A 72,089-nucleotide genomic window follows, 5' to 3' on the forward strand; every position below is an offset into this window, starting at 1 on the left:
GAGCGCTCTGTGCTTACTAAAGCAGCAATGACTAACAAATGTCCTTCCAGCCTGGAGATGCTGTGTGGCACATTCCTTAAGAGGTGTGAAGAGAACTTGCACATTGATAGCTCTGCTTTCCAACAGCATAAACAAAATGCTTTGGCTTAAATTGCATCTTCTTTTGGAACATCATCTGTGTACAAAGTGTACTTGTTCCCCACCTCCACGTCTCTCCCTTCCCTCCTCCCCCCCAAGAATACCTAAGGGAAGAAGAACTCCTGGTTTTGTCTGTATTTTTATAAGAACAACAAAACCTCTTCCATTAATGTATGCATTTCTGTGTTGATACCAACACAATACCAGACCAGATTGGACCCTTATTTGGGAGAGAGTGGTTAGAACAAGCTGTGGATGTGTTTGAGGTTAATCACGTAAGCGGTCCCATGGATACAGATTTTTTTCAGGATCAGGGCCATGTTGCTTTCTGAAGGATGATCTTTACAACTGTGTAGTATGTGGGCTTTGGTGGCATCTTTTACATTCCAAAACACTGGCTCATGGAGATCGAGGTCTATGTATGTGTGGGAGACAGGATTATCCCACTTCATGCCCAATTGTTCAGCAATTTGCGCTCAGCGTTTTGTGCTGCTTACAGCATCCGTGTCCTCCAACAGGCATGCCTGTTCTTAGGACAGACAACCTACCCAGCATCACAGGGCACAAACGTGCCTGCAGAACACCTGCATTTCTAACATGTTCCCCAGGATGGTTACAGTCATGAGGAATGCCTTCACCTGTTGGCTGCTGCGCTTCTGTCTCTTGTCTTTAGGAAAAATGCAAGCCTAGCTCTGAGGAACCTTCCCAGAAAGTTTCAGTTCCAAGAACCCTTTTTCCAAGAATTGGCATCCTCCAAAAATGGAGGAGAAAAAAGCTTTAGGCTTGAAAAGATTATTTTTTTAAGTCCTAATTGATTCTAATCATGATTTTAAATGCATCTCAAAGGCTTTGACAGAGATCAAGGAGGAGCCACAAGATAGCAACTCATTATGGTCTTGATTTCCAATTTTCTTTCTCTGTTGCATTTTTTTTACCTGGTATATTATTTCTCAGACAATCCCTCAGAGAACCTTATGTGAAACACTTCTTCCTTCAATCTGCCCTAAAGGTACAGCTCTGCAAGGAAAACAGGGAGGGGAATAAAGCAGAGGCAAGACCATGGTAAATCAGTTTGCAGTTTCTTCCGTGCCGATCCCTATTTGCACCACTAGCCAAATACTTCAGTTCATCTTGAATTATTAAAGAGACTAACTACAAAAAGTAAAGAAGTCATCTTTGCTTTGGGCTACAATAAATAACTGTTGTTTGTCACTTAATAAAGATAAAAGGCCCTGAAGGAAGAATGTTCTGGGCTCAATAAAAGGCTCAAAAAACCAATATCCTTTTAAAAATGAATACTCTCCCAGCAAACTACAGGTTATACTTGCAAAATGAAATCTGGAATTCTTTTCTAGAGTCAATACTACTTAGAGGAGTAGTGCCAGCCTAAAACATTATATAAACCACTTTTTAAGCAGTACGTGAACATGTTGTAATATCAGTTGGATACGTTTTCTTTAAACAACCTTGCAGAGATACCTTCATGTACTTTGTCTTTGAGCACACATCAGTAAGAAGAATCAATGAAAACACTAGAGCTGTTGACCAAAGATAAAACACATGAGAAATTATTACAATCAGGTTTTTATATGGGGGGAAAAAAATTAACTTAGCTTTTAAAAAAGAAATACTAAAAGATAAATTTCTTTTAAAATGACCTTGTCTTTAGAAATTGAGCATGATTGTAACAAATATATTTTAACCATAAAATGACTGAAATTGGTCAAAATATGTAAAAAACTGTAGTTAATTGTTCTAAATAGGGCTTTATGAAAACAGTGATATTTTCCTTTTTCATTCTGACTTCTGTCATATTTTCTCTGCTATATTTGTTCTAATATCATTCCCGGAATAGGAAAAAATACTTTCACTCAAAGCGCAATCTTTTAAATTTCAATCACGATCTTTTAAATAAGAAATTATTTAAGTTTTATAAAAAAAAAACTGAGGAAAATGAATTCATTATATTTTCCCGATTTTCTATAAAAACTCAAAAGCAAACAAAACAATAAAGGACTTTATTGAAAAATCAGTTTTAAAACACTTAAATTTTTACTAAATTTTTAAATTAAAAACATGTTTATCTAAATATCAGAATACTCTTTTTTTATGTTTTTTTACTTTACAACCTTCTTTTTCATTATTCAAACTAATTGCTGCCTTGCACAACTTGAGACAGTCATTATTCTGTGATGCATGTAGGTTGCCTAATTCTTGTTTAGTTTCAGGTGTCTTTCAAAATATATTTTAAGCAAAAGTGTTACAGTTGTTGCTGTATTACAGAAAGTTGTTTAACTGTGTGACTTAGTAGGATTGAGTGGGGAATTTTTCTGGGTGCAACACACATTGATGCCTTTTTACTCTAACCATGAAAAATGTTTCACAATGTTACTTGTGTTTTACTTTTTTAAAAAACTACAATTTGAAGTATAGCTATATCATCCCAATGATTAGAAAAAGAAGTATTAAATTAAATTATTGTAGTTATAAGAACCTGGGGACATAAATGACTTATTTAAAATGTTGTATAAATTTCCTAAATGTCTGAGTACTATGAGCACCTCAGGAATATGTGCAGTTTTCCCTTGCAGAAATGCTTTATTCATTACTTCTTTCATGTCTCTCTGGCTGGTGTCGCTGCTAAGTTTGTATTATTATAAAGCACACTTTTTTAATTTAGCTTTTGTTAATGTGTGATTAGTGGCTTTGTTTTGTTGTTTCCAGCTGCTTGTAGGTATGTGCTGACTGAATTATCTTAATTCATACACCAAGGAGAAAAATGCTGTACACTGACATCCAGTGTGAATACTGTTTTCAAGCAATACTAGTTTTCCAAATCACCATGTTAGCAGTGTCACTCTCCAGCGGACTTTATGAAGATGTGCTGCCTCTGTCACACCTAACTCAATTATAGGCCAATTATTGATTTGCATCATTTAAAACTCCAGGAACGTGTGAATCAATAGTTCAGTGCATCAATGAGAGAGCAGCTCTGTAGTATTTTCACTCTTCCTCATGATCCATAGCATCAGCTAGGGAGCTGATTTTGGGGGGAGTCAGGCTGTGCCCCAGGAACACCCTGGGAATAAAGAAGATGTATCCCTGGGGGAGGAGGGCCCCCAGTGCCCCGTCCTCTGCCGCCACCAGCAAGGAGCCAGGACAGCCGCTTTCCCTTCGGAGAAGCGGACACAGCATGAATCGGGGGCAGAAAAGTCCCTGGGGTGTAAGACTTGTCTGTTGAAGCCAGGACTGCTTTTGGTTCCTAGTCTACAAAACATAATTATTTGACTTCATAATTCTTATTATTAATAACCCACTGGTGCTTTGAAATGTCTAATATGCATTTAGCCCCAGATGTGATCCTCCTGCATTTATAAAGGGTGGGGTCTTCTTTATTTCTTCTGTACACGCTGTTCTTCTATTGTTCGAATCTGCACCCTGTTTTGTCTTGCCTTCTAGTGCTCACTTAGCCAACCAAATCTCTGCTTTACTCTGTGATTCTTTGGGTGTGGAGCTTTGTTTTAATTTCTCCCAGATTTTTCTTTTCCTCCCTTCCACCTCCCTTCCTCCTACCCCCCCGTTTGAAAACTTTTTTTTCTAGAACATTTCTCAGTGATTATAACAAAAGCTATTTAATTTCTGGGTGCGGCAAATAGTTATTAGCCTACGCAGGACTGATCTATCATACAGATGGGATAAATGCTTCACCTCAGCAGAAAGATATTAAGAACTGTTCAGCATTCTCTGGAGGCTTTTTTTGTGTGGTTTTGGGGCATTGACTGTGGGTTGTATGCTATAGGCACCAACAATTATAGCTTGCTTCCTTTTGTTTTCCGTATTTCAACCTTTCACTGGATGCTTATTGTTGTTTTGTTTGGGCTGGTTTTGAAGTAGCTTCTTGTAATGCAGAAATGAGAGCTCCCCTTTTGTGATTTATTGAAATAGCGTTTCCAGTATCAGTTCAAAAATGACTCGTGGTTTTTATCAAGGACATAATTGTGTGAAGAGGTTTGATTATCTCATCAAAGCTTGAGGGTCATATTTAAGTAACGAAAGGAACCTTTCTATCATCTGTTTTTTTGCGATCTGCTGTTAATGGCACAGTTTTCCAGATACTAGCATAAAAGGCAATACAGCAAGATGTCTCATATAGGCTTGATCTGTAGGCATGAATCATAGCTGAACCGTATATGTATGTCACTCAAATGACTTTATAAAGATTTCAACTTTTTCTGCATTGCAGATTGCAAATTTCAAGTCAGAGGCTGTTTTCTGCAAATAGGCTTTGAATATTTAATTATTCTTACCTAGTGGCAGTCCTAGCCTTAGATTTAGATTAAAAAAAAAAAAAAAGAAAAAAAGAAAAAACAGTAAGGTCTCTAAGGGGCTGTCATTTAAGACAAAGAATGGTATATTATGCTATGGTATATTATGTCTGATTGCATCTATTTGTGTAGGCATTGCTTACACAAAATGGCAAATGCAACAAGTGATGGCTTTGCAAGTATCATGACACCTTCCAAATGAGGCAGTTTAACAGATGAAGCCACCTATCAGCTGGAAAAGGGATCCCTGTCCTGCAGCTAATTCCGGGTTTGAGGATAAGAACTGAATGTTGCAACATGGAGAGAAAGTGGAAGTGTTTGCCAAGGCTGGCTGTTAAACCACCTCCTGGTGATGGAGAAGCCCTGCGCAGGTGAGCCTGAGCCCACAAGACAGAATGCTCTCGAGGGGGTTTTAGGCATTTATCCAGAACAGGGCTGAGTTTCCCATTGTCCCTAATAATTTGTGCATCAGGCTATCCTAAATTGTGGGGGCATCACCACACAGGGAAAGCTGCTGTAGATCATGTCACTTATAACCATGTGCTCTCTAGATATTTCTATGTATGGGACATTCATCTTATACACAAGTCTTAAGCAATTTTAGGCCAACTTGCATGGTCATTTTAAAGCAACACAAATTGCTGCTGGAGCTGAGGAAGCAGCCTTGCCTGAGTCCTGTCTCTGTCCCCGTTCATAGTGTTATAACCTCCCTGTCAGCAATAGGAAGAGAGGGAGGAGTGGGCAGGATTTGGGCAGTAATTTAGATAAAGCACCTGGCATGGCCTTCTGCAGAGAGTGCTGGGGCAGTAGTGCAACGAGAGAAGCAGATAGATGCTGTGGGTGTTGCAGGGTAGGTGAGACCACACTTCCCAGCTTGAGAAGCTTGTGGATGGGCATTGGGTTAAGAGGCAAAGTTTGCCGTATGGGTACGTATTTGTATGTTTGACCTTGTCCGAGGGAGAAGTGAAGATCTGGCGAGGCAGAAGCCTGAACCACTGCAGGCACGAAGGAGTCCCTCCTGGGTGCCTAGTGAAAAGACAATACAGATGCAATTACAATGACTTCTGCAGAACCAGAGAAGATATCTAAGCAAGGATGATCCTCCTGTGGTCAAGTAGGTCAATTTTAGGTCCTTATAGGGCATTGCAGGTAGCTAATCTAAAAAGGAGGATCAAGGGGGAAAATTAACTTTTGTAAAATAAGTGTTTGACAAAGATGAAGGGCCAATGTCTTCAAAAGCCCTCTTGAGTCCATTAGTTTTAGCAAATTAAAGAACGGGGTAAGGACAGAAAAAGGGCATAACTACTAATTTTCAAGCTTTTGGTGGGCTGTATATTTCCAGGGAATCAGTAATTACCCTCTTACTATTCTTGATCTGTGTAAAGAGGGAACAGGGACAAGCATTTCAGAAGCTGTAAAAGCTTTGTCTTTCGATTTAACCTTGTTGAGAACATGGAGTGTTCAAAGGAGTTGTTTAAAAGGGAAACCTAGCTTTTACAGCTTCCAAAATTGTTGTGACAGGCTTTGTGGTCCTTGTCTTCTCTTTTTCTGAGAAAATTGAAAGTGAGCAGCCACTTTAAAAACTTTTTTTCTGTCCTTCTTCCAACCTCGCTCCAACATGTTAAATGGGATGCTAGCTTGTGCATCAAGAATGATGTCTAATCTGATGAATGTTTTGAGCCAAGTGCTTTCCTCTTAACTCTCCGAGCTCCTTCTGTACAAACGAATTCAGAGGGAAGAAAGTTTCTTGATGTTATTTTGCATTTATCTTTCATACATGCAGGTATGCTGCTGATGCATTATTCCAGTTGTCTCCTAAGCTGTGAAGAATGGGCCTTACGTTAGAAGTGAATGAAAGAGATGCTTCATCCCACTTTAAAACGGTGTCGTGAGAATGGCATATGCTTCCTTTTATGCCTGTTTTCCTTGTTCCTCCTCTGTGTTAGAGAGACCAGCCATGCTAACTCGGCAGTATTCTTGTGCTCAGGGGAAATCAAGGCACCTGTTTGCTTGGCGTTTTGCTTGGATGTGTAAAGAAACCGCTGTGTAGCACCCAACACACCAGTGTAGGACAAGGTGGACCCTTGAGTGTGCTGTCACATCTCTAGGTTGGTAAATATATTGGCTGAAAGAAGGGATGCAAATGCAGTGAAAATTAACTTCACAGAGGAAAATGGAGCAAATCTTTTAGGAGGTTTGGGTCTGGTCTCTTGAAGTTTTGTCAAATTCCAAAAGCAATGGCAAGATCCGAAATTATATTGCAAATTCAGAGAGAATTAGTTGCACTCGTGATGACATGACATGTAATTTCAACTGCTGATAATCTATACAATCATTTAGCCTATAAACTTATAATTGCTAAACTAGAAGTCAAGTATTTTATAATCGAGGCATCAAAAATCTGACACTTAATACTTCTAGGTCCTTTTCCACAGTTGTTTTAAATTCATGTTAGACATGTTTAAAATTAAAATTGGTATTCATAACCTTAATGCAATATTTCTTTATGAATAGTAGTTGGCTTTTCATATGTCTTTTTCAAGGAAACTAATTAAAAAATAAATGTGAAGTTCAGAAAGACTTGGCTTTATTTTTATCTAATATAAAATTTATATTAGAAGAAATAACTGAGAGCAAAGTTAATGAAAGAGGCCAGTCGTTAAAGTTTAGTAAATTGTAATGGTTTTAATTTTAGACAGTCATTAAAGGCAAACATTTCATCTTTAGATTTGTATATCTATTTTCTGTTAATTAATAGAAATTAGGTAGGGCTAGCTGAGGGATTAAATTTAAAAAAGAAAAATCTGTAAAACCTGTATGTGTAAAATCTAGGGGCTTGAAAATGCATGGGCAACTTCTGCCAGACAGCATACTTTTTCACTGCACATGCAATAGGGAGCATGTAGGTTTCTTTTTTTTCTCTACAGTCATATTTTTGAACCTTCTGAAAACAGTTCCCTTCCAAGCCAACTCTGGAAGGAAAATTGCTAAATCATGCAAAAAATGCATCTGTAGGCACATTTGTATGTAGGTGGCAACTGATGCCAACAGATAACATGAAGATGAAATAATTGAATGCATATCTGAAGATGTTCACCTCATTTATTTTTGCATAATGATGGAGACCCTCTTTCTTACTGCAGTAAAGCCATCAGAAAGAGTGCTGCCAACTTGCCGATTGGTTAATGCAAAATATGAGGTTTCAGTTCCATTTCATCAGCTTATGTTTGGAAAATAAGCCCAAACCTAGAATGGGGCATAACAGCAAGACCTACCCCAGCAAATGTTGTTCTAAAGCAGCCTCTCCTGGTGCCCCTGTCACTCAAGCTACATCTGGATCCCAACAATACTTTTTTCAACCCATGATTTGATAAGATAAGGGAAACTTTATGGAGCTATGTAATTGCTTATAGGGAGGTAGCTAGGACTCTGGTGAAACAGCCTTGTGGCTTAATTCAGGAATTATCTGAAGGCTCTTAAGTATTGCTACAATGCTGGCTGGCCCAAGGGATCTCTGCGCTTTAGTCCATACAGTCTGTTTCATCCACAGTAAAGTGGTATGGCTTTTCCTGTAGAAAGCTGCTTTTCACGGAAAACCTAGATTTTTTTTATCCTGAACTTGAAAGGTTTCTGCTGAAAATCCAAATCGCTTACCTTCAAAATATTGTGCCTCTCTGGAACTGTACTTTGCCTTTCTCATCTCACTGAAGTCCTCTGTAGGACAGGTACTGGTCATAAATAAACTTCTCGTATTGCAGACAAGGAAAGATGAGACAGGAGAGGGATATCTTCTGAGAGCTGGAGTGTAGAAAAACAGCCTGCACATGGAGGGGAGTGGGAGCTTAAGCAAACTGAGATGCTTCAGCAAAAAAAAAAAAATGTTTTGGGTTTTAAGGAAAAGTTTGATTTAAAGTAACATATGTACTTTCTCTGAAACTTTTAGTAGGGAAAAAACCCACTTTTCTAATAATCTGTAATCCTCAATTATAATGGAGAAGAGAGCAAGAAAATAAAAACTGCATGTGAGAGTCAGTTTGTTACTATCTTCCATTCAAAAATGCAAGCATACCTAATAAGTATTATGATACTGGTATACAGATATCTCTACAAGATAGAAAATAGTTACAGAAGAAACAGTTAGGACCTAAAAGCTATGATTTTGTCTGTGCATATGTTATAAGTTGCACAGCCAGGGTAGAAGTCTGCAAACTTTTCTCTCCTCTCTGCAGTGAGTTTAAAAAAAAAAAAATTTAAGAAGTTAATAACATTTGACAAATCAATGGGAAAGTAAACAGAACATCTACAAAATATCTAGAAACCAGTGAGATGTAAGTGACAAGAGACATTTTCCATTTTTCTGTGCGAAATATGGCTCACTGAAAGAGACTGGGGAGAAAAAAAAAGAAGGAAAGCAAGTGAAACCTTTTTTCAAGTCTCCTCTATTCTCCTTTTCATGAATAAGGAATGAAACAGAACTAAGTGAATCAATATAGTCCTTATTTTGAATCTGTGAAATACTAATCATACCCCTCAAGACAAAGTGGCATATGTTTCTTTTGATAGCACACTATTTGATTCTTTGCCTCATTAATGTCTAAGATGCAAGTCCTTTTTTCAAAGCAAAAAGTAATTACTGCAAAAGGTGCTTTTAACAAATTGCTGTGCCTTGTTACTGACATTCTCTTTCTATGGTTTAGTGGTAAATATGCTTCTCTTAATACCTATCTGATAATGGATTTACTGATATCGTGGGTATATTAAAAATCTAGCACATTGAGAAAGGTTTTTCTCTTTGTATATAAAATTCGCCAATAGAAACTTTAGAAAAGTTAGATGATTCATCAGAGCCCTAAAGACTGAAAGAATTTTAAGGCTTCCAGGAGGTTTCATCTTTGGTGCTTATATAACCTCTTCATTCAGTCTTTAGTATTTTTGTCGTTACACCACCACAAAAGGCCGTCTCTTACCTAGATAGACCCGTACATGAAGGGAGCTATTTCGGATGCCTCACTCCATTTCCAACTATTTTATTTGTTTCTCCTCATCTTATGTTGGCTTTTCAGTATGCCACCTGAAGTATGCAGCTTCTCTTGCTCATTAGAGAAGGAGTTGGCACCTAATTCAGGACTGAAGATTGCTTCTGGGGAGACAGACAAGTAAAAGTGGGGTAATGCCGTGTGAAGAGTCTCAGTAGAAGCGGCCATGCTTGAGATCGGGGGAGCTGTGCTGGTAGAACAGGAAATTGAACAGAGACATTCATAAACATGGGAATATTTTTCTTTGCAGGACTGGATCTCAAAAATTCCTGAATATTTTAGCTCCTGTTGAACACATTGAGAGTAGAAAGCACTCAACATTTTTAAGTTTCAGCCACAGATGGCACTGCACTTTCAAATATTTGTTTAACATCACGCATGAGAAGCACCATCTTTCTTTACCTAAACATAACAAGTTGGGGGCAGCTGGGGAAAGAAGGGTGCTAAGGAAGCTTTCTTACAGGTGAGAGTTCTGTAAAAACTGACTGGCTCTGGCCACAGCAAAAGCAACACAAAAGCAGATTTCAGCCATCCAGTTAGCTACCACCCACGACTCAGAGTCGTTCCCATTAGATCAGGAGAATATAGAATCTGCATGTTGGATACCTGTTCAGAGGCAGATAAACCTCGCCCCTTCTTCAAAACTGTTTGCGCATGGCTCCTACTGTTTCCTGCTCTGCACCGTTATCCAGAGAAGCACAGGCATGGACCGCAAGGCAGCTGCTAATAAGACAAGTAAGTTTAAAAATGTCATTAAATAACATTTTTTGTGGAATTTATTTGGTATTAAAGACTCTCTAAAAAATGATCACCATCATTTGTACCACTCAGAGTCAAGTAGGAAAAATAAGGCTTATTATTACTTTTTAAGATTACCTAAACTGTGTGCAGGTAACACAGATTATTTTTGCATCATCATCTGTATTACTAGAGTAAAAATGGGTCTCCGTTCCATCCCTTTAAGTTAATAGAAAGAAGTCAAACAACTGTTTTGGTCTTAGTTTTTTCTCTTTCTGATAAAGTGAAATGATACAGAGATGAAAGTAGCAAAAGCAGGTAGGTGATCAAGTTCAGGTGACTAATGTTTTTAATATATTGCTTACTCTTGTCCAAAAAAAACCCCAATCCAAAACAGCCAAACTACCAAATGATAAAAAAATGTAGTTCTTCTCCCCCTCCCACTGCACACACCCCCTCCCCCCAAAAAAGTCATAAATTTCTTAAGCTAAATGTATTTCTGAAAGTCACCCATATATCTGCTATGTTGCTGTTTGAAGCAAAACTCTGGAAAGCCAAATAGTGCCCTTGTGTTCACTGATTTGTACTCTTATTTGGATGATAACCTTCAATGCTTATTGTGGACAATTTCAGTTATGCACCCAATCTCTGCCTAAAATTCTGCATCTTTATTGCTTTCAAGATTTTGTCTTCAGAGCTTAAGACCATTAAACCTCTTTTTTAAATTGTGAATTTCACTGAAGAAAAGCCCCAACTTCATTAAACACCATGATGTCATCTGATGGACGTTAATATAAGAAATATGCCCTGACAGAATTGCTTAATCATTTGAGGGAAAAGCTCCCCAGTGGCCACGTCGGTGGCTCCCCAGTAAATTCAGTAATAACTCCCACAAGGTCATTGCAGTTATACTGAAGTAATTTGGAACAGAGAAGAAGGCATTCATAAAATTATATATACTCATAGATAATATATGGAGCCTGACTCCACCTTCCTTTGAAGTGTATGGATGCTGCCTGACTTTAAGTGTCTTAGGTGCTTTGAATAACAAAAGAGCCTAGAAGCAGTGGACCTCTCAGAAAGCAACTCAGTCACCTAAGCAAGCTGAATTAAGGTTAGACCGTGTCAGCTGGTACCCTCTTCTCCCCTCCAGACTTTTTTTAGGAGTACAGATTAGAGGTAAGTACTTCAACATCAAAACGGTAGTGTTTTGTACAAAGGCCAAGACTTACTACATCTAAATAGTGGTGTGACATCCATCACTATGCACGCAGCCTAGGAAACCGCTTCTGGACCAAGCTCTCTTTATGCTTGCTGTACAACAGGAGGAAACAACCAAACCTTCTGTGCTTTGCCACCAGCGTGAGACACGGAGAGAATATTTGTTGAAAGCTGACACATGTTTGATGTGATCCGTCTATTGAGTGGGTTGGTTTGATATTTTTCACTGAGTAATTTACAGCAAAAGGAAGTCTATTTAACCTTTTCTAATTCACAACAGGAAAATAGTTTAATCCTGTTGAAGGTGTGGTGATAGCCTTTTATTGCTCCTCATTAGTCTGGACTGAGTATTGAAAGATTGTTTTACGTAAGTTGTTAAGCAGATAGAGCATAGAAACAAAGATACCCATTGGAACAAATAGGAAATTGAAGTGAAATGCATTAATATCTTTATTCTTGAAAACCATATCTGTGTTTCTCCCTGGTACAGTGAAAGCGTGATTTTGTGTTTGGCTAAAGCTGATAAAAGTCTGTGCTGCTGCTGAAAGGGATGGACCTGCCCTCCTCCGCCGCCTCTTCTCAGCCCTGTGTTTCAGCAGCCTCTTAGTGCAGGGAGCTGAGTCAGCTGCTGAACCCTGGTTGTTCTGCTTTTCGGAGTCCCCACCCCCCGAGGATTGAGTTTTTTAGCTGTATCTGTGATCTGATCTCACTTGTTGCACGGCCACATGATAGCTAGCGTTGACACAGACGTTGTCAAAGGAAACGTTCAGCCAAGGTTTGGGAAAGGCATGGGGAGGGCAGGGGCGGCTAGGGCCATGCCAGCTTCAATCCTGCCAGAATAGTTTCCATGATGGGCTGCAAGAATTCGCAGTTTACTAACCTGAGCTTGCTACTCAGCTAAGTATTAATAATGTCTAACAGGGTAGTCCAACCTTTTCAACTGTAGAAAACTCTGTCGTCTTTTCGCCTCTGCCAGCCACAGTCTTGGTTCTTGGCTGTCCGTGCTTGGCCATGCACACGCCAAGACACGTGGACACGGCATATTGCGGTCTTCCAGAAGCAGGCTGTTTGCCAGCCCTGGGGGGAAAGAGGTGTGGGTCAGCATCGCTGCATGTTCCTGTTGCAGTGTGAGGATAAGAAAAAGGGCTGGACAGAATTGCCCCCAGACCAGCTCTTTCCTATGGCTGTCAGTGCACATATGCCTGACCATACCTCTCCATGAGACAGTGCATGTGTGGATGAAGAAGGAAAAGCTGGCAACGTAGATATTGCAGTGCTGGATGCAAGACACTCTTCTACAGACTGAGAATGATGATCTGCAGTGATGCAGCTGTTTTCCTGGCATGTGATCCCAGAAAACAGGTCTGTCAGCAACGGGGAGCCTACAGCTCTTTTAGTCCAGCCTGAAAAATCTGTCTGTCATTAACATGACAAGGACAATTGGCGTATTTCCACCCTAAATTAAATTAGCAAGCTTAAGACCTCAACTATAAAGGGTGTTATCTTTGAATAGGCTTGCAGCCAACTATGCAAGTAAGAAAACAGGTATGTTATTCTTACAGATTACAGATATTTTTGACTTTATAGATATTCTTAAGAAAACAGATATTTTCAGATATGGAAAATGAACTTGGTAAAGCAGATATAGCTAAGGTAAGTTTTAATAATAAACACACAAATAGTTATTGGTACAGGAGCAATGCTCTGGCTCCCTACCCTTCGAAAACCAGTCCTTGATATGACGTTTTGGAAAGTGATTCTTCCTTTTCCTTCTTCCCTTCCCAAATGATTCATCCCTTGCATGGGGATAAAGCAGAGATAAGCTTTAAAAACAGGTCTTCCACCATTTGCTCACTGAAATACCAAATAAAGGAAAGATGCCACCACGTTCTCTGCTCTCTGAGCTTGACACAGACTTTTTTTTGAGGGGCAGGGCCCGAGGAAGATATAGGCATCTGCTCTAGAAACGAGTTCAGGGTTTAGTAACATCTAGTAACCCCCAAGCAGCTGGGGTGGAGAGAGATCTCAGTGGGACCATTTTTTCTGGTTAGCCTGAACAGCTCTCTGGCTAGTCTGGGACTCTCTAGACATTTGAACCTTGCAGTGTGAGCAGATGTATGTCAAACCCAGAGGGGTGGACTCTGCAACCCTCCTAGGAGTGACCCTCCTGATACTGCTCTGCTGAAATCTCTTTTGTGGGCTTCACCCTCCCTCTCCAAAGGTTGAGTTTCCCAAGTAACACTGCTGAGTTTTCACGGTTAGCAAATGTGCAATCAATTGGAAAGCAGAGGCTAAAAGCACGAGACAGGTGCATTGCACTGGGAGTCAGAGGGAGTAGGAGAGATGACAAAACAAATATATATATATATGGATCATTTTAAGGAAACAAAAGCGAAGCCCTCTTTTAAAGGTAGGCAGTCAGAAGAACTAGATAAGTAATTAATTTTTTAAAGGCTATTTTCACAACATACAAAGAATGAAACCCTGAAACATAAATTCATACCAAGATTTTTCCTGCATCCACAGAAATCTAGTAATAAATCTTACTTTGCATGGTCAAACTTGGAACTAGAGACAAATCAGAAAAGATCTATTAAAAAAAATCTGGAGGACAGATGACAAAATGTCATATATATTTGAGATAAACAGTGTTTGCACAGTTGTAACTTCAGCTATATAGAGATTACCCTCTTCCCATGTACATGAAATAAGTGTGAATAAGTTTTTCTTTCTTTCTTTCATCTCTGTTAATGCAGTTAAATGACTGATTTATGGGCATAATTATGTTGCTAGACTTGTGGCTATTGTCATTTGTGCCTGAAAACGGAACTACAAAATCTGAAGTCACAGTTACAAATCAGGATGTATATGATGTTTATATGCAGTAAAAGTAAATGTGAAACACAGGTTTTTAAAGAAGTTTGAATAGTCTCTTCTAAAAATTCAAAGAAACTGAAATTAAAAATCTACTTTAAATTTCCAGAAGATAGGACATTTCCCAAGTGTTACTTTTTATGCCATCTGAGGAGTTGAGGAAATTCTGGCAGCTGCTACAGAAGCTGCTTTGGGCACTGTGTGTCTGGTTTTCGAAAGACTGTTAGATTTACCAGTGTCTTCATAGGCCAGCACTAACAGCATTCTCAAGTTGCTTTTTTGTTGTTGTTTACATTTTGTTGTTTTGGTGAAGAAAGTGCTTGGTTGCTTACCCTAACATTTTGCAGTCGGAAAACACAAAGAGCAAAGGAGATATAACTATCCAGTAAGGGCTGTGGTACCATTGCAACAGAGGAAAAGTAACACTTGGTTACTTTTATTATCCTAAAAGCCAAGTGACATTAACTGTGTTCCTTACCCACATCGTGAAAACAGAACCTAAAGTTACATCAAATGTAATTATTTGATAAAAGACCATGTAAATCAATCCTGTCTGTGTAAACACCAAGACAGCAAAGCTTTTCCGAAACTATTCTTGTATTACTGACTTTCAGAATTGCTGGTCTGTTATTTTAAGCATTAGTTCAGCCTGGATGTTAAGCAAAGCCCAGGACTTAGCGTCTGTTCTTATTAAAATAACAGTTTTAGTAATAAGAAGAACAGAAGAATAGCGCACAGGCCAACGGCTGTCTGTCTCAATATCCTGTGACTGCCCCTTGTCTGTAGTCTACCCTTAGTAATGACCATAATGCAGGAAAACCCTGTGATACTTCCCCCAGCATAATCCTCCAGCTTCCAGCAACCTGCAGCTTGGTGACTTCTCAAACCACAGGTTGTATCAGTGTGTTTAACCTCTCCCCTCCCCTCCTCTCCCTCACAGCTAGGAATCAGATTCAGGACAACATACAGGTAAACCCATGGCTCTACCACGGCACAACAATCCTTATGGTCCAGGCTACCCTGCCTTGCCAGGTGCAGCAGTCTCACCTGAGATTTTGGGGGTTGATTGTTGTTTTTTTCAGAGTGCTTCTTCAAATACATCTGATGTTCTTTTCAACATCAGTGCTATGTGAGACCAAAAAGTTACTTTCATAGTCAAATAACAGATCCTATCTTCAGTTCAATCAGATGGGGGGCTAATCTCACAAATACGGAACTCCTAATAACAATGTTTTTTCTTATACTTCTCCCTCCACCTTCTCCCCCATCCTGATGGTATTTCTGCAGATGAATACACTAATTCTAAACCTAGAGATGCAAGTAAAATACACATCTGCAGTCTCCAGCAAGGCGGTGAGGAGAAAGAAAGACTCGCACTGAGAGCTTTGTGAATTATTTTGCAAATACCTATGCATCAGGTAAGGCTAAATTCAAACAATCTTACCATTTGTGATTACTGCATCTTTCTTAAATGTTGCTGAGAACACACCTTCTTTGCCTGTTCTCTCAGGAAGATCTCACAGGCCTTAATAGCATGCTGTGGAGCTGCTGTGGCAGAGTCCTTAGGGACCAGCACCACACGTGACAGAGGAGGAAGAGCGAAGGACACTGAGCATGAAGATACCCTTTCCCCAACCTCTGTCTCTGTGCATTGTCACTCTTTGCTGTTCTCTCAGTCTCTTTTCATCATTGCTATGTGTTCTTCCTCTTCAAAACTTACTTAGAAATAACATTTCCGTTCTTCTCATCAGGCAAAATCTGAGAGAAGAGTATTTGTTGAAGTTGCTGCCTCAGTTGGAGAGGCTGAAAACTGCTGATGGTATGGGTTTCTAAAGCAGTTGTGCACTGCCCGACTGTGTCTCTCTTCCTCATTGCCCTGTAAACATGATGAAATGCATTTTCAGAACCATGCTGAGGAAGAAAGGACCACGCTGAGGAAGCATGTTCACCTTCTGTGTTCTCCACTTCTTCCCTTGAAAGTACAGAGGTGACTGTGGCAGCCACCTCTCTGGAGCAGTGTGAAGATTTATGGATAAAGTCTCCCTTTCTTGCAGGGAGATGTGTTCTGTCATTGTTGCTGGAAGGAGGAGTTGAGAAGGAGCAGTACGCTGCTGTGTCCTGGGAATGGCTGCAAAGTGAGCTAATGCTTCCCTTCTCACTCTTCTTTATTTTACCCATTGGCAGATGGCCACTAAGCAAGCCATTTCACGAGCCAGGCTTGTACTCTGAGGCACTTCTTATGCCAGAAGCAAGAAGTACAACATAATTGTGAGTGTTGCAAAAACATTCATATGCTAAGGCCTGATGTTCTTAACCATGTTTTTCCCTTTCCTCGCTGTTTTGTTACATCCCCATTCCTGTTTGTCTTGGAAATGGATATACAGGGAAAAACTCAGCAGGAAGTTCATAGTCACTAAAACAGTCTCTGACCAGCCTGACTGAGCTGATAAAGCTTAACACTGATTCACATGTTCTCCTCATTTCTGCCTAGGCTTGTTACCTGCTAAGAATGGTGAAGGCTTCACAGAACAATTCTTGCTTGAGGTGGTGGAGATTTCCTGAGTTACACTAAGAGAACCTATGATGGAGACAAAGTCCTGGACTTTCACCACCCCCATCAGCTTCTGAGGGCTTGGAAGGGTTCAGCCTGGAGCTGTCTGACCAGTTGGAGCTCTTGGAATAAATACTTGCAGATTGTAGGGACACCTTAATATATAGAATTAAAACAGGTAAGGTAGCAAAAGCATACATGCCTCACACTGTCGCATCATGGGTGCATGAAATGTTATTTGATTCATGGATTGGATGGGATTTGTGTGAAAATCTGGGTTTTATCAAATGTGTGGTATATATTTTGTGGCCATTCTATATTTCCAGTGATGTTCACAATGCTCTGAAAAGGTTTTGCTATTATAGAGGACATTTGAGAAGAGATATACTACTCTGGGACCAATTAACAGATGTGAAGAGTTATTTATACTGTCTCATTTAGAGGTCTCTGCATGGTCACTGAAAAAAAAAAGGCTCCTATTTTGGGTACTTTAAGTATTACTTCCTTACTTAGATATTAAAGTTTGATATGTACCTAGAAATGCAGGAGGAAAATGCCCCTCTTACTCCCTCATTAATGATAATGTTATTTGAAACAGTAATGCTTTTGCAGGACTGGATTGATTTTTGTGTTGTTTCATTTTTTCCCCTCTTCATTAAGGCATTGTTTATGACATGCTTGGCTGACTTCCCATGTCCTTTTTTTCCTCTATGTCTTCAGCTAACTTTTGTTTGCTGTATGTACAGAGATGTTAAGCAGAGCACAGTACTTAACTCAGTACAGTCCAGGAAGCAGCAGAAAGATGTAAAACCATTTGGTTTTGTTCAGATATTCAAGGACATATGGAGTTCTAGCTCTAAAGATAATAGGATGCTTCTGAACATCTGCTGAAATTAATAACTTCAGCAAACACGTGTCATTCTGGTGTAGATAGTAAATTTAGTTGATTAATTTTAATCTTTTTAATGGTGCCTAATGCTTTACAACCTCCATTATATCCTTTGCTCAGGGATGTTTGTGTTTCCTAACATTACCATGAAACACACTTTCTCGTGTCCCATGTCCTTTTAACTAGTCACTAATCACAAAAGATAGTAGAGACTGTGCTGAGAAAACCATGCATTACATAGAGTCTGGTTTACTTGCCTGTCGTTTCAGGACATCCTCATGACTTCAGTCAACTTTCTGGTGGCCTTGACATTATTGGTCTAGCTGGGGAATGGCTCACAGCTACAGCGAATACTAACATGTATGTACTGTAAATACCAGTCTTTTGTAGCAAGTGAAATTATAGCAATTATTCCGATATCGTGACCTTTTAGTGCAGATAAACCCAAGGTGTGGTCATATATTTGTTTCTCAACAGTGGTGGACAGCATCTGTTTAAAGCGTTCCTTTCCTGACCACTTTCCCACTTCTCCCCTGCTCAGCAAAGGGCATGACAAAACAGTACCGGGCAGACCTTGGCTCTGCCAGCGCAGGGCAGCCAGCCTTAGCCCAGACCCTCAGCTGAGAGCAGTGGCTTCTGAAAGCCCTCCCCGTTCACTTTCGGCAGGACGTCTGCTCAGGGCATTAATGAGTGTTGGCAGAACACTTGTAGACAATTACATTAAAATACTAATCTCTTAGATTTTGCTTAATAGCAACTAATCTTACATGTTCGACTTGGGTGTGCTAACCAGAAGAGTTACTGCATTGCTTTGCAAATACATTGAATTAAAATCTGCTGTTGATGCAGATCAAAACTTCTAATATCTCTGTGCTCTGGCCTGTGAAACTGTAGGTGCAGGACTAATACATGAGGAATTAATATTCTAGGATATTTGACCAGGACTGGATATCTGCATGCAAGATTTTATTGACTGGGGAGCATTATAGACCCGTATAGGAGGGAACACAGCAGGTTCAGCAGAGGGTGAATTGACCTCCTGCCATAACTTTTCCCAAAGAATCTCCTAAGAAATCTAAACTACAGTGTGTATGTGACTGGTTCTGCTATATTTATGTGTACCTTAAAAAACTTTGTTTAATGAATTCTCTGTAAAAACCCCACATACATATGGCTATACATATATATATGTGTGTGCATAAGTATACATACAATTCCCCACTCCCCCCTCAAAAAAAAAATTGTCTTTGTAAATTGGTTTCTGGTTTATCAGAATAATATTTTCAGTAGGGCTTGTTAGATATTTGTCCTAAACTCATGTTCTTTTTCTTAACCTCCATGAAATAATAATCAATAAAAGGCAGGTTTTTGTCAAAGATATTTCAGGACTGAAAATACAGCTTTTCAGAAGCAGGGAATGGGTAAGAATGGAGCAGAAGTGGCCTTGAGAGCGTTAGCAAATATGTTCTAATTGCAGAAAATGAATAGTGCTAAGAGACAGGACAAATACAAAGGAGTAAAAGACCAAAGTGTGCTTATATAGGAAAAGAAATGACAGGGTTAATGAGAAGTACTTCCACAGTTGCTAAGGGAAACAGAGGAAAGAACTGATGGTTACAGGCTTCGCTGAGGTACCAACAGGATATTCTATCCCTCCTAGAATTATATCTTAGGTTCTTGGGCACATAACTCAAGAGTTGTTTGTAATGTATTGGAGGGGAAGACGATGTATACTTACTTGCCTGTGAGGGAAGTTTTTGGTTTTGTGTTTTTGTTTGTTTTAATTATTTTTGGAGATGCTGGAATGATGTTTTATATTCATGGAAGTAGCCAGTGGTTTTCAGGGTTTGATAAACAGTGCTCCTACCTCTTTTTCCTAATCAGAATATCCATTTAGGTCTTCGATATGTGTACCAAAAATGGAACAAATCGGAGTAGAGAAATCTGGATAATTATAGTATGCATGATTCCCTTTGGAAAGGATAGGTGGAGAAAGAAGTATGCAGACTGTATGTATGTGATAACACTTTAATCTTCTTTAAGACTGTGGATGTGTTTTTTTTTTAACTAGCAATGTTACGTTGTCTGATAGCTGTTGTAAAGGGTTTATGAGGCTTCTCATCTATACTGCATTTCTTGATTAGTATCAGATAAGGACTATAGACCCAGTCTACTAATTTTATTCCATCATGTCTTGAACACATAAGTAGTCCTCCTTCTGAGTTGAACTACTTGTATTTGCATAGGGAGCTTATTTTGCAAAGGACTGAAAAAGTCTCTCAGTCCCCTCTGACAGGCGATAGTATAATTTGCAGGAGAAAAAAAAGGGTCTGGTGTCATAAAGTGTACGAGCCACCATTTTTCATTCCTGATGTTTGCAATTAAATTAAGCATGCATTTGGCTTCATTGGTGATGGCAAAGCCATTGTTTATAATTAATTTGAGCATCATTCTGACAATCTGGCGTGCAAACAGAGCTTATTGCTTATTAGCCTAAATTTCTGCGCTCCAGGCAAACTTGGCCATATGGAAAAAAATTGCATGCAGAAGGCCAAAAAGCCACCCGGAATTCTGCCTCAACTTTCAGAGTTTTTTCTTGCTTGCTTTAAAACTCAGCTTCTGATTTTTGTCCTCCAAAGAAAATTCCTATTGCTACTTTTTATCTAACGGTTGAGGTTATCCTGGTCTGGTTTTCAATTCAGCTGGTGATGTGATATATTAATCTGGGCTGGTTAGGTTATAATTATTTTCTTTGACATTCTAAGCTAAATTTATAGGGCTGTTGTGTTACAGACTTTGGTTTAAATAGAAAATACCAGTGCTTCAGTGTCATGTCTAATAAGTCTGTACTGAATAAATTTATTATATCAGGTTGGTTGTAGCCACGTAATTTAAAATAATTGGAAGGCAGAAAGTTTATAGGAAAGTTCAATTAAAGGAAAAGCAGAAAGCATTCCCTTGGGCTCTAGTACTAGGCAATAGTGCATAACTATACCTTATAAGCACCTCTCATAAATCCGTTTTCAGGTAAAAATCTGTATGGCTTTGTAATCTAGAAATCTGTATGTCTTTGTAATCTAGTAGAGCAGTGTAGACTAAGTAAAACTGATTTCAACTACATGCAAGTCATCAAGTAGTGTAGTATTTTTGCATGTTATATAGTTCACTTTTGCCAAACACAGTGCATTGTCCTCTGCATTGCAGGTAACAGAAAACAACCTGCAAGCCTTTCATCAAGCCCTTGTAAATACTTATGTTACTGGCTAGCAGTTGTGTCCGTCTTCAGACTGGTTTGGAGTTGTATGGTGAAGTGGGCTGGTACTGCATGATAATGTCCACGTACTAAATGGACCTCATTAGGCAATATTGGTTTCCTGAATGTCTGTCTTGCACGTCAATTTTGATTAAAGAATTTTTAACTCCCTCTACAAGACGTGTCAGGTAGCTGTCAAACCCCCTCGCTCCACGGAGCATAAATTGACAGGACTGTAATTTTATCTTAGACCAGTACTTGATGCTTTAGGGTTATTGTAGTCGCCCAACATCACTACAGACCCCATGCAGAATGTCTCAAATATGATGGTGTGGCACAAAGACTGTGCTACATGGTCCAGTGTTAATTTTCAGCAAAAATAACTTGAGGTATGGCTCTGAAATGCTGGACTGTTCAGTCCAGGGAGCTATAGTTCACAGCTCACACATAAATTAAGTAAATTTTGTAGCAAAAACCTGAATGTGAACTACAGTTTTTAGAAGCAGTAGATACAATCACAGAGTGTACGGTGACCCCTTAACATGTCTGTCTATCAGAAATGCAGTGTCTTTCTCCTCTGCAGAAAGGCAAATATTGGTGCTCTCTGGTCTTGCTAAATCAAAACTTCCATTTGATTATGTTTCTCCTGCATCATGAAATACTCTTAAAATAAGCTGTTACTTTTGTGTAAAAAAAAAAAAAAAAAAGTGTATCTATAGGTTCACATATGAAATGGCTCTTGTGTTCACTATCATGGAGCAGATTTTTCTGAAGAAAATGCATTAAATGATTAGATGGAGGGAATTTTAAACAGATGGCGTATTTTCTCCAGGTAAGTAAAGCAAGGTATGGGTTGTGTCAGCCTGTGAAGTCTTCTAGCCCCACTGAATTGAGAGACACCTTGTACTTAGATCAGCCTCTAGAGAAGGATGAGTTTTTGAGAGGGTAAAAGAGCCTGCAGTAAGATAGGCGATAACTTGTACTTTCATTTTAATCTAGAAGCAAACAGCAGTGGAACTGTTTTGAAGGCAGATAACTTTGGTTATATTTTTTAAAATACTATTTATAATTTCAACACATAAATTGTGACAATTGAAAAATACTGTAAAAATGTGGTAAAAATACTTTCTCAGCCTAAAAAATCCCAAATAGAAGCATCTCCAGATTTGGAGGTACTAGAAATAATTTTTTCTTCAATTAGATATCAGAAATCAGCCTCAATAAAACAAAACAATAAACTTTTTGAAAGACATTAACTGCAGTGACAATGACTTGGGTGCAACTAATTCCTCCTCCTCAGTGCTTTGGTGTTCTGCTAAAGTGTAGGACTTGATGGCTGAAGGAAGACGAAGAGGGCCAAATGGGCCTAGGATGTACAACTGTTTAAATAATTAGGGGAAAAAAAATCCTTTCCTTCCCATATCCCAGACTAAGTTTTCTAGCATTACCAAAACTGAGGAAGTACAAAATGGGCTAGAGTGGAGAGGAAATCATCTGATCTGATGGCAGGTGGCAGACTACGCAAGCAGGCAGCAGGGTAAGTTTTTGGAGAGTTAGTCTTTCACCTTTCAAGGACTTAATACATGGTTGTGATAGAGGGAACTAACACTTAAGCGTTAATAGCAGAGCCATTGTCTGACTTGCTAGTGCAATCTTTTGCAGCTAGCGACTCGGATAGACAAGATGCTGTTATAAGCATAATAAATATTGTAAGCAGAAGTTACAAAGGCTGTGTAGATAACAGGATCCTTGAATTACTAAACTAACTAACAATTCCTAACTGAGACCTTACTGTAGTGCATCCTCCCACTTTCTAAGAGAGGATAGACCTTGAGCTGGCTCGTTAGGCCTCCTATGTAACACCTGTGATGAGAAAAGTGTCCTATGTAAATCACTAACAATGAACAACTGTGAAGGGATAAGTGTTACAGGACAAGATAACCTGATGCCTTGTTACATTCCAAGAGTCGAGGAACTGATGAGTTAATTAAGTGACCATATATAGACAAAAGAAGCCCAGAGTTCAACTGATGGACACAGTGAAGACGACTATGGACGACCACCGGAGAAGGAAAAGACCCTAACCCTAATTTTACTGCGCATGCTTGGACTATGTAAATGACTTCCAGGAACTCATTACCATAAGACCACCTTTTCTAAGGAATGTAATGAATATGTATATATTGATTGCATATAACCCCTGTAAGTTAAGTACCCTGGTGTGCACGACTTTGGTGGGACTACACCCCCGTGCTGCCCAGCGCTGAATAAACATACCTACTTTATAACCTTTTAGGTTGTGGAGTCTGTTTTCCGTACGTCAGTTGGAAGAACGATGATGGCTCACATTAACTGAGGATCCTGGCCCAAGATCTCCAAGAATGCACTGTTCAGATTCTGCAAAGGAATAAACTACTCAAAAATCAAACTCCTTCTGTCATTTCCATGCTTGCCCTCCCCGCTCCCAGCCCTGCCTCAGGGACCCTCCCAGGACGCCCTGTGGTGGCAATGTAGGTGGGATGGACGTGCCACTCGGTGCTGTGGCTGTGCACTTGTGACTGTTCCCTCAACTCCTGCTTAGATTTTGACTAACCCAACTCATGCTAAGGCCTGATGTATGCTGCGAGCAGTGCCATTAGGTCAAAGCAAGAGCACCATGTAGGCAGGACAGGTGGCCAGAAAGAGCTAACGGGCCATTATGCAGCCATTATCACCTGCAAATTGCTGTCTCCTGCAGCCATCATCTTCGTCTGGCAGTTTCCTCAGAATCCGCTAACTTGTGGAAATGCTATAGACCAAACCTCCAAGCTGGAAGGTATGAAACATCAGCTTACCCAAAAAGCTTTTGAAGTTGATCCAACAGCAGCTGGACTGCTGAAGCTTTCATGCTTCCCGGTGCGATACAGGGGACGCCCGCACCATGACGGAGTGGGAAGGATGAGCATTCTCATCTCGTTGGCTAGGTAACTAATTTTTTTTTTTTTTTTTTGTTCATAGGTGCCCGAATTAAGAGTTATGGGTTATAAGTTACAAAATCTTATGACTTGAATGGTGAATAAGTTAATTCACGTGATAGATTAGTCTGGGCAAAAGGAGGTTGAGCCCCTGCTTGTCATGTTTGTCATAATTCTTAATGAGCTCAGGAAATAAAGTTTAAATCGCAGAGCACATTGTCCCGTAAATTTGAGAGATCCAAACGGACCGTGACTGCCCTCTGTGGGGACCGGCTGCCTCCCTGCAGGTGTTTGGAGAGGAACAGTATGACCTTGTAGCTGTGCATGCACAGGGTGGGGTGACGGTGAGCATCACCCTGATGCTGCTACCTCAGCTGTGTTTTGGGGATGTCATTTCAGAGGGCAATGCTCCCTGCCTGCTTTTCGTTTTGTCACTGTGAAGGCATGCGATAAAACATTTAGCAAAGGTTTTAATGGCTTTAGTTCTCCACTGTAAAGTCAAGGATATTAATACCCAAACAAAAGCGGTGGAGAATAGTTCAGATAAATTTATCCCTTTATATTATGCAAATCCTGTAATGTTTGATTTGAGAAATTTTAAGTAGTTATATATCTCAGTGCTTTCAGCTACGGCTTTAGGACTAACTGCACTAACCAATGCTCAAGTAACCAACCACTTAGTAAGTATTCATGATACTAATGTTGCGTTACTACTATAATTTAAATGGTTTAATAAATTGCTGAGTACCATGCTTAAGTGAATTATCTATGATTAAAAATATATATATTTATACCCACATATGTGACCTTGTTATCAGAATGCATTATGAAACCATCTGAGGAAGAACTGTTAGTTTCCTATATGGCATGGTACAGTGTAGCACAAGCGAATGCGTTACAGAAGACAGAGCTTCTTCTGAAGGATGTGTTGCTGTTCCTGCTGAAGACACAAACCAACAGAATGCTGGTGAACGTTAACAGGGCTCCTCTTTAACGCTGGCATTTTAACGTAACTGAGTCACGCGCAATGTATTTCTTTAGGACAGAAAGAATGAAGAGGAACATATACCATAAGTAAAAATATATATATGTATATACACTATTTATATTTCATGTATGCACATGAAATGTGCACCTTGAAATGTGCTTAAAGCTCCCTCAGACTTTCTCCTCTTCATATCTAAGAGCCATTACTCACTGAAGAAAGCAGCCATGGTTTTTGGAATTGGGACACATAACGTAAACTTCAGTGAACTGTGATAAAAGGCAAGACATGCCATGCCTATCAAGAATGTTTTGTTGCGCCTAACTTCCTCTGATGCAGTGTGCCTTTGGTTCTGTTTCCTAGTGGGAATTCCATTTTTTAAAATGAACTCTGTCTTGAACAAAATTCACTGTTCATAAAAAAAACAGGGTTCCATTTTACAAGTTGCTTTTTGTAGGTCTTTATTCAGTTTAAGTAAAAAGTGGCTGTTGTGCCTGAGGAAAAAAATTGAGTAAAAATTATTGGACTCTCCTAGACATATTCTACAATCTCATTGCTTATTTGCATCTAGGACGTGGTGCTCTTTGGTGAGTCAAAGTGACAGAAAGTGTTTTGGGCAGAGAATGGGATTGGGTGTTCTTGCCACCTTCTTCTGTGCAAAGAGCAATGTGTTGCTCAGCCAGGAAGGAAACATGGGGAAGAAAACCAATATGGGATAAGATAGATTCCTCCTTTCTTAACTCAGCCTTTCCAGGGGTGTGATAATTTTCCAGGCGCTCCTACCTGTAACACATTTGTCTCCTTGGGGCAGTAGCAGCCCAGGAGCTTGGGGTGGGGTAGGAGGCCCTTGCTCATATCAAAGTGCCTCCTTGGGGCGCAGGTGGGAGTGCAAGAGGCAGTGACCTGCCTTTGCTTTCCAAACGAAAGGATTTGCCCAAGGCGATTTGGGTGCACTGGAACAGACAGTGGGGAAGTGGCCTCTTAAGCTAGGGCAGCCTTGGCCGGAGCCTGTCTTCTTCTGAGCTTCTGTCCAAGCACTCACTACCATTTTTCAGTCTGTCTGAATTCCTTTCATTTTAGACCTCTACTGTTTTGTTTAGAAGGTTTTTTTTCCTATTCTTGGAATGTGACCTTCTTTCCTCTACATAAGGCTAGTGGAACAGATGCAGTAGCGGTTTCAAGGAGAAGTTTACAGACATATTTCTTTTCTATTCATTGCTCTTGGAATACGTGCAGGGCTTTAGGGTACATCTCTTTAGTTCTGCTTCAGGCTTTTTCTTGTTAAAACAATATTTAAGTTGCATTTCATGGGGGCAGGGGAAGGGAACAAAACAAACAAAAACAAAAAAAAAACACAAAACCAACCAACCAAACAAAAACCACCCACACCACCTCCCCTCCTCCTGCTCTCCCCTCGGGGCTTGCAGGGCTGTTTCTCACACTGTTTCCCTCAGCCCTGCAGACCCCGCCGCTGCTGCCGGCACCTGCACCCAGTGCAAAATTAAAAAATGAAATTAATGTAATGACATTGAAATTTTAAGTAAGGACACCGTAAAAGCAGAAAATACTGGTTTTGGAAGGTTTTGCCCTGAAAGAGGCTTGGGCACAACAGCTGACTTCTACTTTGGAGAAGAAGCCCCCTGGACCATAAATGGCTTTAAAATGTGGTGCCTTAGTAAATGTAGTTGTCCAGAGGGTAAATATTAAGGCAAAGGTTGGCTACGGTCCTATGAGGCAGGGTGGTCAGCAAACTGGTGCTCCAGCTTCTTCCTGCCGACCAACTCACCTCGGTGAGGAGGCGAGGATGGCTGCTGCAGGACGACGCGCACGTGGGGCTGAGGCCGTACGTGATCAAAGACATCAAGCGAGCCACCGAATGCCTGCAAAAGGATTGTAAGGGTCTCTATGCGCAAATGGCATATGACTGCTTTTTATAAAAGCTTAGGTAGTTCTTGGACGAAAGGGGGCTGAGGAAGATGAACTTGGGAATCGTTTCTTCCTCTAGTGCTGTTTTTTATTTTTCTCAACAGTTTTGATGATGAAATGAAATTAAGGCTGGTAAAATTTGCAGATGACATGAACTTAGTAGCATGGTAAATAATAAGGCACATAGAGTACTATGAATAGTCTTAGAAGTAGAATCTGATACTTGATTTCCTGTATATTTAGAGACTAATCAAAAGAATAAATGACATTATTCTCTTTGAGTTTTTTTCTCTCAATATTTGACACTGGGAAAATGATTCCTGCTGATTTGGAGGCTGAAATACTGAAAATCAAAAGACAGGTTGTTTTTTTCACTCTCATTTTTAATGTTAATGTGGAGTTGAATCCAACAATGCTATCTGAAATCTGGCAGCATTAACTCACATAAAATTGTCATTGATACTGATTGTAAAAGACAGAGCAGGATATATATACAAATTTTTTTTTCCCCCCAGGAAATAACAAAATAGCTGAAAAATCTGTTTTTGAAGAGAATGAGAACTGTCTGTTAAGTTGTGTCAAATTCTGGCCTGCTGTTTCAGCCAGTTTTCTCCAAATGGAGGAAAATTTAAAATGCTTCGATTTGATATATTTTTAAATGAAACATGTTGACTCTGTGTTGACTCACAGCTAAGCTATTTTAAAAAGTACCTTAAAGTTATTGTGGTACTCAATGCTTAAATATTTAATTTCAGGTTGATCTGAAATGGGGGCTTTTGTTGTTGTTAATGTTCAATTGTTTTTCACATTGCTGAAACACCTGCATATGTGCTTGGGGGGAGAGCCAAGAAAGCTCAAAAAATATTCTTCAGCTACATTACCACCGCAGCAGTAATAGGATCAATGTTTGCAAAAGCACTTAAGAGCTTGTGGTGTCTTTGGGTAGCTTCTCATTAAAAGTAATGGAAGTTTTCTGGTTGGATGACTATACTTGGGGTTATGTTGTGTCATGGATATATAAGACTTTCACACACAAATAGAAGCAGTCCTACAGATAAAGTGCCATTATATTTTTGGGTTTTTCCCTTCTTGGAAAAGCACCCTTTTTTCCAGTTCACCCTGAAACAGAATAAGAGTTTAAGAAATGGGAAGAGATGAGATAGTAAAGAAGAATGTTCTTCATTATTAATTTTAGAGAGAATTTCTGCTAGAGATATGAGGAAAGCATAATAGGTTTTCTGAGATGTTTTGGAGCTCATGTGGACTTGCAAAATCTTCTATTACTTTCAGGGTCACATCCCACTTTATCAGTGCCACTGCTGGCACCACCCTTAATGGAGCCTTTGATCCCCTTTCTGACATTGCTGACATACGTGAGAAGCATAAGCTGTGGATGCACGTGGATGTAAGGTTTTTCTGGAAATAATGCTTGGCATTCTCATAAGCTTGAAAACTGGACTTAGTTCTGTAGGTACAGCTTTCCTGACATTATGAAACGAATGGCCTATTTGCCTGAATAGATGCTATCAGAAAAAAATACAGAAGAGGATATAATCTTTCAGTATAGGTTGTGCTTGTGTACAAAAAAGCTTGCCTGCACTCATGAAGTAATATAGCACATACCACTTCTAAGATGGTTGTTCTTGCATCAGCTAAGCCAATTCCAAAAATTAAACACGCTGCCTGTTGTTGCGAATGAGTGGTTTAGAGGCTGTCAAGAATCACTGTCAAAGGTATTAGCAGAAAGTGATTTTAATAGAGATTTATAAAAGCGCAACTTAACAGAGTTCGATGTCAAGGTTCACTCTACCACTTACTACATGGATGAAGTATACAAAGGAAAAAGGTGTTATAATTGAGCTGGAATGATAGAGACCAAGGATGAAAAGTGTAAGGGAGACCCTCCTGTTGAGTCATGAGGTTCACAGAAGACCCCCTTGCTTTCTAAACTCCTGGTGGAGCTTAGGTGTGGGTAGGTCCAATCTTAGTCTCAGACTTGGACAACGGTTTATGTCTAATACAAAGAGTAAGGAGACCCTCCCGATGAGTCACGAGATTCAGAGTAGGCCCCCTTGCTTTCCAAACTCCTTCTCAGAGAGGAGCCTAGGTGCGGCTGGATCCACCCCTAGTGTCAGACTCGGTCAACGGTTTACGTCTAGTACAAAAGGGTAAGGGATTGTATGTGTTTAGCAGCATTCTAAGGTTCATTCAGTTTTAAGGTGGATCACAATATTTTAGCAGCACTTAATCACTAACTAATTTAACGTTTACAAAGTGAGTTAGTAGAGTCTACTACAGTCATGACTTAGTTACAAATTATGCTTACTATTGGTTCATACCACCACACACAGACAAATATATATAAATGTACAAAAGGTGCCTGTTAAAAATTCCCTTCAAGTTCAGTGAAGAAATATTCATGTCAAACGTCTAGGCATTTTTTCTCAACTGGTCAAGCGTTGAGCCTCGAGGTGTGAAGGGTTTCAGCCCAGGTCCCGTCATCAGCTTTCAGCAACTGTCCTCCGAATATCGCAGACTCGAGAGGTCGCAAGCTCTGAGAGACGTCCCACTCAGAGGGAGATGCTGGGTGCAGCCCACTGCGGTCCAGGAGGGCTCAAAGGGTCTCACTTGGGACCACCGTTTGTAGGTTCGCAAGACGATTGGCTTTAGTCATCCATAAATTTCCATCCTGGCCACAGTCCCAGGTGGTAGTTACTAAAAATTCTCAAGGTTTCAGTGTTGTTCACTTGAGCTGCGACCCAGATAAGGGTATCAGGGGGTGACACCTGGGCCAGGCAGTGGGAGTACGTTCCCAGCCTCAGCCATGCAGAGTTTCTGATACGGTCAAGGAGCGCTCAACCGCCAGACTCGGTACACCAAGGCCGAGGTTCCATGGGAATTTCTGAGATCATCAAGCGGCCCAGGAGAAGTGGGGGGGGGGGGGGGGGGAGGGAGAGGGGAATGCACCACCACACCTGTGCAGTATATAACATTTGAGGTCCTGAGTTACTGTCTGTCTTCAGAGTTGTCATTTAGTTTACCCTCCTATTTCAGGATACTTGGCTTGTAACAAAGTAGGGTTGATTATCCTAAACAAAATTCTTAGCTCTGATATAAGTATGTGGGTGTAGGGGGGAAAGTAGCTAGTTTTGTTTTTGACGTTTTGCTGCTGTTGTGAAGAGGTATGAATAATTATGGTTTATATCTTTAGCCAACTTTGGTATTGTGTTTACTTAATAGTCTGAATTTTTTGTTGTTGTTGTTCAGATTTTGACGTTTATAGGAGCTCTAGTCCATTAGCCCCTCCTGAAAACTTCTAGATAGATGCTATAAATAGGCTTGCATACCTAATATTAGGAAACCATTTTAAGGAAATGTTGGCTGTTGCACATAAAAACACTTGAATGCTGATGTGCATAGCACTGATTTCTTTATAGTGCAATGACAGTATAATAGAAGTATAATGAACTTATTCCACTGAAATCACTGTGTCCTGTAAAGATATTCTAATTTCTGCAAAATATGAAAAGGAATGTCAGACTAATTATGTGGGGAAAAATAGGAAACCTTGTTGTAAAGCTGCCTTGCTCTGGTAGCTGCTGTTTGGTACTTCAGAGGTGGGAGCTCAAGGTATTTGAAAGGGATGATTGCAGTGAAAAAAGAATACAGAATGAATATAAAGGCAAATTATTTTCTTACATCCACGTAACTCAACTATTTGTAGCTAAAGACCAAACTTATTTTCATATGCAATCATGCCTTCACTGAAAATAGTGAAATGTGGATTGGCATAAAGGTGACCAGAATATAACCTTTGGTATTTTTGAGTCCTTGTTAAGGTGCTAAATCCTGCCCACCTTACTGATGCATTAAACCATGTTGAAGTCAATAGGACTATTTGTATAACTAGGTTGAATCAAATACAACCAGTTTATTATCTGCTATAATAAACAACAAAATGGTATAGGAAATCAGTGGTGTAGTGCAGCCCTTTATAATAATTGCCATATGTCATCAACCTACTTTCTTTTTTAATATATTGGTTTTGTCCTCTAATTGTGCTGGGGGAAGAGAGTAAGCTGTAAGGTTCTTTTCCTCTTTGAGTTTCTTTCTGTATAATACTTGAATAATTCATTGAATAGTTTATATTCCTAAGATGAAATATTTAATGATGGTTGCAAATCTTTCGCTATTTTATTATGAGTGTAAGTCAATCATTTTATGCAGGCTGCATGGGGTGGTGGCATGATGATGTCTAGGAAACATGCTTTTAAACTCAACGGCATTGAAAGGTGAGTACAAGAGCATGGTGGGTTTTTTTTTCTTTGAGTAGATAATCTTTTTTCTCTTGTCATTCTCGCCATGTTGCTGCTGCTTCTCTCCCCGCTTTCTGTCACTATGCAATGACATTTGGCATCTAGGAAAAAACAAAAAAAAAACCAATAAAAAAAAACCCTGCAACCCAACAAAACCCAACCAACCCCCCTCCGCCAAAACAAAAAAACACCAGGAAAAAAAAACCAATCCTGGCCCCCTTAAGAAAACATCCCAGCCTCCCTCTTTGATTTCTTTGCCCTCTCACTGCATTAAACTTTTCTTCAACATATCTTCCATGTATTTCCTTTTCCTGCCACAAATGTTATAGCTTCATCAAGCTGTTGCTTCTGCTTAAAATATCCCACAGTAACATGTTTCCTCATCAACCATTGGCCCTTTTTTCCCTTTAGTTTTCTTCTTGGAACTGCTTTCCTCTTAAGGATGATGTCTCCCAGTTTCTGTACCCTGACTTGTTATCCTAAGTCCCTGAGCTAGAACTGCAAGCCTTTTCAGAGTGTATTTATACTGCAGACCGCAGCACTGTGTGGGTATATGCAAGTAGTTTAAATCTCAGAATCAGGGCAAATTAGCCCAGAGTGCTGCTGTGAAGGTATGTTGTTTTTACTGTCAGTCTAATCTGGGGAGTCTGTACTGTTCTGTGGTGAACAGCATAGCTATAACATATAGCACAAATTATGTGCTATGCAAACTGATGGTCATACATAACTATTGAATAAGCTTCTATATGTGTGGGAAAAATTTGGAGTACTTAAGAGATGCAGCCTTTAACATCTGGATAGTGCTTTACATGACATTTGACCTCCATGGCCCATTCTGTTATTTGGAATTGGAAGTTGATGGGGGCTCCGCTTCAGTGTTCAGCTTTCCTCATTTGTGGAAAGGTAACACAAATAGGCCCACTTTTCTATCTCAATGCACTTTGGGTGACTCCTGTGAGCAAGTTTGACGTTCCATTAATGCTAGAAGCATGAATGCTGGCTTACCACTCAGAAGCATCTGTTCTTTAACTACTTCTTTCTTCGGAGCTTTCTGATAGCTTGTATAGCCAACCTTGTCTTCTGCTGTAGAGCTTATGTCTCTGAGGTTTCCTGCTCCAGAACTATTATGTGGTCAAGAGGAGAGGCTTTCCTATTCAACTGGTGTCAAATGAGTAGAGAAACGTGTTCCTAGGAACCTCCTTGAGATCCTACCCTATGGGTATATTCTGTAGAGGAGAGGTGTGCAAGGACAGTGATCAGGTCCATTTCTCAACAGTTTCAAAAAATCAGAGAGGGCTCAAGAAAAGCATAAAATAGATGTATGTCTTTTACAGATTCTTAGACACACAAGAAAAACATTATTCTGTTAGCAAACTCCTAAAGTGTAATGCAATGTCTTTGAGTCCACTTCTGGATTTCAGAAAACTCTCCCCAAAAAGGAGCAAATAGTTCTGCAAGGTTGTGTAAGCCAAACTTATATTCGCTTATGCATTTATGAATTTAAACATTTAAAATTGAAAGGCAGAATTATCAGATTTACATGGCACAGTATCTGATTTGGGATTCTTCCAACAAACCCAGACTTCTTTTTCTAAGCTGTTGCAAATATTTGGAAGTACACTGAATGAAAAGATTTGAGAGGGATTCTATCAGATCCCAGGGTTAGTTGTTATTCTAAGTATTGTCTCTTTGTATATCTTAGAAAAGCAGACTACTCGCTTCTCTCACCTTTTCATTAAAATGCCTCTGGAAACTGCCGTTCTTTCAACAGCAAAGCTTGCTTGCCAAACTAATGCCTGGCAAACAGAATACACCATAGTAAAAGTTAAATCATCTTTCGTGCTGCTAGGTAGAGTTCCGTGTGTCTGAGACTTTTATTTGCAGGAGAAGTCAGCATGCAATAGGGAAAGGTGTAAATTTATAGCATGTTAGTTACTTCTATTTCCTTGTGCAAGTAGTTCTTCAAGTACTCAGCATGGGGTAGCTTTCAAAATGCAGCAACCAACCTCACATGGAGATGTTTGAAGACCACACAGGCAATGTAGCATTATTTTATAGCCTAGCAAAGTGCTCACTAATTTTCTCATGTAGACAAGCCACAGGATAAAGTTGCGGTGGGTGCATTTATTATCTGTAGGGGTTTAACCGTTAACCTTGTCTTTAACCTTGACATTATATGGCAAAACCACTCAATTTACCTATGAGATACTACTATGAAAAGTTAATAGGTTTGCTTATTTGGTGGTTAGGTTTACCAAGGTCTGTGCTGTCATTCTTAGCCATAGGAGCAACAGGAAACATATTGTCTTAGAGGTTAAATGCCTGAAAAACACATCTGGGGAATGATCACTTTTAACATCACATGATGCTTCCTCACATGTTTGATTGGCTGTTAATTTTCATGGGTTTAAGCTGGAAAGATCCTCTCACTGCTTCGTTAAGCTTGCTTTCTCGTCAGTTGATGGAGGTGTGGCTTTGAGCAAGGAGAGATTTTTAGTCCTGTTTATTTTCTTTTAAACTCCAGTTAGAAAGAAAAAAAATGAATTTTCCTGAAGAGTTATTTGCACGTATATCATTACAAAGTGACCATTATTTTGTTTTACTAGGATATTCTACAATCTTGTAACCAGATGCACGCAGGCTATCTGGTCCAGCTTTTTCCAGGTAGGAAAGGACTCTGAAAATACAGATTTATTCCAGAAACCTAACAAATTTTCTTCACTGTTTCAGACTGAAAAATATTTGAAATTAAAGGTAAAAGTAAACTTTAAATTGGAGTCCAGGGGGAAATATTAAGAAACACATTTTATTACAAGTCACATTTGAGTTAGAAATTATATGGCTGTGGGCTTCATCTCCCCTCTCCAGAGTTATTTGAATTAAGTGTCCTGTTTAAATTAAAACCTGTAGGTTCCTATCGCCCTAATGGTGAAGCTAAACATGCTGCTAAACATTCTGCAAGCATCTTTCCTTTAACTGGTCTCTTCAATGGTTCAGGGATCCTAAAGCAGTTTAAAGTACAAGTAAAACTTGTAAGTGACGAAGGACAAGTGTATTGAGTTCAAAACCATAGGTCACAGCATTGAAATCCTGTTTTGGTATGGGACCCTTCAACAGCTAAAAAGCTTCACAAAATTCATCCAGGGTAAACATGCTTTTTAAAGCATGGAGAAAAGGACAGCTGTATTCATTTCTCAAAATCACCTATAAGTGTTGTAAGGAAAGCTATGCTGATGATGCGTGCTTTGGAAAGAGAACAACTGCAAATAGCATGTAGACATATAGCAAGAATTAAAGTGATCTTTTGTCCATAATCAAAATCAAGTTTCAGGGGCTTAAGAGAAAATAATAACATATTGCCCATTGGTTTTTTTTGTTTGTTTTATTTTTGTTTGCTTCTGCATCAATGTTTTACTGAAGAGGGTGGTTGGTCACTGGAAGAGGGTCCCCAGGGAGGTGGTCACGGCACCAAGCCTGTCAGAGTTCAAGGAGCATCTGGACAATGCTCTTAGTCATATGGTTTAGTTTTAGGTAGTCCTGTGAGGAGCAGGGAGTTGGACTCGATGATCCTTATGAGTCCCTTCTAACTTGAGATATTCTATGATTCTATGATTTCTTCCTATCTTCCATGTAAGATCATGACATGCTTTTATTTGTGTAGCCTTGTTTTCCAAACATCTCCAGTCTTTAAAGCTTAGAACATCTCGTCCCTTTCCTTGAGAGGGTGTTGCCCATTTTCCTGTTCCAAATAGTTATGTATAGAAATACTTATGTATAGGTATGGAATTTTAGTTTTCTTTAGAATACAGTAGCCACTTCTTTGAGTTAGATAAACAGAGTTATGTCCCGTATGAAATAGTGTACACTGCATAAAACGCTGATGATGTAAACATAGGATATAAAGTGTGCACACTTACTTTTTCATACTTTAATCACAAAAAACAATGACAAGAACCAATACTTATTCCAGAAATGGCATTATTTCATAACAGTTTCTTACTTTTATAAAGCTATTGTTGGCATATTCTAGACTGGTATATTCTGCACAACACAAAGTTATCAGGTCAGCGTAACCTATAATTTTGTATCATCATGTTTATCTCTATGTAATATATAGTGAATGTCTATCATTGCTATGACCAGTTCTCTAAACATGTTGATGTTCAACAGGGAACATCAGCCTTTGAGATGCTTATCAACAGATTCCTTGAACTTGCTGAGTGCCTTCACAAGGAACTGAGTTCGAGAGAAAACTTTGGGCTTGTATTTGATAATGAAGTAAGTATGGATGAATGGAATATCTTTCTGATCTCTGCTCTCTACATACTCAGTATTCTTTGCTAATGTAACATCGTACTTTGGTTTTGTTATTTCTTCTTTGTTTAATTGAAGCAGGCATTTTCATAGTGTACTGTTGAGATTCCTTATGGTAAGGTGTATTTCTTGAAGAAAGAAAGCATTTTTAACCCTTCTTCCTCTTATTCAGCAACAACTGCTGGTATTGCAACTAAGGGTAGCAAATCAGATTAGAATTATTTTTAGTGCTCAGCTGGAAGAAGATAATTGGCTGGGGACAGGTAAGGTATTGATCCTGCAAGATGTTGACAAACCTATCAGAGTATTCTGTCAAAGCAGTAAAAAAATAAAATAATTTTGTAGTTATGCTTATTTGTAATGGTTTCAATGGGAGAGCAGGAAGGTGCAAGGATTATTGTGTTGATTAGACTTATTATTTTCATAATGTCCAGGTAGTTTGAAAAGATAAAACACAAAAGGAATTTATTTTGACTTTTTTGTTTCACTATTTATATAGCAATACATGCTTAAAATGTAAAAGTTGGGCTTACTGAAACAAAACACTTCCATTTAACCCTAGTAATTTTTTCTACAATTTTTATTCCAGGTGAAACCTAGAAATATGGCCTTTTTTTCATTACTGTTCTGAATAATTTGTTTTTAAAATGGTAGCATTTTAAAATGACAGCATTGCATGCATAATGGAGATTCAGACTGCTTTCTGTGTGGCATTGTACTCTCAGGTCCACATAATGACAGAACAGCCCAACAGTTTAATGTTAAACATCTGCTTTAATGTTCTGCTTTATAAGGACCAGAGTACTCAGCATTTTCCAGGGAAAAGTTCTAATAGATATGGATTTCTGTAGAAAGCAAGCGTGATGAGGAGGGTAGCAAGTAGTACTGATTTGCAGTAATTATCAACCTTGGTCAGAACAATAGTTCTCTAGATACAGGTTAGAATTCCTGAAAAATGCAGGTTACTTGGAGTACAAATCTTGCAGGTACTGCTCAATATATGTCAGGTCCTCTGACTTCAGGCCAAAGAGCAGGAGAGGTTTCTGTTGTGATTTGGTGTTTCCTAAGCAGGAAATAAACTTTTGTTTTTGAAGCCTGAACTCGCCAATGTGTGTTTCTGGTACATCCCACCAAGTCTGAAAGGAAGGCCAAGTGGACCAGAATGGGATCAGGTCATGTTTCTAACATTATTCAGTCGATCTGGAGGTTACTAAGGCATTTAGCAGTAGTTCTCAATAGTTTAATCTCTTTCGTTTGTTTGAGTGTAACCAGGATTCAAACATCGACGTTTGACGGATGTGCAAAGAACAAGTGTCAGAAGTAGAACTGGACAAATCCAAAGACAAATGAAATAAAACCGCACACACGTATATTCCAAAGAAAATAATAAAATGTCTTTGGAAGTGCTTGTGATAGTGGAGAGGTTTGAATTAACACCACAGCAGTAATGCAATTCCGAATGTATGTTATACCAATATTAACAAAATCATGATGTGTTAATACAACTACAGTCCTCTCTGACTTTTGCCCTGTGTTGCAGACTGAATGACCCAGCCCTGCTGAGTCTCTACCACCATCCTTATTCCCAGGGCGGTCATAATGGTGCCTGAATGAGTTTTTCCCCCTGCAGTGGGCTGCAAGTGAGGGACTAAAGGCAATTTATGATCAATTTCTGTGGTGTTTTGGTGGAGTCAGGAGAGGATTGGAAGGAATTACATAGCTTCTGCATTTATGGGGGCTGCAAGACCAGGCAGAGAAGTGGGGAAGGATTGTACTGCAGTAGGTGATCCCTTACTGCAGTGGGGTAGGCTAGCATCCCTACGACTGTAGTGCCTCCCTTGTTTTCTTTAGCCATTATGAAAACTTCATGGACTTTGGAACTGTCTGATAAGAAAACAAACAGTAATCTAACTAGTCGTAATATTGAAGTATGACTACTGAAAGCATTAATCACATCAAATACTCATCAGATAATCCCCATAATGAAATGCTTGCATTAATCCTTTATCAAATTATTTTAAATCCAGGGGCTTACTGTCTTTCCTCGTTTTGAATTTACTTGTTTGCCACCCTGTTTCTTTAGACAGAATTCTCTCCGGCTTCAGTAAAGGCCATATGACACTTGAAACTATGCAGTCAAAATAATGCACTGTTCTCCTCCTGACAAATTCTTTCTTCAGTTAGACACACCCCTGTGAAACGTTTTGATCTGGGTTGAACAACATGCTAGCTTATATTGCAAAGCCAGGCATAGAGCAGAGGGAGAAAGAAGCTTTGTTCTCTTTTTTTTTTTTCCTCCCACCCCTCTTTTTTCAGAAAGGCTATTAACCACACTCATTCCCATCTTGTATGCAGATTACTCCCAAGATCAAAGCACAGATGACAGAAGAAGGAATGACAATGGTTAGCTATCAGCCATAAGGTGACAAAGCCAATTTTTTTCAGAATGGTTTTCTCCAGCCCAGCTACCAGGAAACCAGATGTTGACTTCCTCCTTGAAGAAACTGAAAGACCTGGCAAGATTTGTGATAGTTAATCTCTTAACTTTATGAGTTACCTAAAAACAGCAGAAGTTTCCTACTTTGTATTAGCTGAACATGGTATTAATCATTCTAAGGCTGGAAATAAGTTGTCATCATTGGTACGCACTAGAAGCAGCACAGAGGTTTCCACAGCACTCAGCTTATTAATGAATTTTTTTACTACTTCACAAAGCCTGAAATTTGTTGTATGATGCTTCCTCAACTGAGGTGGGTTTTTTTTACTTTTTTGGGGGATGTCCGAAAAACATTAATTCTTGTGAATTGGTGTGAATCCTACCTTCTCTTTGGGACTGATACTTACTTTCTTGTTTGATTTGGGTCCAGTAGCAGGAACTGAGTGCTATAAAAATAGCATTCCCTCTTTCATCAGCAAAGTGAGTAGAATAGAAAGTCATAGCTTGAGAGACCTTTACTTGCAGCTTGTTTTCTTACAGTCAAGCTGAAATTTTGAAGCACATCTTTTTGAAGTGTTTGGCCATCTGATTGTTTTAGAATGCTTTTGGTTGCTTTCTGCTGCACTGCATCATGTCTTTGTAGGAAATGTTGTTGCATCTCTTAGTCTGAATACTTCACTTCAGTTCTGATATGTTTTGTGGTATACTCGGTCTGTGTTTTGCTCTCATCTGCAGTTTATGTCTGCAACACTGGCTGAGTCTTGTAGCTTGTCTTTTATGTCTGTGTTCCAGCATAAGAAGGCTTAAGACTTCCCTCCATGGTTATTCAAATGATGTTTGTTTGTTTGTTTTCCAGTGGGTCCCTGCTGTATCTACTATATAGATGAGCAAAGGCATATCAGTTTAAAGCTACTAAGAGGCAGGGAGGGACGCACTATACAGGAATGTAGCAGTGTTCATGTAGCATTAGAAATGTCTCAGAGCATAATGTTAAGTTTCATGTCCACTTTTGGGTATATTTCCTTTCAAGAAAGATGTGGGTGACCTGGAGGCAAGTCAGTGAAGGCCTGAGAATAGTTAGAAATCTTGAACATATGACTTACCAGCAAACATTGAAATAATTTGAAATCTTTAGGAAAAAGAAAACTGGAAAGAGGCATCACGATGATCTTGAAATAACTAAAAAGCTTCTGCAAAAATGAAGTAGAGTATATTCCCTTCATATTCATGGTGGATAGGACAAAAAATAATAGGCTTATACTTCAGTCAAGGAGGTTTTGTGTTCAAAATTAAGAAGCAGCTTCCTGATGGTAGGGGCAACTGAGTACTAGAACAGGTTAGTTTATAAAGAAACAAAATCGTCATTTGCCATTTAAGGTTTTTAAAACCAGTTTAGCTAATATTTTCCAGTAATTATGTAGCTATACTTGATCTTGTCCAGGGGCGAGCAAGGGCATTAGATGTCATCTTGAGGTTCCTCTAGCCTTATGTTGCACATGCACTTACCAGTATCAAGCAAGGAAAAGAAAGGAGGAGTGACCAGGTTGCTGGAATTGGGGGGAAGCTTTCCTGACTGGACCATAGTTACCAACAAAGGCCTGGATTTCTGATTGTGTCATAACTCACACACAAGTCAGAGCATAGAGTTGTGCAGACCTAGAAGTAACTTGGAAATGATATGTAGAAATGAAATTGCCCCCACTGTACATATAAAGTGGTGAGTGATTAGATCAGTTAAGATCAGTGTGTGTATCCTTTAGCAATTACTGGAAGAATTGCTATAAAATATACTATAGAAGGATATCTTGCGCTTTTCCAATATGCAGACTAACTGACCTAAAATGGGTGTTCTCTTTTCTAATTTTTATTAAGTTGTGACACTGGAGGCAAATTGAGTCCAATTCATTGTACTAGGCAATAAGAATGAATTAGATAATTTCTAAAGGTTTTTTTCCTCCTATTTAAGTATTTTCCCATTGTAATTGTTTAACGTTTGTAGGGTTTGTAGAACACCTATATAATTTTGCATTATACTAAATTACTCTTTTCTCTGAGCCTTGAGCATTTCATATACACATAGACAAAAGAGAATCTAACAAATGACAAAGCACATCAGAAAAATCGCATCTGTGTCTGAAATCTTTGTGCATCTCAGAGTTTCACACTTTAGTTCATTAAACAAAAAATGTAAAAGCAATGGACTGCAATGACAAGGGTTTTTTGCGGTATGCGCTCTCTGCTGAACTTTGCTATGGCAAAATAGAAAACAGGAGTAGACAAAACTGTCCACACAAATGCCAAAAGAGACTACTGCAGCAAATGGTGACTATTAGCTCCTCATTTTCCCTGCACCGTTGAAAAAGAAGGGATGAAGCCTCTTCTGAGAAATTCAGAAACTGTAGCAACTGGGAGAGCTGCTGTGACTCCTCTTTCAGACCAAGGACCATCACCAGGAATGGGATTGCTGAATAATTCCCTTCTCTTAACAGGAGGAAGCTTTCAGTTCCAACACTCTTCCTGTCACTTTTTCACTACCTGCCAGTAGGGAGTCCCAAATATGTCATTGTGACTGATACCTCAGGAATGAGGCAGTTCCAAAGATTGTTATGTTTCAGTTTGCTAAACATTATGGACACAAATTTTCCAAGGAGCCTTATGCACTAGTGCTATAAATGTGATACATGTTCATTAATTGCCAGATAGCTATTGGCAAATAAACGAGTCTCTGCTGCTCCCACTTGAGAAAACTGTGTACACTGTTTTGTTTCAGGATCAAAAAAACTGAAGCAAAGACATGATGGTGTTTTAAAAAGATTACTTTAATCAAGTGTCAAATCAATATCCAAGGAAGAGAAATACCAGAATAAGGGTACTAGAACTTGTGTCTGTGCTTAATGGAGCTTTAGGTGGCTTTGAGTTATGACTGGAAAACTAGCAATAAACTATATTTCTTATTGGTTTTTATTATGTTTCTGTTGACATGCTTTTGTTCTGACATGCATGTCAATAGGCTTTGTGGTGTCCAGCTGGTGACCGATTTGCTCACAGCAAATGTGAAAAATAAAATTATGCTTCCTACAGAGCCTGCAGCAAAGTAATTCTAGTCTAGAGAGAACTAACCTCCTCATCTTCCATGAGTTCTACAGAGATCTGAGATTTGAGCAGGTCACTCTGAGGAGGACATGGCAGGAGAGGTTTGGGGGGATAAGGATATTCTTACCCTAAAGCTATGGCAAAATCTAAAGCAGGCATGACAAGATGGTAAGTGCCAGTTTCCTTTCTATCTTGTCAGCCTCCCTCCTGCTCAACAATGAGGACCATGAACATATTTCAAGAAAATGGATTTACAGGGCTACTCATGTTCCCTCTCATAGTTGGACTTATATTGTCAGAATTGGTTCAAGGCTTCTCAGCAGTATGCACAAAATTAAACTTTGCTGATCCAAGACTGAAAGCAAAATAATGGAGGTTTTTGAGGGATGAGGGGGTGCTTTTCCTCTCTCTTTATTTTCAACTGGGCAAAATTAATTATTGAATTTTACCATATTGAATGACAGGAGCAGTAGCAGGTGCTTTAATTTCTTTATTGCTTTTCCAGTTACTTTCCAGAAAAACTGTGACACCAGTGCTTTGCTGCCCTTGAGAACCCAGCCTCCTTCAGGTGCAGTCGCTATTCATTCCTAGTCTCTCTTCAAAATATCTTCTGCAAAACTTAGAAATGTTAGCTGTCTTTTACACAACACAAAGAAAGTTATCTGCCAGGAAAACTCTCTTTCCTCTGTTTCTCTTGCAATATATATCCAAATATTTCTCCTCGAGTTCATGTTTCATTGCTGCAGGCTCATCTGAGGAGAATGTAGCAGCAGCCCTGTAGGGCAGTCTGTTTATTTCCAATATTGCCCCACTGAAGAGTTGCAAAGCATTGTCATTTCCCATGACATTTGGCGGAAAGGTATCAGAGTACAGCTCTCTATTGTAGGATGATATGGCTGTTGGATTGCTTCATTAAGTCTCCTTGTAAATATTAAAGTTACTAGGGCTGCCATTGTTTCTTTTTGGACTGTTATTCACCATCTCTTAAGTAGTGGTACATGCATGATATGCAGCATGCAGACACAGTTATTTTAAATTACAAAATTTGTGTGGTAAGTGAAAAACAGTAGAACTGAATGATAGAAAGTAACGCTAACAAAATTGTGACCTGGAATGACCTACTTCATCCCCTGAGCACTGTTGTAACTATACTCTTCAAATAAGCTTTCCAGGCTCATTTTAATTTATTCCATCAACACAGTTTCAACTACATCCTTTGGGACATGATACCAGCATGATATGGTTCTCACCCCTTAGGTGCTTTTTTTCCTGATCTTCTTCCTGTGATTGGTACAACCCCTAGTACTACCTCTACCGTCTTTTTACTAACATAGTTACCTGTGCTTTAACAGCAAGAGAGCAAATTCAATTTACTGAAATACACATAGAAAACAAACCTTGTGTTTTAACAGCTAATTTAATTTAGATTCTTAATAGGAGATGCTTGAAAGATCAAGGGGACAGATCACCCAGGGCCTGGAAAAAAACTTATCACATCTCTTACAGGCCTACAAACGGCAAATAATTTTTAAACTGGTTTCCAAGTAAAGGTTTGATTTTATTCTGTGCTGTTAAGTCCATGATTCTCTTAACCTGGATAGATTTCCCAGCAAAATGCTGTTTCTTGCTAAAGAGGCAAAGGGTCTTTAAGGGGTCATTTCAATTTCTACAGGACCACTTGCTGGTTAATATGTGCTTTTAGAATACAAAGGAAAATACTGTTTGTATGATGTGGATTAGCAACAGTGATGAGAGACCAGTGGGATTCTTTTAAAACTGCTGACTCTTTTGTAAAAATGTATAATGATTTGTGAAAATTGTATCAAGGGCTAATATTACACAAAGTCTTTCTAGCAGACTGTGCTGGTTTTGTCTGGGATAGAGTTAATTTTGTTCGTAGTAGCTACTATGGGGCTATGTCTTGGATTTGTGCTGAAAACAGTGTTGATAATATAGAGATGTTTTAGTTATGGCTGAGAAGTGCTTACACAGGGTGAAGGTCTTCTCCGCTTCTCATGCTGTACCCACTGAGAAGGCTGGAGATACACAAGAAGCTGGGAGGGGGCACAGCCAGGACAACTGACCAAAACTGGCCAATGGGATACTCCATACCATATGACATCATGCCCAGTATATAAACTAGGGGAAAGCTGGCCGGGGTGCCACTGCTCAGGGACTGGCTGGGCATCAGTCAGTTGGTGGTGAGCAATTGTTTTTTTTTTTTCTCATTTGCATCACTTGTCTTTCTTGGGTTTTATTTCCCTCTCTTTTTGTTATCTTTGTTTTCATTACTTCTTCTTCTTCTTCTTCTTCTTCTTCTTCTTCTTCTTCTTATTATTATTATTATTATTATTATTATTAATTATTATTATTATGTTTTATTTCAATTATTAAACTGTTCTTATCTCAACCCATAAGTGTTCTCATTTTTACTCTTTCGATTCTCTCCCCCGTCCAACTGTGGGGGGGAGTGAGCGAGCAACTGCCTGGTGGGTTAAACCATAACACAGACTCTCATCTGTCATTCTTAGGCACAGTGAAAACCTTGTTTAGTATCTTGCTTTCAATCTGAATGTCCACCTGCCTTTTTAAGGATGTTGATGTAGATGGTTCTGGTCCTGCTCTGAAGCTTGCCAGCCTATGCCTCTCTCACACTGAAGTTGTTCAAACTCCAGTGATGAACAGTAGAAGGGAAAGAAGAGAGGATTTACAGCCTTACGGCAGTTTTAAATACAGCTTGCGTAGAGAATTGTATGGGCTTTAAATGTCAGTTGTATCTTGACCCAGCTTCATCTCTGTCAGGATGCTATCAGCTTCCCTTCTCTTTCAGCAGTTTGCATCTCCCCCTCAGCACCACTGTTTCCATCCCTCTCTGTCTCCAGTTTCTGTCCTTTTTTCCACCTTTTCCATCTAACACATGTGTCCATGCTTCAGTTAAACCCCAGTTCCCCTCTCTTTGCCCTCAGGGAAGGCAGACCCAGGCTGCACTGTAAAGATCCTCTCATTTCGCTTACGGCTTACAACAAGATGATCTCCTGTCAGGCACCCTCACTGTCTGGGAGGAGGTTGCCATATTGAAGGATGTTTGTTTTACTGTGCAAAGTGCAGCAACACAAAAGAAACTTAGTGGGAGCCACCCCAAAACCCGGTAGCTAATGACAGAGCTGCATGAGCAGGACAGGGGAAACCACTCTTGGAGTAGTAGCTCTAGGGGCTTGAACCTCATCTAGTTCTCCAGTGTATCTACGCTCTTGCTCGTGTACTGCAGGCGTTGGGTTACTTGCACTCCTGGGGTAGCTCTGCATAGCACAGGTCTTTCTCCAGACCCAAGAAATCTTTCTGGTTGTTAAAATTTCTGAGAGGAAATCTAGCTCATTAGAATAACTCCTGACGTACTCAGGTCAGGTCTGCAAAACACTTACGTTTAGCTAGATAAAGAGCTAGCACCAACCCAGAAAGCAGCAAGACGTCCTTAGAGGGAAGTCTCCCGCAAGAGTCAGTCTGCTCAGGGAGTTATTGCTCCTGACTATTTATTCTCTTGTTTATAACAGCATCCAGTAAATCCAACAGGAATTGAGATTGTGTTGACCAGAGCAGCTAGCAGTTAAAACAACTACAGTAAAAAGTGACAGGAGAAATGGGGATGCAAAAAGCAAAGTAACAGAGGTAAGTCAGGCCATTGATCAGAAGCAAACAGACTTAAAGCAGAGAAATTATTTTGGTAGTTACACTGGCTAGTCCAGAGGCCAGGCAGAAGAATAACCCTCTTCTGACCACAGCCAAATTCTTTAAAATCCTGTCAATGTGACCCTTTTACTTTGGCACTTTAATAATCTGATTGATAACCATCTGATTATGGCCGTCGGCAGAAGGCTGCGGTGCACATAGGTATGTTATGCTGGGTGCACACTGCTAATCTAGGCAGAGAAAGAGACGGGCGTCAGGCTTCAGTGTGGTCATATTCCACCACACCCATTCGTGATTCCTCAGAAATATGTGAGAAGTGGGTCCACGTGCCTTACATGTGTATGCTCAGCATTTGCTTCCACGCGATTTGCAAAAATCACTGGAACTGCTGGCAAACAGTGAAGTTTTGCCTGGGAATGCTGGTATGAAGGGAGGTATGAAGTGTATGTGAGTTTCTTTATTTAAAAAAAAAAAAGAGTAAAAGAGCATGTGGAAAGAAAATGTGCTAACAATGTCTGTAAATCCCAGAAATTTATCCTAGATGCTTGATTTCTTGTTTTAAAAAAAAATTCTTATGTAAAACCTATTTTATTAATCCATGTATTTGCCCTTTGGTTAGTCACTGCACACCAGGCTGACTGCTAGCTTTCAGTCTTTCCTGATTTGCAATGGATTGAAATAATCAGAGGTTCCTTCTGCTTCTAGCCACTTTTCCTTTTGTTTTGGGTTTTTAAATGATATTTTTTCTTTCTGATTTCAGTGCTTATTTGTATTCTGTCCTTGAAAAGCTTTTTAATGCTGTTAGGCCTTCCCCATACTCTGAACAATTTTAGTCACCAGTGTTTGGTATCCTGGAATACACAAGACAAAACTAGCCATTCAGAAAACTACCCAATGAACCCTGTCATCATCATAGTGGATTTTATTACTGTACATCGTTAAGATGTGAGAAAAGCTGGCAAACCGTTACATTATTACTTGAATTAGCATCCAAGTAGATTTCATTTGCTCCTAAATGCCAATTGTAAAACAAAAAGTGGATTCCTTCTTCTCTCTGGCTGTAACTAGGCTCATTAATTTCAGCAGGGTAGGACTAAGGAATGGCCTGTTCAAAGGAATGATACATGCTGTTAAAAACATGTGAAAGGTTTTGTCTACCCACTGGGAGTCTTAACATAATTCTTCTTTTTGGCCATTTATGTGAAATGTTACAATGCTACTTTTGAGCAAACTAATTCAGCTCTTCTGTAATTCAGTGCATCAAATCCAAAATGTTGGGTTTTTTTCCGAAAGCCTGCTTTTTCAGTCATATCATAAATTTACAGTATGATTTTCTCCTCAGTTAAATTATTCCAACAATAAAATTCAGAACCTCTGACTTAAAATGCACATTTCAATTTTAAAAAAATTGGAATTAAGCTTTTTGCAGAGTACATGCTATGACTGAGATGAATAGAGACACTTTTGTGCTCAAACACCAAAAGCAGTCATAAAACTAGATTTCAGCTCAGATTTCAAAAGTAAGTGATAGCTTTGGGTACTTCCACTTTTGGAGGTGTTGGAAGCTTGGAGGCCTTTCTGGCAATGGGGTGTAGGAATCCTAGTTGCTGAAGTAATTCTGAAAATCCTACATATTTTCACTAGTCAAAAAAACAACAAAACAAACAAAAAGACACCTTAAAGAAATAGATAGTGAGCATTACTTGGAATTTTAATCTAGGAATACAATTCTCACTGGTATTGCAGAAATATTTAAGGAACAATTTTCAGCGAGTGGTTTAATTTTGCTGGCTTGTTCATCAATAAGAGAGTTCTGTGCTTTCACACTGTTGATCTAACCCTCTGATAGTAATTAAACTGCTCTACATAGCAGTCTCTAAGATGTTACAATACTACTCTCAGAGGCTGAAACAAGGCAGTTCTAGAATAAAATTATAACTCTGACATAAAACATTAATAGAGGCAGAGAGCTTTTTTCTTGTGTTTCTCATACGTCTACAGAAAGGCCTTGGATTACCAAATGAAAATTAACTTGCTAGTAAGGTTGTTTAACTTTCATTGAGTCTATTTGGGTAGATGTGTTGTTTAAATAATAATAAAAAAGCAATGTGATTAGATTTCCTAGCATTAAACCTCTTCTACTTTATTTCATTCTTGCTAGAATTATCTTGAAAAGAAAAGATGCAATGCTCTGAACTCCCAAGCCTATTTCTGTATGTGCAGATGTCATTTTACTGCCCTTATGTAGCAACTGCTACTCCTGCCAGACCCCCACCTCATTCAGGGCATGACTGGGCCATTAAAGTGGTGTTTGTGACAACCCTCGTTTCTTCCAGAAACCTCATATTTGGGAGATCACACGCGATATCTTGCATCATGCCTCCATCTACTTTGCGGGACAGTGCAGGAGAGATGAAGAATCTTTCCCTGTTCTGTGTCCCCAGTCCCCTTGGAGCACAAGGGAATCAAAGAAGGATCAGCATCCACACCTAGAAAAATGCAGTGCAATGGTGGGATAAAACTGAGGCTAGCCACCAGCAGGTGCTATGATATGCCGTACGCCTGCGGGTTTGCCATGACGTTGCCCACTCCTCCTTCTCCTCAGGTTGCTCCTGCAGAGGCTGGCTGGGGGGGGAGGGAGGGGCACAAGGCCTGTTTGAGGTGAGCAAGAGGTTGGGGGTGTCCCCGGCGTGGTGCTCATGCTCTGCCCTGGGATGTGGGGAAGAGTGTGCCTAGAGCAGGGATGGTCTCTGGCGTTTTGCCAGAAAAGGGGGAACTCTTCAGGCCCTTTGCCTCACCCTGGGCCAGGCTCTCACTGCTGTTTTAGCAATGTAGGCTGAGACTGAGCACCCTCAGCTCCCACCAGTGCCAGCGTGACAAAGGGGCTGGTACAGCGTGACAAAGCAAGGGCTGGAAGATGTGCAGCCAAAAGCAGGGCTTGTGTGCTGAATAGCACCGGCAGACCCAATCTCAACAAAGTAGAGCGACAGTTTGCATGGAGCTGGAGCTTGGGCCACAGCAGCAAATGTTCGTATGGAGAGGGCCTAAGGACCCTTTTGGCCTCCGCTGTAGACAGCAAGGATAAAAGAGGCGATAGACAGCTGTCATGCTATAGGCAACTCACTTCTGTGTGCTTTGCATCAGCGTATTGAGGCATGGCACTGAGCCTGACTTGGCTTACTCAGCTCGGTGCAAGCCCAGGCTGGGGGATTGTCTTTGCCCTTACAAAGGCTTACAAACAAAATAGGTAGTAAAAAGGGTTGGATGCAAAACCGGCATCAGTCTTTGGCTGATCAAAGAGTAAAATCTGGATCCTCCTGGCCTCTAGCTCAGTGCACCAGGCACCAGAGCTCCTTATGCCTCCAGAGTCTCCTAACGCTGTAGTTGCTGCAGGACCTGTGGCTCACCTTCCTGTGGCGCTCACTGATTTGGACAACAGAAGTTCATACTGGAAAATGTACAGGATCTCAATCCTTTAGTTTTTCTCTGCAAGGTGCTTACAGCCATTAACCCCCACAGCTGATTTTTTTCCCTACAGCGTGGGAAGGAGAGGAAAGTTTAATGTCAGTTTTCTAGATTAATTTTTAATTATGGTCTCTATGTCTGTATGTACCTAATCAAATATCCTCAAATGCTACACAGAAAACGCTCAGGCAGGACATAAAGGTTAGCCAGATAAAGATGGACTATTGCATAAGAAGTCAGACTTAGAAGAAGGTTAACAGTATTATTTAAATATCATGCAAGTTAAGTAAGACATAATGACAGCTATAATGTAGTGATATTAGTGCACCTCTCAACTTTTGTAAAATGTACATAATTCATGCAGGGAGAGCGAGCCTATTATTTCAATGATAATCAGATTAAATTTCACAGGACCTTATTCACCCTAAGTCTGGCTACAACTGGATCATAATGTTTGCCCTCAGGTGATGTTGAAAACTTCAGGACAGTAATGCTGTCCCTTGTTCCATCCTCCCTTGTCTTCTGCAGGACCAAGTTGGGAATTGAAGACTTCATCTGCGTCAGACAATACTGTCAATTGTCTTTAACCCTTGGCCTTCCTGGGAACCCACTGCTGCCCTATTAGTAGATATTACAATGACAGTTCTTCCCATAGGGAGCTAAGAAGATCTTAGAATAGTTTCCCTTTCTCATGAGTGTAAGGAGCAGTATATATATAAACATATATTCATTTATATATGTACACATATATAGAGAATCATAGAATCATAGAATCATTAAGGTTGGAAAAGACCTCTAAGATCATCGAGTCCAACAGTCAACCCAACACCACCATGCCCACTAAACCAGAAAACAATGTTAAGTGCCTCCATTGTGGAACTGTGTGCAGACCTGCATTAACAGGGATGAGCAAAGTGTTGCACACATTAGCTCCATACGCACAAACCTTTGCCCCTGCTTGCTGCCTTGTTGGTCTTCCTGGAATTTTACATAGTCATGGGCTTCCTTCTTACATCCTCTTTGGCCACCTGCCCTATCCTACCAGGAGTCTTCTTATTCCTGGATAGAAAAGGCTACATAGCCATCAGCAAAAACTGACCTTCGGCTCCATGAATCAACAGGTCTGCTGGGCCACTCCCCAGAAAAAAGAGATGACATTTTGCAGGCAGGTTAAACAGGTCTAGTTCTAAACCATGTATAGCTCTATGTTCATCAAGGCTGTTTGAGATGTGATTAAGAGGAAGAAATCAAATGAAGCCGTTTGCCCAAGCCCTGTTTTGAAATGTGAGGAATGGTCCAGATGTGTGATGTACATATAGAGAGATTTGTCCTCCCAGTAGCCCTGAGAAAGCTCTGAGTGCTCTTCTGTGCACATGGCTGGGTATGGCCAGAACTGGTACAGTATTTCTAGTGCTACATTTCCCATGTGATGGGCAGAGATCCCAGACTTGATGGAGGAAGATCATAGAGGACTGCCACATTCTGGACACAAAATCAGAAAACACTATTTGCAGTGGCAGGGGGAAGGAGAGGAGAAGAACATCGATAGTGCTGTTTCCTTAGAAGAGAAGCACAAACTGAATTGACGAGATGTTGCTTTTGTGTACCACTTGGTCCTGAGTATGGACTCGCAAAATCACTGTTCTGCTGCGAGATCAAAGTAAACAAAGGGTAACTATTATTTCAATATCATGGGGTTTATTTTCCAGAATAAAAAGGCAAGTTGTTCCATACAACTGTTACAATGGAGTGCTTCATCTTTGCCCTGGAGGAAACATTCTTTGATTTGCCCAAATAATATCATAGAATCATAGAATCATAGAATCATTAAGGTTGGAAAAGACCTCTAAGATTATCAAGTCCAACCATCAACTCAACACCAGCATGCCCACTAAACCATGTCCCTAAGTGCCTCATCTACACGTCTTTTAAATACTTCCAGGGATGGTGACTCAACCACTTCCCTGCGCAGCCTGTTCCAAGGCCTGACCACTCTTTCAGTAAAGAAATTTCTCCTAATGTCCAATCTAAACCTCCCTTGGTGCAACTTGAGGCCATTTCCTCTCATCCTATCACTTGTTACTTGGCAGAAGAGACCAACACCCACCTCGCTACAACCTCCTTTCAGGTAGTTGTAGAGCACGATGAGGTCTCCCCTCAGCCTCCTCTTCTCCAGGCTAAACAGTCCCAGTTCCCTCAGCTGCTCCTCATAAGACTTGTGCTCCAGACCCTTCACCAGCTTCGGTGCCCTCCTCTGGACACGCTCCAGCACCTCCATGTCCTTCTTGTAGTGAGGGGCCCAAAACTGAACACAGTATTCGAGGTGCGGCCTCCCCAGTGCCGAGTACAGGGGCACGATCACCTCCCTGCTCCTGCTGGACACACTATTTCTGATACAGGCCAGGATGCCGTTGGCCTTCTTGGCCACCTGGGCACACTGCCGGCTCATGTTCAGCTGGCTGTCAATGAGCACCCCCAGGTCCTTTTCCTCCAGGCAGCTTTCCAGCCACTCTTCCCCAAGCCTGTAGCGTTGCATGGGGTTGTGGTGGCTGAAGTGCAGGACCCAGCACTTGGCCTTGTTGAACCTCATACAACTGGCCTCGGCCCATCAATCCAGCCTGTCCAGGTTCCCTCTGCAGAGCCTTCCTACCCTCCAGCAGATCAACACTCCCGCCCAACTTGGTGTCATCTGCAAACTTACTGAGGGAGCACTTGATCCCCTCATCCAGATCATTGATAAAGATATTGAACAGAACCGGCCCCAGTACTGAGCCCTGGGGAACACCACTCGTGACCGGCCACCAGCTGGATTTAACTCTGTTCACAACTCTCTGGGCTCGGCCGTCCAGCCAGTTTTTTACCCAGCAAAGAGTGCACCTGTCTAGGCCGTGAGCCAGCAGCTTCTCTAGGAGAATGCTGTGGGAGACAGTGTCAAAGGCCTTACTGAAGTCCAAGTAGACCACATCCACAGCCTTTCCCTCATCCACGAGGCGGGTCACCTGGTCATAGAAGGAGATCAGGTTGGTCAAGCAGGACCTGCCTTGCATGAACCCGTGCTGGCTGGGCCTGATCCCAAAGAAGGCGTTAAGTACCTCAGCCTTATCCTTGTCCTTGGTGGCAACGTTCCCCCCACATCCAATAGAGGATGGAGATTCTCCTTGGCTCTCCTTTTATCATTAATATACTTGTAAAAACTTTTTTTGTTGCCTCTCACAGACGGTGGCCAGGTTGAGTTCTAGTTGGGCTTTTGCCTTTCTAATTTCCTCTCTGCATGACTTAACGAGATCCCTGTACTCTTCTTGAGTTGCCTGCCCCTTCTTCCAAAGGTGGTAAACTCAAATATATGTGCATATATATATATGAATATAAAGAACTAGGAGCAATAATTAATATGATTGGTTATTGTTTTTCCCTATGTTTTAGGTAGTTGCATTAGTCTTTATGAAGAGCTTGAGATCTTTGCTTTGTTCTAAGGCATAAAAATACTCTGCATTTTGAGTGAGCTAGAGGAGAAAAAAGAGAAAGGAGCAGATGTAAACAATGGTAATACTAACATGCACACGTCGCCTCTACACCCGCTTCTTTTCCAAGTAGCTCCACTACTGAGTATGTGATAGGTGCAGAAACCTTGCTGATAGCTTAAACAAACACATGGCAATGAAATATTTTTGGAACGTTATCCATGACAAACTTTCTCTTTTTAAATTATGTGTTAGCATCACTTAGGTAAGTTGATGTCCACAACGGTGCATAGGAAATAGGTGGCTGAAAGGGTTCACAGCGTACTCAGCGCCAAGATGGTCTTTTCTTTTTTGCATAAATATTCTAGACCATACAAAAGGCTCTATTTTTTTTTAATATCTGCATTTTATTTCTGTAACTCTGACTACATCTAGTCCTTGAATGGTTTAAAAATGTATGCTTACGGTCCTGGGATTGCCTGCAACTGCCTGCATCAAAGCACAGACAGTTTCCCAGCAGCTAAACAGCTTTTAATTAATGCCTTTAAGCAGTGTCTGCTGACAGTTCCTCCTTCGCCATTTAAAGTTATGTGTATTTTATTGGAAAAACACTCTCCTTGCTGTTCATTAGACAACAGTGATTTATGAAGGATGTGAGTGTCTGTAACAAATACACATCTCCTGATTACAACTGCCACAAAGTTTGTGCATACTCAAAATCAGGAGTTTTGGAAATTCGGCAGTGCATTTTTTTTTACTTTAATCCATTGGCAAATAAAACGGAAGAGATTAAAGCTTCTTTGACCGTGTGTCATTTGGGGTAATTCCCTACAGGAAGCCGGGCTGGCAGAGAACTGCGATCCCAGCCAGTTTCCTTGTTTGGAAGGCAAGGCTTGGTGCAGGAACGCCGGCCGCTGGTTGCAGGGCACTCCTGCACTTCCCGCAAGCTCCCACATGGTGGCAGAGGCACTTCACGCTGACAAACTTCTTCAGCCGGCTGCAGGTGGAAGAAAACCTGGCAATTTTAAATCTGGAAACAGCTATGGGATTGTGGGAAGTGCAGGGGGCTGCTTTTGAATACCTCCCTCCTCTCCGTGCCTTCTGGACACTCCAGCTTCTCCTTGCAGGTATGTAATGCCGATGCTAGCTTTCTTGGGGCAAATTTGGTTTCAAAGATGAAAAGTTAGCATTGCTTTCTATACAGCATCAAATTGTCCTTTCTCCTTGTTAAAGTTTTTAAACCTTAGCTGTTTTCTTACAGTTTGCTCTGTTGCTCTGTCAATGATGTCTGCAAGTAACCTGGAAAAGAAATGAGAAAAGGAACTACTTCTGTAAGTTTCTAGCAGAGGAAAAGAGAATTTACATCTAATCCTCTATAAGTTGGGATGTAGGGGAGGCATGAATGCATAGAATGTAGTCTCAAGAGACCTCACATCAACAGGAGCTGGCATTGATTCACTCCCTCGCAATGTCGCTGTGTACTGATGCAATGGCATGAAGCAAACATTGCACGTTGCCAATCCTGCATGCTAAGTGTATTTTGTGCATCTGTCTGCAGCTATCACTCAATGGTGAAGATCTTAAGGCTTGAGAATATACAAATTCATTTTCTGTATCTTTCTCAGCAGCAGGAAAAGAAGGATTGATGTACAGAAAGAGAAAAAGAAGGTCACTAAGAAGTAAAATCAGAGCTCCTAAGAGACTTTCTTTTGGACTTTATGAACCACAGGCCTGGTTTCCACCAATGTATCTATAAGGACAGTTTGAGAATAGGTTGTGAAATTTATGACATTGTCTTGTGCTGTATGAAGTGCCATTAAAAAATGACTGAAAATTTATGCATCTCTCCTTGGTGTGGGAAATGCCCCATCCTTTTCCTGCAGCTCCTCTTCTCTCTGTAGTCCTTATCTTAAGGAAATAAACATCGGTCTGTATCTTGCCCAGAAAGACCTCCTTGTCCTCTGGTACACTTATGAGGGAAGAAGGTCTGGCCTTACTGTTGGGTTCTTTTCTACACCTGTGAAGTCACCAAGAGCAGAATCTGGACCTGGGAGGGGTTTTGTACCAGCTTTGCTCTGTCGTCCCCCATCCCACCTCTCCCTCAAGAGAAAGATGTGCTAATGCTCCTGCCTCCTTGTTCCTGCCACTTGGCCCTCCATCAGGAAGGTGAGGACACATTTCCATCCACCCTACTGAGACCACTGCCACACGGGCCCTTGGGAGCCGGTCATCCTTGTTCCACATGGTGGCAATGATAGAGGGAAAAGACTGAGGAGAACAGGGATGGTGAAAGAGGGGAAAGAAGAAAGATCACACACTTGAGCAAAAATGAGTACAAAAAGGCAGAGTACAAAAAAACCCACCATCAAAACAATACTGTGACACCACAGAGAGGCTAAGGAGAATCTTTGTTCTTGCTAGATTTTTGGCATCCTTCATGTGGTTTCATTTCACATGAAATATTCATGTGCCTAATAATGTGACTTATTGGTGGCTAAGGAGATATTTTTCCTTCCAGGAGAGTCTTTTAAGGGTTAAGAACTTGGAAGTGTTTCTAAACTGCTAATAAAAAAAAAAAAGTTAAATAAATCAAACTGTTTGGATTTTGAAATATTTTTCCACTGCATTTTTTTTCCAGTACTAATGTGCTGAAATGTCTAGACAAGAAGTCACAGGAAAATAAAATATTTCCTTTTAGAGACAAAGTCATAGGAAAATAAAATATTTCCTTTTGAAACTGAGATACTGGGACATATAAACTGGCTTTTGTTTGTTTGTTTGTTTGTTTGTTTTAAATCCCTGTATGATCTGGAGACTCATTAAAAACCATCTTTTCCTATCACCAATTTGTCAACTCTATTAAAAATGTTTTGGCAGTGAATACCTGACCAGCTCTGCTTAATTAATACCATGAGTCAGTTTAAGATTCCTCTGTATTTTTGATGCCTATAGAGCCTTAAAAAGCACAGTTATTTCTGGCACCTCTCTGAGTGGGACGTGCGGCACCTTCAGAGTACCCTACTCTGCTGAACACCGTTGTAGCAAGAAAGAATCAGAACTCACCTGGACTTGTATGCCAGGTTTGGTTCGTTTGGCTGGAAGGCTGATGGGTGATATCTTTTCACCTACAGTGTGTGTCTACTTCATAGAGACATATTAGTACTTGATAAATGTGGAAATCCCTGGACTCAGAGAGAGAGAGGGAAGTGTGTTTTAACAACTGTTGTGATTTAATGAACATTGGGCTCTTGATCTGCTACTGGAAGCAATCAAGTAAAGATTTTATATGAAAAGTCACTGTGAACTTCTTGCATTGAGTTAAGAATATCCAGCTGATATTGTTATATCCTCTTTTTAGATTCATGTTTTATCTCTCAGAGAATGTCTTTGGAGATAATGTGGTTCGCTGTGCCTGATGGAGGTATCCAAGATTAAAGGGGGGAGACTGAGGCACTTTCCCACTTTGCCCAATCTAAGGCTCAATAAAAATTTTACTCCTTGAACTCTCATGGGGGCAGGTTTGCCTCCAGAAAGGGGAGTGAGGAAACAACCTTGTGACTTTCTGCACTGGACAGCCAGCCATGCCTGCTGTTCTGGGGAAGAACAACACACCATCTTTACTAAAGAAAAACCTGTCTTAATCTAAAACCTTAAGATACATTTTTTCCCTTTTATGTACAATCACACAGGAGGTAACTGCCCTGTTCCTTCCACATCTGTGGGAGAAACCAAACACCAATATTGGTGTTAATGCTTCTAATTATTTGAGAGGCACTAAAGCAACACACTGGTTGGCTGAATTAATATCTGGATGGCATTAAATCATTAATTTCAGTACTTGTATAAAAATATGGTGAGCACAAGCCAAAATGCACAAACATAATATAGTTAAGCAGAGGGCATTAAAAAATAAAAAAAAGGCTAGCTCAAAACCTGATGCAAGCTGTCTCCTCTAGCTAAAGACGAGTGGGAAGCGATAATCCTCTGGCTGCCCAGCCCAAGGGACTGGACCCTGCTCCCGGGCTGACTGTCCGCCTGACCCCCGAGAGAAGCTGAGCGCACGTCCCAGGCCGAGGGTATTGCCCTGGCACGGCCGCTCAGAAAGTCTGAAAAGAAACTCAAAGGAAATAATGCAAAAATTCAATGAGAGCAGAGTGAAGAGGTTTGTCTGATAAGCGTGGAGCAGGTTTCCACTATCGAAACAATCCATTCAAACCCCATCTCGATCCTGAAGCACCCTTGCAGAGATGTGCTGCTAGGAGCATGCTGCAAACGTCACCGTTTTCCCACTGATGTCTGAGGCAACATCTCGGCACTGAAATTACAGCTTTCAATGTACGCCACTCCATCTTGAGGGAAAGGGATAGGTTGTAACAATTCTCGGTTAATTTTAATCCACTTGTTATTGTGGAAATTAATTAAGAGATTATGAAAACTGCAGTGTTTAGAGGTGTTAACTTGAATCGTTTCCAGCATGAATTCATGCTCAGTCTACCAATGGAGCTCCATTGTGCCTTGTGAAAAAAAAGTACTCAGTATTAAACAGTTGGAAGGTTTTAATGATAAAGAGAATCGTAAGTATATAATTGCAATCTCCAGAGTGTCTGCATGTACCACTTGAAATGTCTTGAATTACCATTGTGGTGAATTTAGTGAATGAGAGTTAAGATAACATTGTTTGGTTTGGAGTCATTATGACGGAGATGTAGGTAGAATCACCCTACCTATCTATTCACATTTCATGTCATATAATCAGTTAAGAGACCATGTACATTTGAAGAGAAAGCTGGGCTCTAGGTATTAAGAAGAGTAAAATAATTTATGATTTAATTCTGCTTAATTAGCCTTAAAAAATGTCGAGTCATTTTAAAAAGGCAAGTGCTTTTAGATTAAAACTATATATAAATCTCTGCAACTTTTAATACTTGATTTACAAAGAGTACGCAAAGGTAACTTTATTCTAAACTGAGGTACCTGAGACCCTGGCTACGTGCCCTAGCTGGAATCTGACACCACACCTGAGATAGAGCTGAGTGATCTCCAAAATGCCTCCCCCATGGGAAAGAGGGCCAGGTACATGGGCCAGGAGGGCTCCAGAGTGCTCTGCAGTCAGATGCCTGATCTAAATGACTGGCAGATCAATAACCAGTCTTTATACTGCAACTGATCTTCTTAATACCACTGTGACTCCTAAGTATTATCTGGTGGAAAGTCTACCACTGGGATAAGTCAGTAGAATTTTGTTTTAATCTGATTTTATACTGTGTAATGACTGTGCAACATTCAAGGCTACAGATATATTTATTTAAATGAAATATATGTACCAACTTGCAATGATTGCCTGGAAGCCAGTGCAACCCACAGATTGGTGTTATAGCTCAAAGGTAGTCTGGGCTATTTAAAGAGGAAAATACTTGAAAGGATTCAATTTTTATTTTGACATCTTCAAAAGGAAATTTGGGAAATGTATGTGAAGAGGCAGAGGAGGGAAAGGAGGGGAAAAGATTATTAAGACACCTAAAAACCTTTATTTACAGTGAAATTAAATGGTTAAATTGATTTGCACTCTCTTCCCATTCAGCAGATGGATGGGAAGGTGGGAGATGTAAGTGGTTTAGCTGATAAGAAATCTCCTTTTCTTGAGTGAGTGGGTAGGAAAACTGGTCAGAGAACTGAGAAATCTATTATGCTTCTGCAGCTTTAGCTATTGTGAATGCTGCCAGTCTACTTGATGGAAATATGGAAATGATGAAGTACGAGGTACTTTGCATACATATAGATAAAGCTATGTTGTACTCAGTCTTTAACATGTACCTTAAAATACTTAGAGTCACTTGACAGGACTAAGAAACAGCAAATATTAAAGAGCATTTGCTCTTTGAATTTTTATTTCAGGTAACTGTAAACTTTGAATTTTTATTTCAGGTAACTGTAAAGACAAATAGTTAAGCAATTGTTTAGGTCTCTAAACACAGACTTAAATCTAACCTTACAGGTTAATGCAAAAAAGCTAAAGGTTTTACAGCTCATATGCAATGTAGGTGTTTGCAAAACTTCAGTTACCTTACTGCTTCAGGGGAAATAGTCAGTTACAAAGTTGCAAAGATTAAAACATTCACTTGAAAATAGAAAATACTGCTTGTTCAGGGAAATGTCTTTTGAGACTACTATGTCCCTTTCAGAAACAAAGTAAACTACTAATAAACTCAGTTTAAATTTGACCAATGAATTTGATTGTTCCAATGAAAAAGAAAATTGAAAAATGTTTGGAAAATCTGAATTTTTCATTTTAAACTGAGCTTGAAGGTCAAATTCAGCTAAATTTAACACAGACAAATTACAGCAGAAAAACATTTGGTCCTGTTACATTCAACTTAAGTGATAGTATCCAGGTTTATGGTTTAGTAAAAATTCAATTCTTTGTGGAAGGAAAGATGTATCCTAAATAAGTTGCTGGGATTTGCTTTTTGTTTAAGAAACTGAATTAAAACTCATTTACTGCTAGGGCCACTAGGAGGCCAATTAACTTGCTGCTGTGGTTCAATTCAGAGGGGGAAAAAAAGGAAGTTAAAAACTTTAAAATAGAGAGATGAGGGGAGAAGAAAAGGGTTAAAGAGAAATAGTTAACTGATATGCTTCTGATTTGTTTCACATTCACTATTATTTTCGTGTCTCTGACAGTAATTTTTACACAGCTAGTTTCTTTATTATAGGCATTGTTCTGTGCCTCAGAAAAAGATGCCAGCTTTTTTACAGTGAAAGAAAAGTGGATAAAACCAAGAGGGAACATAATGCATGTGTAAAATGGCCTTGTTCTGTGTAACAAATAGCAGTTTGAGCACATTAACTGCCTGGTTATTGTCAAGTGGTATGTGGCTACGGCCTAGATGCAGGCTTATCCAAGTGCACATTTCAAACAGTTGGTTTGAAGGGAGACAAAAATTTAATAGCACCTGCCATTTTCTGTGTGCTTTCATGTGTAGGTATAGAACTGAGATTACAATTTGGAAAGCCTCGTTCATCTGGAATCATCTGGAATCTGCAGTTTAGATATTTATATGTAATCAAGCTGCTTATTCTGCATGCAAGATAATTTTAAATATTTAAAAAAGAAAGGAACTATGTTACTGTTCTGATATAAACCTAAGCAACTAAGCAGTTTGAGAATTGGCAACAGTTTTTATTCATAGCAGGAAAATAATAGGTAGAAAATATGTAAAATACCTAGTTCCTGATTATTTGAAATTGCTAACTCAAAAAGAGAAGTAAAACTATTTCTACTATACATAGTTATAGTGCTGTGTAGTCTTTAATACTCACCCCTGGACCCATACAGTTCTACATATGATTTCAGAAAATTAACACTTATTTTTACAATGCATCTATTCTCTAAATGAATGGAAATTTTAGTCATTTCACTCAATGACTGGTTTCACGGTACGGCTGTAATATTAATGCCAGGTATTTCACAAAATACCTGAATAATGTCAGCATTTCTTGCAATGACCAGATAGAGCAGTCAAACAGCCTAATAGAATACTTGTCGTGCCAGTCATTGCACCGAGTGATTGAAATTCAATCATTTCACAGAACGACAGGTTACACATGATAAGATGGATATTTAGCCTCACTCCTTTGCAGTTTGCATCTCAAGGTGCATCCACCACAGTTTACGGTTGCTTAAGGCCAGACTGCTGAGCCCTGCCTCAATTTCATGGTCCTATTCCCAGCCTCCTGACATTTTCAAGAGCACATGGGGAGAGGGGAGCTGCTCCATCTGCACCCTACTCCTACCACATCAAGTGATTAGTTTTCAGCTGTATTAGCTCCCTCACCCAGCTCAGCTGTACAAGTCCAAGTGCCAGGCAGGGACAGAGGGAGGGATGCAAACAAGGGGAAGGGGAATTGCAGCGTTCAGGCAGGATCAGGCTGCCAGGAATCTGCGCTTTTACTTCTACCCAAAGAGGAGCTTCAAACATCTGAGAAAACAATGCTCAGTCTGGATGAAACATCCAGGGATGAGTGGACATTTATGGCTTGGCCACCTGTCTGAAAAAAAACAAGAGTACCATACCTTCTGGGCTCTTGTACAAAAAATTGTCCAAACTGCTTGTCCATGTTTGTTTGCAGCATAAAGTGCTGAATCTGTTCTTGTGGCAAGCATATAGTAGAAATAATATCTGCGACAAGAGAGGATGCTTGCAAAAAACAAGTTTGACTTTTCTCAAATGGCTTAGGTGCTTTGTTAGCTCATTTCGGCATGAAATAACCAACAAAAGCCACTTACCACATTATTATTTTCCTCCATATATTAAATATATGAAAACATCAGCACTTTATTTAGTCTTTAATTAGCATAATCCAAGTACAAAGTTCAGCCTGGGCAAGGACACAAGGATATTGATTATCTGTCCTTTCCACCAGAGTCAAAAATCACTTCTGTGCTGTGTTTATTAATATATGTTCATAGCTATGGCATTGAAATCTATCACTGCGATTGGCCTTTATTTTCAGGCAGTCAATAGCCATTGACCCATGTAGATAAATTACCATAGTGAATTTTGCAGTTGCTTGCTCAGACTCTTATATCAATAGTTGACCTACTGAACGCTTATTCTTTTTTTTCTTCCCTTTCGCCTACCAATCAAATAAAAACTATGCACACAGATTCAAACAAATACATAAATAAGAAGCAGGTCGCAAATCACTTTGCTGTTCTCTGCTTGCACAGGGACACATGGTACCTTTCTTATTTCTACCTTTTGGTGTCAGCAAAACACCCATTTTGCTAACCTGAAAGAGAGAGAGAGCAGGCATAGTGTTTCAAATAGATGGTACTTTGGATAAGGAATGTGTTATCCTGTGGCTACCAAATACGTCTCTCAGATTTTGTAGATCCCAGTAAAATCTTCCTGAGTGATCATAGACTATAACCTGGACTGCAATGTTTTGGTCTTGATTTGAATCCAAATGTACTAATGTTTAGCTACTATAATATTAGATTGTTTTCTCTGTCCTACTGAAGACCTAGAGACCTCCTCCAAATATGGGGTCTGAATCTGACCTTTCCCATAGATTTTGAGAGTTCAGAAACAAAATCTTAGTTTGAGCCAGTTCTAATAATTTAAATAACTTTTTCTGATTTGAAAAATCAAATAGTTTCTTAGATTGGCTTCCAATTTTCTTCTTTGTTACATAAAACAATTAAATTGCCAAGGAAGAAATGAATAGCAAAAATGATATGTCAGTTTGTTTGTGTCCTTTGTCTATTGGATTTGAAAAGGGCATGATTTTTAGGCAGCTTCAAAACTGTTTTCTGTTGTTGTTTCGGGAGACAAAGAGGGAGTCTTAGCAAGCAGGTGTCCTGGTCGTTACTGTGAGGAGCAACATGTAAGTTCAGGGATGCAATTTCAATGCATGTCTTCTGCCATTGAGCTGGAAAATCTCCGAGATTCAGTTTTAGCCTGTTCCCCCTAAAGTTACTGTCTGGAGGCAGAATGTGAGTTCAATAGATAAGTATCATGCTTGTTGTGTCTCATGGGATTATTATTAAATTACACGATTCTATAGAGGGTTTTGTGAGTTATTCACGTCTTTTTTTCAGCTCTACATAAAAGTAATAGATTAAGGCTGAAGGATTTTTTTGCCAGAGCTGTGAGACAGACTGTGACCACACTGTTTTGCCCTTCCATTATATGTAGCTCTCCTCCCTGATACCCATAGTGGCTGTATTTACATTAGTGGTTTTTTTTAAAGCAGTAGTATGGTGTTGAAGCTAAACCTCTGTTTGTCAGGGCCCTGAGAGTACTAATGGACCTTAATGTCCCTGATCATCCTCACCTGGGGCCTCCACCCACCTCTGCACCTGAGCCTAGGAGCTCTATTCCAGTTTAGCCAGGGGAGAGCAGTCCTGGCCTGAGCTACAGTGCAGGTGTGCCTGTCTCGGCTTCCTGGATGGACCTTGGACTTGCATTGTAGCCCTGTTGCTAGTCCTGTCTTCAGCCCTATCTCCTGCTGATATTAGCAAAAGGATTTTGAACAAAAAGTTTCTCCACAGGCAGAGGACTTGGGAGAGTCAGAAGGTTGTTAATCTTGTGACTGGCGCTGGGTGCAAGACAACTAATGAGCAATGCTAGGAGCTCAAGGAGGTGAAGGTCATGCTTCTGAAGACCTGTGACAGCTGGTCTTTGTGTGAGACCCAGTAGGTATGTGCCATTATAGACCTCTACAACAGATTTTTAGATGGAAACATGCCACCAAGCCCACCAGGTGCTTGGACACCCTGGATCCCCGGACCACTCTATTGAACATTTCAGAGGAGCCTACACATGCTGGTGCCTTTCTACGGTCTGCACGCTGGGATCTGGCAAAAGAACCCTATGCAGGTACATCCAGAGACAATCATAGAATCATAGAATCATAGAATCATACAGGTTGGAAAAGACCTCTAAGATCATCGAGCCCAACCGTCAACCCAACACCACCATGTCCACTAAACCATGTCCCTAAGGGCCTCATCTACACGTCTTTTAAATACTGCCAAGGATGGGGACTCAACCACTTCCCTGGGCAGCCTGTCCCAAGGCCTGACCACTCTTTCAGTAAAGAAATTTCTCCTAATGTCCAATCTAAACCTCCCTTGGCGCAACTTGAGGCCATTTCCTCTTGTCCCAATTGCTAGTTACTTGGGAGAAGAGACCAACACCCACCTCGCTACAACCTCCTTTCAGGTAGTTGTAGAGCGCAATGAGGTCTCCCCTCAGCCTCCTCTTCTCCAGACTAAGCAGTCCCAGTTCCCTCAGCCGCTCCTCATAAGACTTGTGCTCCAGGCCCTTCACCAGCTTCGTTGCCCTCCTCTGGACACGCTCCAGCACCTCCATGTCCTTCTTGTAGTGAGGGGCCCAAAACTGAACACAGTATTTGAGGTGCGGCCTCACCAGTGCTGAGTACGGTGGCACGATCACCTCCCTACTCCTGCTGGCCACACTATTCCTAATACAGGCCAGGATGCCGTTGGCCTTCTTGGCCACCTGGGCACACTGCCGGCTCATGTTCAACCGGCTGTCAATGAGCACCCCCAGGTCCTTTTCCGCTGGGCAGCTTTCCAGCCACTCCTCCCCAAGCCTGTAGCGTTGCCTGGGGTTGTTGTGGCCGAAGTGCAGGACCCGGCACTTGGCCTTGTTGAACCTCATACAATTGGCCTCAGCCCATTGATCCAGCCTGTCCAGGTCCCTCTGCAGAGCCTTCCTACCCTCGAGCAGATCAACACTCCCGCCCAACTTGGTGTCATCTGCAAACTTACTGAGGGAGCACTTGATCCCCTTGTCCAGATCATTGATGAAGATATTGAACAAGACCGGCCCCAGTACTGAGCCCTGGGGAACACCGCTCGTGACCGGCCGCCAACTGGATTTAACTCCGTTCACCACAACTCTCTGGGCTCGGCCGTCCAGCCAGTTTTTTACCCAGCAAAGAGTGCACCTGTCTAGGCCGTGAGCCGCCAGCTTCTCTAGGAGAATGCTGTGGGAGACAGTGTCAAAGGCCTTACTGAAGTCCAGGTGGACCACATCCACAGCCTTTCCCTCATCCACGAGGCGGGTCACCTGGTCATAGAAGGAGATCAGGTTGGTGAAGCAGGACCTGCCTTCCATGAACCCGTGCTGGCTGGGCCTGATCCCCTGGTTGTCCCGGACATGGCTCGTGAGCACCCTCAAAACCAACCGCTCCATGATCTTCCCCGGCACTGAGGTCAGGCTGACCGGCCTGTAGTTCCCCGGATCCTCCTTCCGGTCCTTCTTATAGATCGGCGTCACATTGGCGAGCCTCCAGTCATCCGGGACCTCCCCAGTTAACCAGGACTGCTGGTAAATGATGGAGAGCGGCTCAGCAAGCTCCTCCACCAGCTCCCTCAGTACCCTCGGGTGGATCCTATCCGGCCCCATAGACTTGTGAGCGTCCAGGTGGCGTAGCAGGTCATTAACTTCATCCTCTTGAATTATGGGGGGTTTATCCTGCTCTCTGTCCTTGTCTTCCAGCTCAGGGGGCTGAGTACCCTGAGGATAACCACTCTGACTACTAAAGACTGAGGCAAAGAAGGCGTTGAGTACCTCAGCCTTTTCCTCATCCTTGGTGGCAACGTTCCCCCCCGCATCCAATAGAGGATGGAGATTCTCCTTGGCTCTCCTTTTGTCATTAACATACTTATAAAAGCATTTTTTGTTGTCTCTCACGATAGTGGCCAGGCTGAGTTCTAGCCGGGCTTTTGCCTTTCTAATTTCCTCTCTGCACGACCTAACGCGATCCCTGTACTCTTCCTGAGTTGCCAATCCTCCAGTCTATTCCCTTTCCCACTCAACACTGGGAGCTTCCTGTGGAAATGTCCTACACTGCCATCCTGGTAGGTGCAATGTTTTTCTTTAAATGTTGTCATAGGGGAAAAGAAGGATGTGTGTGAGGCTTCTTGTGGCATTAGGGCATTGGACTCAGAGGAGAGATGATATATACCACTGGTCTGCTGACTGCAAGGGCTGTTATACTTTCTAAAGCTATTCCCCTGAGACTCTGACAGGGATCTCCTGCATGGTGACTAACCAAATCAAAAACTACCCACCCAATTTCCACCCTGTACTCTTAGCCCCTGCTACCATGACAGCTGCACATGCAGCCTTGCCATAGTAGTAGAGCCCTCCTAGGCTTTTCTGCCACAATTCTACTACGCATCCCTTCTCCCTTCCCTGAATGCAGTGGCTAATGAGCTGATGGCGTGGTGACCATGCTCCACAAAACAGTACTGCAGATCCCATCTCTGGCCCTCAAACAATCAGAGTGACAAGGTGGTGGGATGCAAGGCAGACTGTGGCTGAGGGTGGCCTGAGTGGTAGGAGTCAGGAGACATGGGGCTGCACAGGAGAACTGCCCTTCTCCTAAATGCAGGTAGAGGCTCCTGAAATTTCATAAGAGGATGGCAAAGTCAGGGGCCTGCCACAACCAACTGTGGGTGCAAAATTTTGTGATATCTCACATCCCAAGGACTCCACCCAAGGCTCATCTGGGCCCAAAATCTATGTCTGATGAACACCACCCCAGCAACAAGGTATCCCAGAGGGTCATGCTCTTTGTCCTTTTCCTTAGAGAATGCCTGCATTGGATGTCAGGCATTGATTCATTGAGGGTGTCCTGTAATAGTTGCTGCAGCCATGGGATTAAGGCCATGCTGTTACCTCTATAGCAGCTTTTATCCAACATAGTCTCAACTCAGAGTGAGCAGGTAGGAATGTTTCCCCAATGAAGAGAACATCAATGGTGGTGTGGCTCTGAAGGAGGTTTTCTTTATTATTCTAAACAAGTAAGAGGTAGAGTGGAGGAATTCAAATCCTGTTATCTTTTGTCATATACAAAAGATAAAGAAGAAAGAATATCTGTAAATCAGGACCATTTCTACCTCAGCTTTGCTGAGATTATCCCTGTGAGTTTGGAAGCTGGATATTCAACAGATAGTAGCTATTTGGAAACTTGCTTGCTTATTTGCACAAAGAAACAGAGTAAAAATTAAAAAAGGGAAAAAAAATCTGAAAATTGAGTGAAGTGTTGATTCAGTTAAGCAATTCTGATAAGAAGACGAAGACTAACAAGGCGGGAAAAAAAAGGTAGTAGTGTTTATTATTGCACAAAAACATCTCATGATGGTATAGAATCCTAAAGATGAAAAGTAATGTTTCCTTTTTGAGGTTTGTGTTTGTCAGTGGGACTCTGAAGGAGGATAATGGTACTTGCAGTAGCCAAGGCAATGAATAGTAACAAATTGTCTTACTTCGTTAGGATTTTTTTTAATGCTACAACCTACAGTATTTTAGCACTTTGTTTGCAGAATCAATGGAATAGTGAACTTTAATAGACTCTGTTATGTCTTTGGGGGATAAACCCTCTGCTTGTCCCCTTGTTTTCCTTATCTGCAGTCTCCTACATCTCTCATCTCCCACAATGTTCAGTGTTAGAGGCAGTTATGTCAGAAGTTTAACTCCTTCCACTTTGGAATGAACACGAGCTAACACAATACTTTTTGGGTTTTGTCATACAAAATCTACACAAATATCTTAGTGAATTATTCTTGTGTGGATTGCTTGTAGATTACATACCTGTGTAAGTCACAGTTCATGACATACCAATCCATTAAATAAATCATGAAATGCTATTATTCTTGTTTGAGTGACTCATGTAGTTAAGTAACACAGCCTTTTAGAAATTATCATAATGGACGTTTTTCCCCTTTGGCAAAACCCAAGTGAAAATTGTCCTTTCAGTGGGTATTTGTGGTAGGAAAAACCATGTTTGTATGAAGTAAATACGATATGGTCCTGGGCACAGTACAAGCCACAGTTTATTTTATACTTCTGTCAAATATTTGCGGAGGAAATAGGTCTGCTATTTGCTTAGCCTAGCAGCTAAGGAATCCTGGAAGGATACAAGCTAACACTGCTACCCTTTCAAATGTACTGCGCCATCTCAAGAGACTGCAAGTGATCAGGACCTCCGTTTGTGCTTCATCTGAAAGACTGTTTCTAGTAGTTGAGTACATCTGTGTGCAAGATATTGACTCAAAGCAGGTCTGAAAGGCAGAGCAAAAGAACCAATTTAGAGGGGAGAGCATTTCCTACAGGTTCGCCACTATGCCAATTGCTTTCGTCTGTACTAGGTTTTCTTTGGAGATTTCCTGTAAAAGAAATAAACAAAATTCATTCTCACCACTAATTTAATATAATTCAAGATGTTTCTATCGCAAAGAGTAAAAAGTACAATTGGGTGTTCTAATCATAGTAAGTACTGCATAATTAGTCCTCCAAATGAATGTTTACACTCATCAGGATGACTAAATATCTTGTTGAGTAAAATTCTTAATTTACATAACTAAAAGCCAATACAGCTTCATCTCCCTTCATCTGATTATATTCTGGTTTTATATCTACATTTCATTGGCCACCTGCCACTCTCTAAAGGATAGGAGGTAATTAGAACCAGTGATAGTGCACTATTGTTATACTTTTTACAGCACAGATGCAGTTGGGTGCTATTATCATATCTAGTAAAATTTTGTGGATAATATCATTATGTCTCTGCTGCCCATAAATTTAATTGGAAATGTGAATCAATTGAAAATGCATTTTAATCTCTGCATCATAATACATTTTGCTTAACATAATGGTACTTCAAAGTTTTAACAAAATACGTTACACTTTGTGCAGACAGCAAATCCTCCATTTGCCTCTAACTGTTCTGTATACACGTATACTTGCACAGAAATTTTTCCCTTGTGGTAAAACAATCTACTGTACAAAATACCATTGAAAGTATACTGGAATAATGAAACTTACCATTAAATACTAATTATTACTATTCTGACTTCCATATTGCATTTCACATGGATCGAGTGACCATATAGCACGGTAATAAATAATAAATTACTGCAAGTAATGAAACTGTTTACATGTAGCTATCTCATTTAAAAATGACTGACAGTCAACCTTATTTAAATGTTTTGTTTCACTGTAGTACTGTTGGGTTTTGGTGTTTTGGTTTGTGTTTGGGTTTTGTTGTTTGTTTTTCTTTTTTTTTTAATTCAGCTACTACAAAACAAGCATAACAAAGCTTGAGATAAAGCAGATTGTTCTGCATAGAGGAATGTAAGAATGTATTAGTGTATTAGAGATGGAGAAAATATGGACCTTCTTTGAATGACCACTAATCAAAGGCACAATTTCTTGATACATTTAACACTGGGAATCTCTGATGTAGCAGAGTCAAAAATTCTGTCGGTCCACCCAGAGCTGAAACTGATCTGCATCACGGATTCTGCAATAGTGAAAGCTTTTTCAACCAATTCTCTCTACTTCCTGAAATGGCATTTTATAATCAATCCCTTAAATAAAATTTCTGATAATCCCAAAGTGACCAAAAAGAATTGTTCCCATCTCTTATTAAATTAGTTCTTGTTAAAAATATTTGAATATCTTAGTTGTATGGGGGTACTGATAGAATAAACTTTTTTTTTTGAGAACTCTGGAGTTAGTTTATCCTGAAGCTCTACTGCTTCTCTGGTTTAAGAGAAGCTTATCTCCCTTTTTGCCTAATGAGACTGAAAAAAAGTCCTAACTTACATGTGAGATTCCTGTCCTTTTTTACCTTCCATCATTTTAGATCAGTTCATGGCTTTGTTTCATTGGACAGTGGGATACACTATAACAATAACTGTCACAAATTAGGACTCTTTTCACCTTTCCTTTGTTTTCTGGATTTGTATTGTTTCTCCTCTGTCTCCACTAGTCTTTTTGAATTCCATAAAGTTCATTGTCAGTGCATACCTTCTAGTTTTAGACTGGGTTTTCCCATATTTCATGTCTTCAAAAGTGTGGAAACGTCCACATTGTGTACCACAGCAGACATTGGAAGTACCAAGAAGGTACTTCCTTCTTGCTGGATTCACTGTTTCTCTTGCTCTGCGCTTCTCAAAGAGTTGACAAATTACTCTTATAATAAAGATTAGAAGGTTGGTGCTGACCGTGCTTTAAAACATTTTCTACCTTCTTTAACCATTTTGGGGTCGCGCAATGGAGAATAAAAATGCCTTTAAAAATTTCATCCCCTGGGAGAGATGTAGGTCAGTTGTTAGTTCACCATCAGAGTAAAAAATATTGAACATTTGACTGTTCTGTGTGGAGTAAAAGCTAAACTCGGATGAACTCCATCAAAGAACCAAAAGCAGGATTACAATTTCATAATCTCACTTCTTCAGTGAGCATAGATGTGTCTATTCATACCGGAAGGTGATAAGGTAAAGAAAAACGGAGGCATGAACTTTATACTGAAGTTAAGAAAAGCCACAAGGCGTGGGGTGCAAATTTTTTAGCAGCTAGAATTGTTCCTTATAAATCACAGCTGTGTCTGTCACAAGGTTCTTATGTAATGGGGAAACAGGTATTATATGTCACTTAACCAGGTTTGTGAGGTCAAATGCCAGCACAAGTATTTGCTTTAGGTGTAGCACAAAGCCTAGAGAGGATTTGACTTTTTGATAATAGAACTAACATGCAGGAGGAAACTTGAAGCAAATCTGCCTGGAGTTAGGTTCAGGAAGACATATGGTGACAAGAATGAGAAGGGAGTGTTGTGGGTGTGGAAAGGAGAGAAAAGTGTACTGCATGTGGAGAACTTGCACAGAAGTTGTACTAATATTTTAGAGCAGGAATACACATCATAAACGTTAGCAGCTTCTTGAGGCACATTAGGAAACAGTCATTTGAACTGTGGTAAATTGCTGATGATGACATGTTCATCCAATCGACCATGGTAACTGAACCAGCTTCTGGAAGGAAAATACAGGGAGGAAGAAAAAACAAACAAACAAACAAAAAACACCAAAAACCCCAGAATGCTAATCTGATCTGAGTGAACTTGACCTGGGAAAGATGTATTAATGAACAATAACTTACCTTGCTCGAGAAGACTTCTCTGCAAGGTTTCTGGTAGAAGCATATTCTGTGACTAACCATGACCTGATGCTGATTTAAATAATAAAAAAGGAACCAGGAAATGATCATTTTGTCTGAGGTGATAATGTTTGTCTTCAAAAAAACTTGATTTTTTTTTCCTGGTTGATATTTCAGGGGTGTGCAATCAGTACTTCTTTACTTGGCTGTACATGGGGAGATGTTGAACAAGGCTGGAATGGATTTTCCCATCCCTCTTCTACACTGGAGGGAAACTTTATCCAGGTAGTTTGTTCACATGTTGATCTGGTTGAACAACTGCCTTAGACACATTCATAGCCAAGGAATTATTCTTTCCCTTTATTGTGCGGAGGCTTTGTAACCAGTGAAGACTTACATTTTGTGCACCTTTCTTTGCTCAGCTCAGCTAAATATACCTATCCAAGTACTATACATCCCCTAAGCTGCTGCTTCTATTAATCACCTGACTTATCTTTGAAGATATCTTAAGACTTGGCATTATGGCTAATCACACTGATAATTCTTTATTCCTCCTTTGCTTAATTTGTCATCGGCTATATTGTCATTTTTCTTTTCTTCACAGTCTGGTTTGTCTCATTTTATTGTCTTCCTAGATATATTTTTTTCCCATTATTATCCCTTTTCTTCTTCTTGTTCCGTATCAAAACATGTTATACCCTCTCGTATTAACATTCCCTTGCATGGCATTCTTTAACAGTGCATGCTCTTCTTTTAGACAGCTCAGCTGATATGTTTTGTCTTAGAGAATTCTGGCATAAAGAAACTTTTTTAATTTCTTCCCATGATTGTAGTTGAAGTACTCCTCTAGGGTTTTTTTCCCTTCCTCTGCCATAGGTTACAGCTGTGTAGTTGCTCTTTATTCTTCTAATATTTAAATTGTCTTCACTTCCATTTGGTCTTTTTCCAGTTGAACACTTTAATCTTCGTTTTTCTTCATCTAGTAACGGTGTGTGATCTGCTACTTATCACTCCCACATGTCTAATTAACCTGCTCTTACGGATTTACGCCTCCTTATGGCTGGGTTTTCTGCTTCTGATGTTGTCCATATGTACACATGTGACTCTCTGTACATAGATTTTTTTTGAAATTTAGGTATGCCACATGCGCTTGATTTGTACCCGCCATCTTTGCTTTTGCACATGAATGAGCTTATTTAAAACTAATTAAATGCTAGTACTTTTTGTATATACCATTACCCAATTTGCTTTTGGTGATTTGCGTATGCAGACTAAATATATCAACTGCATGAAGTTTTCGCTCTGCTCCCAAAGGTAGAGTGCAAATCTTTTTTAAAACTCACATACCTGGATAGTTGAAGATTTTTATTTTTTCTTTCTATTATGTGGAGAAAGTACTCATGTGATACACAGCTGCTGTAGTGACTTAACCCCAACCTTTTATTCTGCCTTTGGTACAGAGAACGTTTCAAGGAAAGGGTCTTAACCATGATTTTCTTGAGTCATTTGAAATTTCTGCTGGAAATTACCCTTTGGTAACTAACACAACTGCGCACAGACAGGAATTCCCAAAGGCTTGGCAGTTTTGAGATTGGTAGACTATAATGACTGTTTAACAGCATCACCCCTCTGAACTTTTGTGAGTGTACAAATCAAAGATGGGATTTTTAGGTGCCTGAATGTTTCAAGTTTCTCATCAACTCACAAAGGAACTTGAGCTTCTTAGTAGTGAAGACTCTGTAATGCCCCCTTGGCTAATAGCACAAGCAAGTACCTGACTCTTTCAACCACTGCCCCCTTGTTTATTACAGGTTATTTATTGATCTTCTGGGGGTTGGGTTTTGTTGTTGTTTTTTTTTTTTTTTTTGACTCCCCATCCCTGTTGCTTCTAATATCTTCTTTCTATGAATTAAAGTTCAGGTTTGAAGACATGAGGTGAATGGTGATTTGTGACACTCTTTAATGCCACCTTCAGTTCAGTGGGAAGTTGAGAGCACTGGAAAACTTTGTTCTCTGCCATTGTGCTGCTGTGTGGAGACTTCAAAGAAACAATTGATTTCTGCTCGTTGTGTCAGATTTAGTGCAGATAGTATAGTCCAGATTTCTGGTGCAATTTAACTTACAAAATATTTAGACCCCATGTGACTGTTCTCTCCTGCATTTGAGAAGCTGGTTTACAAAGCCTCATGCTTTCATGGAGAGGCCAGTAAATTGCTCTCCAGATATAGTCTTTATCACACCAGGCTGATCTAATTTAACTTTCTTCACCCATACTTGTCAACGCATGGTTTAATTTGGCTTTTTAGGTCCCTATCGTGATCAGTGAAATTGCCTACATTTCTCAATGGTTTAAATAGATCGTGTGAGGACCTGAAGAAACCCCTCCTATTAAGAAATCAGCTGGAGGGTGGGGAAGAGGGCAGTGGCTGAAGGGAATCACCAGAAGACTTCTTGAAAATGAAAGCCGCGTGATACTGGTGATAAGTTTCTGTGCTAGCTACTGTTTTTAGGTGAATCTCAAGGCAGAACTTTCACTGGCAAATCTGCTTGCATGACAAGAGCTGACTTTAAATAGGACGTACCACCTGCTTATATCTGAGCTTCCTACCAGCTGACTGTCACGTTGCACATGGATGTTGTAGAAAATGGCTGTAGCAAACAAACATGGTATTCTCAATTGTTCTGCTCATTCAAGGGATTTTGATAAATGGGGAAAAAAAAATTGTGGTGATTAACCCTATTGGTGATATGTCTGTCCTCTGAGGATGAGTTTAAATTGCACAATTCCAAAGAATACCTAAAAGTTGGCCTCGTTCTCTAGAGCTGTTCCGCCAAATAATGTGTTATGCTCTCCTTGTTACATTTGGTGAATGCTTTAAAAAGGTACTGAACGTGCTTATGCTTTCTGAAGACAAGCAGCAATGTTCTTTGCTGTCTCAACAGGCA

The 72,089-nt window shown here is 40.2% G+C and overlaps 1 protein-coding gene across 1 annotated transcript; it reads left to right on the plus strand.

The window, feature by feature from the left end:
* Positions 1-4,760: 4,760 nt before the first annotated feature.
* On the plus strand, positions 4,761-36,120 carry LOC142078374 (glutamate decarboxylase 1-like). Its single transcript, XM_075140838.1, is given in 12 exon segments — positions 4,761-4,834; positions 26,995-27,057; positions 27,173-27,251; positions 28,181-28,197; positions 28,199-28,295; positions 31,118-31,182; positions 32,034-32,109; positions 33,813-33,870; positions 34,117-34,238; positions 35,377-35,484; positions 35,693-35,783; positions 36,110-36,120. Coding segments are annotated over 12 exon segments (861 nt in total).
* The last annotated feature ends 35,969 nt before the right edge of the window (positions 36,121-72,089 follow it).

The sequence above is a fragment of the Calonectris borealis genome, chromosome 2 (genome assembly GCF_964195595.1).
Source record: "Calonectris borealis chromosome 2, bCalBor7.hap1.2, whole genome shotgun sequence".
In the NCBI taxonomy this organism is placed as follows: Eukaryota; Metazoa; Chordata; class Aves; order Procellariiformes; family Procellariidae; genus Calonectris; species Calonectris borealis.